Below are 72,089 nucleotides of genomic sequence, written 5' to 3' on the forward strand. Positions count from 1 at the left end.
GGTACAGGACAAGGTTCGGCCAATTGGTGGTAATCAATTGACAACCCTATTCCTCCTAGTTTGGAGGATTTACTTTCAGGAAGTAGGGTCACAGATCTCAATCTCAATGACGTCAGTGTAGCACCACTGCTTATCAAGATCTATTTCAGACCATTTTAGAAATAGGAAATGTTTCCACAGGAGATAAGATTGGAACTAATTAAAATAGCATCCCAAGTCCCATACTGGCCAAAACAGCTTCAGAAGGACGCCAAGGTCGATGGTATTGAATATCACAGAGAGGTCCAGCAGAACCAACAGGGACATACTCCCATGTCTAGTTCCCAGCATAGGTCATCCACCAAAGCAGTTATTTAAATGCACATTTAAATATGTATTTAGAACGTATTTCTCCCAAAATAAGTATTTATCAGTGTGTTTTCTCTCTCAAAATATGTATTTTAACATATAGTTTGACGTATACTATAACGTATAGTAGTTGAAACTGTTAACTTTCAACTACTAAGGCATATGTTGCAACATTCAGAGAAGTGTGAAATCGGGTGGATAGCTAAGTTCGGATGCACAAATTAGTCCTACTGGTACAGAGAAGTTCAGTTTGTATCAAAATTGGCTATGAATGAATTCTTCCAGCATCTATATACCCACTGGTATGTGTAGCTGCTTGAAATGCTTTTTCCCCTGCAGTCAAGCAATGAGTTGCACTGTAGTTTTTTAATGGTGGTTTGACGTAGTTTTGTGTTGTTTTAATGATATGTATGTAACTCTGCCCTAAGGCAAAGGGTGGGATATACATTTAAATAAGTAAATAAAAGCAATCATGTGGCTGTGTGGTATGCCGTTGCTATGAAATATATCTCCACAATCATTTATGATGGCTTCAACTAGTTGTAGGCAAACTCACCCCAACAGATATCTCAATTTGCTCATCAAGTGTTGAATTCCTCTGTCCAAGCAGCACAAGACAACAGTTCTCCATTATTCCAGGATCTCACTGTGTGTATATAAATTGCTGTGCATGTGTGTCACCAAAGTGCATCTTGGGAACTGTAGTATGGCATCATGCTATTCCTCATGACAGTATGCATCACTACATAAGCGGTCTTTTCACTACATAAAAAGTGTCTCCAACTATTTACCCTACACTTCATACGAGCAGCATGACTAGCTGCAGTAGAAGAAGTACCTTCAAATCCCAGGTCTGCCAAAGCCTGTATCTCCTTTTCAACCTACAGCTGACCTGGGGCCGATCTACACCAAGCAGGATATAACACTTTTAAAACGGTATGAAAACGGTATATGTAATGTGTCCTGGGCCTGAACAGTTGTCATAACCCTTATAAACCATTATAAGCAGTCGCGTAGATCCTGCCATGGGCTGCACCACTCCGCTCCTGAGCTTGGATACACTTTCTAGTACCCCTCACAGTACCACCCACCAGCACCTGGCTCCGAAGTATTTTTTTTTACTTACAAAAGAAGAAGAAAAATCTGTTGGGTATTAGGGAGAAATGGCCATAGTTAACTAGCTGCATGCAGAAAGGAAATGATGCCAGAACTGAAAAAGGAATGTTTACTGAAGGGTTGGATTCTGAACCATGTGGCTGTTTCATCCAACGTGATTGGTTTGTTGAAAGATTTCAAATCCAAACTTTTACACTGATTGGTTTAGAAGAAGGGATAGACACTCATCTCCTTCCGGTTTCACTGAGCACACACTGAACTGCCGTCACTGCCCACACCTACTCACAAGCTCCTGGATGTCCCAGCAACCACCTTGGAGTGCCAGGAGGCCGCCCATCCCCTGGCAAGCTGTCATTTTACATAAATGGTCCCTTTATGTTCACCTATAATGTTGAATAAGTGGCCCCTTTACAGCTACCATTTATATAACATATTCCCAGAAATCCCCAGGCCACCATTTTACACAAGATGGTGGCTCACTGGGTGCTTGTGGATAAGGTGAGCATCTAACAAACAGTGAGTGGTGGTGCCTCAGTGAGCAGGGTCCAGGTGGTCAAGCAGGAGACTCCTGCAATGCCCCTGTTTAGAAAACACAAATGCCTCTGCAGACTCCCTCTACATCCTTTTTTAGAAAACACTAATTAAAGGGTTAATGACATCTTTCCACAAGCATTTCAAATGGGGCATTTACATTTCCTTTAGAAAGTAAAAGTTTAGGTCATCCTAAATGGGGTTGGACTCGATGGCCTTGTAGGCCCCTTCCAACTCTGCTATTCTATGATTCTATGATCATCAGGACATGCACTGAAATGGTGGGGTTTAGGTGCTTTAGTCATGTTGATGGCACAGGAACTTATAATTAATAATGAAAATACTAAGGTTCACTAGTTAGCCATCCAAGCTGACTACATATCTGGGGTTGGATCCAAGGGCATCATTCTACCAGTGGAACAGGACTACTCCCTTCTCTCCTTCCCCCTGCAGCACCATACAAACCTTCCAAATCTGCTCTGGACAGTCCCCCAATTCTCTGGTGAGGATTTTTAGGGTACATGGGGGGCGTGCAGAGAGAAGGAGAGGATATATATGTCCCCTTCTGCCAGTGGTATCCTTTCCCTTGCTAGAACGGCAATCTTGGATCTAACCTATGGGCATTGCAAACATAATGGGCCTGTTCAGACAACACACTGAGCCATGGTTAGGCTGCTAACCCTTTTGCAACAAATGGTAAGTGAGTGTATTTAAATCATGGTTAGTTAGCTACCATGGTTAGGAATGATTCACACAACACACTAAGTCATGGTTCACATGACACGCTCAGCCATAATTTTAGCTCAAAATGCTTAACCACCATGGCTAGCATGTCATCTGAACAGGGTCAGCATAACCTTCCAAAGAACCACCAATTTCCAACTTTTGGAGGCATCCCTAGTTTCAACAGTGTTGCAATTGTATCTAAGGCTAGTGGTAAGTTACTAATGCATAACAAGATCAGTACATGAAAAATATATCAAGTGAAATGAAAGTTTTTTACATTCATCTTTAATTAACACATTGACTATGTCTGTTTTGTAACATCTTTTGAGTCCATTCCTTAATTTGTCCAGTACTTTGCAACTTTTTGTGTGCTTCAATAATTCAGTATTCGGTGCTTCAGCACTTCAGTACTTTGCTATTTCTTTGCTTCATTATTCATTATTCACTTTATTTTATTCGTGTTTATCTGTTTTCAGCCAGTTAAAAGAATTGTGCATTTTATTCATAGCCAATCAGTTGAGTTCAAAGCCCAGGACCACTTGCAGGACCCACTAAAGTACAGGAAGTGCTTCAGGCTGTTTTCTTCCAGCAGACTTGATAAAAGAGGATATGATTGGGAGTGAAGGGTCATCTGCTTTGGCACTAGAGATTGCTTGGGAGATTAAGTAATTGGGTTGCCATAGGATTCATATCCTGCTTCAGTAGAGCATTAGTTTGTGCCTTAAAAATGAGTCCAGAGTGAAGATGGAAAATAATTCATTTTAGATGATTCAAGGTTCTCAGTTTATTTTAACAGGGGGTGAAAAGAGAAATTTAACACAAAGCTGCCATTCTATGGTTTGCCTCAAAGTGATTCGAATTGTCTTCCTTGACCCTCTTTTCTGCTGGAGGTGACAATGGCAATGAGTAGGCAAATGGTGGCAGGAGCAGCAGGAGCCATGCCACCACTCTTGAGAAGACTTGAAATGGTTTCAGAGATTTCAGAGCTATGTGAACTGTCAGAGCCAGTAACTGCTACAGCCAACAGTGGCCACAGATTCCTGTGTAAATCAATACTAAAGTTGTTGGATTTTCTATATGAAAGATATTTACTTCTTAATTTCTGTTTTTAATGTCTCATCCTTATTGCATAAAAACTCAGATCAAGAACCGGTGAGTTAAAACACCTAATTAAAATACTGAACGCTACACAAGCAGATGAAAATTATTTTTCATCTACACAACTCCAGTCATTCAAAGCCAGCCATTAAAAACAACAAGAAGGTCATGTACAAAATAGTTCTGGAAAATGTTCAGGTCTCCATGTTGAAAAGTGTTCAAGAGAAAAGGACTTTCTGCAGCCAGCAAGAACACCTTCTTATATTCTTTTTGGTTTGGATGTGACACATGAGAATGAACATCAGAAAGTTCATTTGAACTTAGAAATTGTAATGTAACAAGGAGAAGGACAAGGCATCAGAACAAGTGAGCATGAAGCACCTAGTGATTTCCTCACTCAAACCATCCAAACCCAAATCTTCAGGCCACATCCAAATGCAGAAGTGTAAACTGTACAAAACCTTGCAATCATGCCCGAGTGACCATATTTCACCAGGATTGAGGACTCTCTGTGTAAGGGCTCTGTGTGGGATTTCTTCTCTGCAGCACTGCCATCACCTGTGGGGAAACAGCTCTTTCACTAGGCAATCCCACCTATGGGGTGTCTTAGGCCTTAGCTAGATGGGGCAAAATCCTGGGGCGATCCCCGGGATCGTCCCTGTGTGTTTACATGACGCACAGGGTATCCCAGGATCAGGGAGGGATGATCCCTCCCTTGCCCCAGGATCTCACCCTACCCTTTGAGCCCGGTTTTTCCACAGTCCTGGGCTGAGCCTGAGACTGTGCAATGTGTGGCCAAGTGTCGCGGTTTGCCCCGGTTCCTTGTGGTTATTCACGAGGAGATGGGACCCGCGGATGGGGCACAGAGCTCCTCAGGAGCACTGCGCCCATCCGGGGTGGGGGGAGAGTGGGGATTTTTTTAAAAAAAAAAAAGCTTACCATTTGCGCACGAGCACTCATGCACATCTTCTCCTTTGAGAAAAACAAACAAAATGGCGGGCATGACACCTCTCCCTCTGAGGTCGTTGCACACCGCATGTGGACAGAGGGGGAGATCTTGCGATAAAAATATCGTGAGATCTTCACCCCTCCGTCCTGCTAGAACGCTAGGTCAAGCTAAGCCCTGAGTTATAGCAAATGCTTATATTTCCAGGCCTAAGGAATAACTCAGAGTTCCATAATTCAACCCTTTTCCTTTGCCACCAATTATGTTGGAATACCAATTTCTCTAAACTTCCACCTTAGCCAAATACACTCACAACCAGGTCCAGCTTTTGGGTACATTCTTCCAAAGTTCCTCCTGTTGTATTTTTGGCTGCTTGTGCAGTTTAACTGAAGTTTTACTGCTTGCCAGTATAAGCTTCTTCAGGCAGGATCTTATGACAGCCTCCTAGCATATTTAACACAGGACCCTGCACTCTACACCTGATCTTCACCAGCCATGTATGTATCCCACTGAGAAATAATAAGTTAACATCCAGGCTTTAGCTATTCACTTTCTCCTCAGCTTTCTCCTTGTCCTTTTAAAACACCATGCACCAACCAGCAGATTCATCCCAGACTAATCAACTCCCTAACTTAACTGTCAACTGTCATACCTTAGCTATCATTTTCCACCCACTCTTTTCCATGTAGCTGGAATCAACCGGAAATCAGAATTGTATTTACCTGATCCAAGCCCCATCTGACAATATTCAAAGTGATTCTCTCTTTCTCCCCACTTTCAGAACATCACTAAGCAACTACTATGCATGAATTTGATAGTAATAAAACAAGGCCTAGTCAGATACATTATTGTCCCACAGAAGCCACACGAAGTAAACATTACACAGCAAAATAATTATATACAGGGTGTTTCTTCACAGACTCTAAAGATGTTAGTGGTGCATCTTGCTTCATCATGTATTTCATTTATTTATTACATTTATATCCTATCTTTTTACCTCCAAAGAACCCAAGACAGTGTACATTTTATCCTCCACTCCATTTTATCCTCACAACAACAACCATGTGAGGTAGGTTGCGCTGAGAGCCTGTGACTGGTAGAAAGTCAACCACTGAGCTTCCATGGCTATGTGGGGACTAGAACCCAGATATCCCAGCTCCCAGTTTAACATTCTAGCCATTACACCACACTGGTTCTGTTGCAATATTTGGCAAATACTTACATTTCTGTGCCTAAGGAACTCTGCCATTATAACTCTGAGTTTCACAAGCTGACCCTTTTCCTCTGCCACCGATTATGTTAGAATACTTTAAACTTACCTAGTAGCTGGAATACGATACTGAGGCATGAAATGAACACCAACACTTGAGGCAAGATGAACTATTAAACAAGATGTAGTGTTGCAATACTTGGCAAAAGTGGCACCTGGATTTTGCATTCTTCGGAATAAGGCTGACTAAGAAAGTCATTGGTTTGCAGTTCTGTATGAACATTCCAAATTTGCACTTCCTGAACCTTCACAAACCGAAACACACTTTATCTTCAAAATCCATGCATTTCTAAAGTTTGCAGTTCACTTAATAAACAGTGTACAAAATGCATATATTAGGAAAAATACGACAGAAAGATTTGATTCATTGGGTAATCACTTTTTAAAATGAGTACAATTGAAAAGCGTACAAAATGTGTGTGCATATATATTAAGTGCACATGAAATATTATTATTATTATTAATAATAATAATATTTATAAAGCGCCATCCATTTTCATGGCGCTGTACAGAACAAAACAAGACAATCTCCCATATGGCTTACAATCTAAAATCAGAATAACAGACGGGGAGGGAAGTGAAAAAACAACTGGGGTAGGGGGCATTAAAACTAAAATATGGACTACTATGACCACGCTATGATTGAAAAGCTTTCGAATAAAGAAACGTTTTCATGCGAGATTTAAAAACTGAAATTGATGTCGTGGTCTGCAAATACATTGGAAGAGAATTCCAGGCATAGGGGGTATTGAGCAAGAATGGGTGAAGATGGGTGAGAGAAGTGGAAACTCTTGGGCAGGTAAGAGACATGGTGTTATTGGAGTGGAGGGTACGAGCAGGACGATGAAATGAAATAAGGGATGAAAGGTAGGGAGGATCCAGATCATGACAGGCTTTAAAAGTGAGAAGAAGAAGCTTGTATTGGATTCTATAAGAGATAGGAAGCCAGTGGAGGGATTTTAGAAGCGGGGTGACATGATCAAAACGACGAGCCAAGAAAATAATCCTAGCCGCCGAATAATGAATGGAGACCAGTGGAGACAGATGAGAAGAAGGAAGACCGGTCAACACGAGATTACAATAATCCAGGCAAGAAATAACCAAAGCGTGAACAAGGGTCTTGGCGGAAGAGACCGATAGGAATGGTTGAATTCTAGCGATGTTGTACAAGAAGGAACGACAAGACGTAGCTACAGCCTCGATGTGTGATGAGAAGGAAAGTGAAGAATTAAAAATCTGTATAAATTTTCATATGGATGGGAAAGAATTGTAATCCATTGCAGAAATGAGACATAAAGAACATAAAAGGTGGGTGGGGGGAATAAGAATGTAATTGAAATCAAGTTTGACAGATTTGCTCATCCTTACTTCGGAGCTTTTAAAGTAATTCACCTTTTTAGAATATTGCCACCATTCTCCAAGTGGGGATATATTTTTCTTTCTTCACATGAATTTCTCCTCTATATAGGGAAGGAAAAAACCACTCTGTGTCCTCTGTTCAGGAGGTCCCTGAATAAGACACTGACTGTTCTACCCCAAGGAAGCACCCTGTGCCTCATCTTCATAAGAATCCTCTGCTGCACACTGGAAGGCCTGAGGCTACAGGTCCTGACAGAGTCCAGCTGAGGGTTTACATGATGGAATGCTCTTCTCCACCTCCACAAACATTCCTAGCATTTCAGGGAGAAAGTAGTTTAGAATCCTTCTCCTTGGCATCTAGTTTTCAATATGTATGGATGATAATTCAGTAATGTCCAATAAACTCACAAAAATATCCAGGATAGACCCTAGACTAGGGGCATATCTACATCTTAAGGGTGTAGAGGGAGGGAGGATGAGGATCACAGACTTACCTGCTTCTGCGATCCTCCCCCAGTGTCTTGACAGCCATGCAACATCACAGAAGGGAAGAGGGACATTGTGGCCACCATTTTTTCTTCAACAGGAGGAGTGCAATTGAGCTCCTCTGCAAAAGTGAGTTTTGAAAAGAAATAAATAAACTGAAACCGCACCCTACCCTCCATGGGCACAGACTGCCCCCATGCAGCTCTGTGCCCATTTTAAGAGCCCCACTACTCATGGGGAGGAAGGGACAACCTGGGAGCAGTGGCCACATGGCCTGCGCTCCTTGGGATGGTCCTGGGATTACGGAAAATGGGGTTTTCCACAGTTTCCAATATCACGGGGAAAGTCCCTGGTCATCCTGGGTTGCCCCTGGGATCCCCTGCGCATCATTTGGATGCACAGGGATGATCCAGGGGGGAAAGGCAGGTGTAGAAAGGGCCCTAGGTTTACTATTTCAATGAGAACTAGACCATAGAAAGCTTGGCTTATTAACTTGTCTTGTTAAAACAACCTTCTTGCTGTGGACTGAATTGTTAAGATTCTTACTTGTCCAGCAATAAAGTTATTTTTTCCTGGTTGGGGAAAAATAATGAGAACCTACAAAAGGAAAGATGAAATTTACTCCTTTTGTGTTACCAAGAGGATGGGAGAAACACCAGTCAGTGTGTACTATTATGCATTTTCCCCATACATTTTTTATTGAAATTATTATTTATCAGTAGATGCACAATTACTATTAGGTTAAAGGCAATGACATACCTACTGCATATTCTAATATTAAACAAAAATAACTTGTGGTCAGAAGTCTATTCAAAAGATAAAATAGTATCAACATTCACCGCTCCGAAATTTTTCAGTGGGCAGCGGTATATAAATATTATAAATAAATAAATAAACATGCTACAATGTATTCTTGTGTCAAACAATGTGTCGTTCACATCATTCGCTGAAAGGCACTCAGGGTTGAAATTCACTTTTATTTTTCCCCACCATAAGCATGTAATCAATTCCAATTGAAATTGCTTTTGAGACTCTGTTATGCAAATAAATCCACTTAGCATTTACCAAATGAAAGCTGAAAGTGCCTTTAGGTGACTAAGACTGTGTGGAGAGCAGAAACCACAAGGAGATGGAGAACAAATGTTTTGTTAAAAAAATTGTGTGGTAGGAGGGAGGAAGCAGAAACATCCTTAATTCATTATATACTATGCTGAAGCATTTGATGTTTGAACCTTCATTCATCCCTCAAGTCCATCTATAGCATTCTTAGTACACAACATTTTGGACCAGATCTAGAACTACTGTGTGTAATAACATCTGTGCTAAGGTGGTAGTTTGGCTGGTTACCTGAAGAGGTAATGACCAGGCAATGCTGGCTCATGTGACCCTTGAATATATGGGAACTGGCTGAACCGGAGCTCATAGATACTTTGTCCAGCTATTCCTTTTATTTAAATACCAAATTATGGGTCTAAGACAATGTTACAAGCAACTTTCTTGACTCAAAATCATATAGTTTTATTTAATTTGAATTTAATCCCAATCCCCAAATGAGATCTATTTGGGGGGGGGGGGGCGGGGATACTGGTCCAAAGAGTTTGGAATTGGCATCTCCCTTTGGGTGAGACATGGTTATATGCTATTCCACTCATAAGATTTCTTCACCCTTTTTTGAATAGTTTAAATGAAGTCACAACATATATTAAGGGGGGGGGGGCTCTGAAAAACCCTTTCCTTTGCTGCAAGTCAAATGTTCCACACCAGTGCTCTGCGCTTAAAGATCTATCCGTAACCCTTTTTCACTGATAGCTGGCAGAACATAACTCAGCAGGTTGGGATAAAAGGTGCTTTTGTTTGAAGACAATATCTCTTTTGTTATGCCATGGTTATTAAACCCCAAATGTCTGCCTCATAATGCATGCTCTTTGGAAAGCATGTTATGGGTTTGCTTTTTTTTTTTAAAAAAAAAATTAATCACAAAACTGAAGGACACAAGGAGATTAACAGTAGGTTATGGATCCCTTTCACCTTCAGGTCACTGCTGTAAAACGGTGGTTCAATACTCTGAATGAAATGAGTGACTGTTATCTCAGTTCATTTTCTTGGTAATCAAACAATATTTAGTTTGAAACTTTTTGGGACAAGACAGGGGCATTCCTGTACATGATAGGATAGCAGAACATTGTCTCTAGAAGCAGGTATTCAGTCAAACCTTATAATACAACTTGCAAGCTTGCTATTATGGAATGATGCAATCAGAATTGACCATTTCTCAATATTGTCTCTCTTTGTCAAACAATTCTGCCACTCTGTCAAACTTTACAAACACTTCACCATACACTAACATAAACAAGGGACAAAGTAGACCTTTGTAGTGTGTAGGTTGATAAATAAGAGACGAGACATATACAGTTGGATTTAAACAGGGCCACAATTATTTAAGATTTGCAAAGGGGTGAAATCCAGTAAGGCCTGAAACAGACCTATCTAAGTTGGGCAAGCCATTCATGGCCTGTGGGTTGGCGCTGCAGCATTCGCCCTCACCATGGGCCTACCCCTTGTGGGGTCGGGAGACCATCCAGTGTCACCCCTGACTCAGGCCACATGGCTTAAAGTGGGTGAACAGAGTTGGCCTCAAAGGTAAGCCTTATCTCCCAGCTAGGCTGTGGGGCTCAAAGCTGAGAGCCTCAGAACTTAACACCCTGAACAGTGCCTGTGAAGGCTCACCAATCCTAATCCCTCTCTGGAATGCCCGTACCTAGCTGCCTATAAACAAATGTGACCAAATTGTGAATCAACAGATCAACCTATTTAATACTCCCTAGCTGTCTTGTAGTGTGGAGTAGGCAAAAAAACTCATGAGCAATTCAGAACATGAATAAAAAATTCCTACTCGGCCCCCTAATGGCAACCAGCAAGCTCACACTGCCTACAGGGAGGAACGGAGGAAGCCACACAAACAAAGAAGATGCTGGGAGGGGTGAGTTCCTTTTTATACACATTTAGACCCCTCCCAGCTTGGTGGCACCATCCTGTGCTCAGTCTAAGAAGGCAGGGACAGCTCCTCTTTCTCCCCTGCCCGCAAAAGCTTCCCCACGCACAGGCTGTGCTGGGCATGGTAGAATTGCACTAGTTTGATCTTTAGGTTGCAGAATGTTTAGACAGAGAAAAGTCTTACATCTCCAAGCATACCCTACCCAGCACTGCTGCATAGGACTGCACACTTAGTTATGCTAGAATAACAAGTGCATGGGGATTCTCATTGGGACCACAGTGGGGCAATAGGTTAAAGCCCCACTGCTCTCAATCCGCAGTCCTAGTTTACACCTGCCCCCTTCGCATGACCTATTGGTACAAGGAAAAGGAGCTACACAGAACCAAATGCCTAGGAAGTCTGCATCAGATGTGAATGAATCTGAAATCCCAAGCCAAAGCAGGAATATTTGGACATATTTGGGATTTGTACGAAGAGAATCAAGAATATTCCAAATTACACCAAAGAGAATCTTGGATCTCGTGAAGCTTTGTGAGCATTTCAGAAAGACCCAGAGACACAGACAGTGAGTCTCCTAATATTGATGCATCCCCCCCACCCCATCTTTTCACATAAGGAAAATGCCAGGGTGAGAAAAGAAGGAGGGGAAAGGGTGGGTGTTATTTTGTGATTGGCAGCTCTGGCTTCCAACCAGGGACTAAGTTTATCAGGGTTCCCCTTTTTACTTCCAATTACAGTACTTTGAGGAGTGATGTCAATCTTAAAAGGCTCCTCCTTCTAAGCCTTTGTTGTGTTTTGTCACTATGGCCAGATCTACACCAATCAGGATATAACACTTTAAAAGTGGTTTGAAAATGGTATATGGAATGTGTCATAGGCCCGAACAGTTGTCAATATTGTTGTAAACCATTATAAATCAGTAGCGTAGATCTGCCCATAAATCTGGGCCAATGCAGACATTATTTTAAATCTGTGTCTAGCAGAGGGCCTTTTCCAATCCAGATTGGAACACCTGCACCTACTCTAGAGTAAAAATGGGGGCAGGCATAGCTGCTAGGCATAGATTTAAAGTAAGGCCTGTATCAGCAGAAGCAAAAGCATCAGGGCTTTCAGAAAAGAGTTGAGTCACATCTTTAACTGGGAGATGCCTGAACTCATTATTGCCTGTTCAATGGGTTTCTTTGGCTGCCAGTGAGAGCAAGTCCCCCCACCCCTTCCTGTGAAAGAATGGGAAGAATACCACCTCTCTTCCTGAAAGAATATAGGGGAAAGGTGCTCTGAGGGCTTTAAAGGCAACCAAGTTTTTATGGTTGCACCAAGCACAACTCCAATACTCTTTTTGTGTGTAACACAGTCATACAACAAAGAAAACAGCAAATTGACCACAAAACACAACCAATACTAAAGTCTTTCCTTGCACTATACTGTTCAGACAACACACTAAGCCATGGTTTGGCCACTAACCCTTTCACAGCAAATTGTTAATGAACATGTTTAAACCATGGTTAGTTAGCCACCATGGTTCACACACTGAGCCATAATGTTTAGCTCAAAATGATTAACCACCATGGCATAATGTGTTGTCTGAACAGGGTCACAATGAACCATCTTTACAGTATTCACTCCCATATATTGTCGCAATAAAGTGTCATCCATCCACTTCATCAAGGATTAAATGCATAATGTTTCTGCAACTGTGCTGTTCTCAACTCAGCAGAAAACAAAAGCAACCCCCTAAAACTTTTTTTCATTCATCATAGCTCCCTAGCCCCTGGACCTATCCTTCTGAAAATTTGTAGATTTCTTCCCTAGTTATATGCCTATGATATACATTGTTTTCATAGAAATTACCCTAAAAAGTCCTGAAAAATAAGCAAATATCTAAAAACAACAAAACCAAAACCAACAGAAACAGAAACAAACAACCTCCTCAAATGAAGAGGTTGATCTTCCACCAGACCAATACTGAGCCATTGTGGTGCAGTGGCTAAAGTGTCAGACTGGAAGTTGGGAGATCTGGGTTCTAGTTCCACTCAGCCATGAAACCCACTGGGTGACTTTGGGCCAGTCACAAACTCTCAGCCCAACCCACCTTACAGGGTTGTTGTTGTTGTGAGGATAAAATGGAGAGGAGAAGGTTAATGTATGCCACCTTGGGTTCCCTGGAGGAAAAAAGGTGGGATAAATAAAATAAATAAAATAAATAATGAATTAGAAGCAACAGAGAGCCAATAACCTAAGTATCATTCAAATATCTATGATACCAAAGTTGGGGAGCAGAATGTCACTTGCTGAATCCAAGTGTTACAACCTTCAAGTGTATTTGACCACTGAGAGTGTACTAATACACAATCACACTCCGGACTAGCAGTTCACATTGGTACATTTTATAGGTTCTCCTACAAATCAATTAATGAGCTTGCAAATCCTTGGCATGAAGCAACAGCATTTAACAAATGTGGACTTTATCCCTGCCCCATTCCCTTTTTCCATTCCAACATTCCCGGATTCTTAAAAGTATTTACTAAGGATAGACAAATCAGTCTATTTCTGTTCCACCTCAATTTTACATGTGTTTTTTCCACACCCTTTTCCCCCAGCACTCTCTCTCCCCCCCCTCTACACACGCGCGTGCGCACACACACACACACACACACACACACACACACAGAGACTTGAATTAAATGCATCCCCCTACGTATGTATGCATTTTCCTGAAGCATGCAGTGTTGTACACATCTCCTCCCCACTCAACCCCCCCCCATTTTTCTATGCATTATTTTTTTTTTTGAGCCAAGAACAATTTCAGAGAACTGTTTTCTGGTTTGGCTATTGGTCAGGTAAATGCAATTTAGGTCAGCTTGCTTAAAAATTAGGACTAAACTAAACTAAACCCTTGACCACCACAGGTACATACTAGGTAAGGGGAAAGCATTCTTTCTTCAGTTGGACCTGCTGCTGATTCACAACAACATGTGAAAAGATCACTCAGTGGGTGATCTAACACACTGGGACTTCATATAATGCAAAGCTGTTAGTAGATACTGAAAATCAATAAGTAATTGTTTGACCTCATCTTCTGATACTATATAAAAAGAATCACACACCACACAATAATAAGATATAGGCAGTAAAATAACATGATTGACCTTTACCAACAATTTGATACATCTCAGACCAGTTTGTTGTGGCCCATGCATTTCTATATAGCACCCTTTTAGCTGAGTGCAATACGTGTCATGGGCAACAGTGCAGAACAATGAAAGGGAATATTCTTTTCTGAGCAAAGGTTTCTGCGGCGGGGCGGGGAATGAAACTTCCAACATGTGCTGAAAAATGAGGAGTTATAACTTAAACAAAGAAAAATATTTTGACTAGATTATATTGCCCATTGGTTATCACAGAGAAGAAATTGGAGAAGGCTAAAGACAAACTTTACAATGCAATAACCAAAAATCTAGATATGGGGCTCATCTACATCTATGAGTCTTCCGGGAGGGAGTGGGGAGGATCCCTGGCTTTCTGGCTTCTGATATCCTCCCCCAGCATCCAAACGGCAGTGCAACATCAAGGAAGTAAGGATGGGAAATCCACTGTCCCAGTTTTCCTGAGGAAAGTCTCTAGTTGTCCCTGCTTGACCCTGGGATCATCCATTTCGATGCACAGGGACAACCTAGAGACAACACTGGGATATATGCATGGTGTAGACATGTCCTTAGTTCTGTCTGTACGTAGAGATATCCATCACTGGGAATCTCAACTGAGTTTCATGACATCTACGGCTTGGTTTGTGTTTGTGAGCAAATTACGGCTGTGCAAATTGTAGAACCTGAAAATCAAAATGCTCAAAATGCCTGGAAAAATCTGCAAACTGCCCCAACTCTCTGCAGATTGAGTCGGGTGTCACAGCAGGAACCAAAACAAAAGCAGGGTGTGTGTGTGTGTGTGTGTGTGTGTGTGTGTGTGTGTGTGTGTAGGAAAACGTGTTGAACTCTACCCCCAATGGATTTCTCCAATATCCCTAACTGTAGATGCTATATTATGCTCTATGTAAATTCATTTCATCTGACATTTTATTTTACATACTTAGGGTGCAATCTTATGACTGTTAATATAGAAAAAAAGTCCTACAATATCCACCATGCATAGGATTTCTCCCTTAACATTTTGGGGACTAGAATAGTAAGAGACGTGTTGATGAAGAGTATGGAGAGTTGAGTTACATGCACGGCTTGAGCTCCTTGAAGAAAAGGCAGGGTAAAAATGAATTCCTTTGTGTGACTTCCTCCACCCATATGAGCCTTCACAGGCCTTGAGATTGACCACAGAGTTTGTAGCTGGTGGGTGCATGAAATATTGTCTTTTAAGTGGTGGCCCCTTGACCCAGAGTCTCCCATAAGAGATACTTTTTGGCTCCATCCCACATATTTTTAGACAGGCTCTAAATATGTTTTTATATTTCAAACCACCTTTGGATAGGTAATGGATGGATTTAACTTATTATTAGTTGTGTTTTAATTGTTTGTAGACAACATGGTGATGTTAAGCTTAAAACATGGTAATGTTTTAATCTTTGTAAACTGCCCAGAGAGCTATGGGGTAGTATAGAAATGTAATAAATAAACAAACAAATGATTACAATAATAAGCTGGTTGTCTGATGTGTTTGTGCTGGTCTTTTAGTTTTATAGGTTTGAAAGTTTTTAAATAATTGTTGGTTTTAATGCTAGATACTGAGGTTTTATTGGGTTATTTTGTTGAAGAACCTTTTAGCTGACAAGTATAAATATCAACCACAGTCTTATTCATGAATTTAAATTATACCCTAGAAAATGGTGCCCCAGGCAACAAACAATAAAATTCAGATTAAAATCAAAATATTAATTAAATATAAGATAAAAACAAATTAATTAAAATACAACATTTGGAGAAATATACAGCATCAACTAATTAAAAAATCCCTTCAACAACAGACTGGCTTATATGACAAAGGCCTGCCTGAATAAAAACCTATTTGCCTACCAGCAGATAGACAACAAAAAGAGGACCAAGATAGTTTCCTTTAGCAGGGAATTCAAGAGCCTGGGGATGGCTACTAAGAAACATGCCTCTGACAGTGGTGGTACTGAGAGAGAAACCTCCCCAGAAAATCTTAAAACCTGGGCAGGCTTGTAAGGGAGAAGTCAGTCTTTCAGGTAGCCTAGACTCAGGTCATATAGGGCTGGCTAAGTGATGCCCAGCACTTTGAATTGTGCCTGGAAATAGACAGTGAAGCTGTTGTAACAAGGAAGCCACGTGCTCCATGTAACCAGCCCCACATAGAGCATGCTATAGTAGTCCAAAAAGGATGTAACTTGGACATATGCGACTGTGGCCAGATCAAACATCTCACTGTTATAGCTTTGGATTTTGCCCGTACTCTTCCTGTGCATAACGGAAGCAATACCAAAAGTCTAAAAGTGCAATCCTTTGCATGTACACTGAGGTGTAAACTCATTGGTGCCCAATGGGATCTACTTCCAGGTGTGCATAGGAGTGCTGCCCAAATTATGTAAAACTTGGAAAAGCTAAATATTGTTGCCTGTGTCTCACTTGCACAAAGAAAAAGCTCAGACAAGCCCTGTAAATGTACTTCTCTTTTTGCGCTTCCAAAGTTCTAATCAGGGAAGCCAGCCCTTTCCCTCCACCTCCTTCTTATCATAACACCATGGATTTTGTTTTTACACTTCCACTGCATAAAAGAACCAATGACTGAAACATACACACATGAACATATGTTCTATTCTCATCTGTTACCAAACCATTTAAGGAGCTGCTATATCTGTCACATTGTAAGCTATAGATAATGTGTGCTACTGGAAAATATCAAGTTGGTACCAGGTTGCAGCTCTGGAAAACAACCAAGATTAGATTACAACAAGCAAAAGAATGAAGCTTGGGCAGTAAGCCGAACGTGTAGTAGGGCATCAGTGTCTACAGTGTTTAATAAATTAATAAAAAAAAACTCCCTTATGATTGAGTATTCAATATATGTTCACCTTTAAAAAATAAATTCCCTGGGTGCACACCCTAATGAAATGTGCTGCATACGCCTGTGGTATATTGATGAAATATTCTGTCTCGCTCTTGTCATCCGCAACCATAGACTCAGGCCTTAGCGAGACTGGGCGAAATCCCGGGGTGATCTCTGGAATCGTCCCTGTGCATCCACATGACACACAGGGGATCCCAGATCAGGGAGGGATGATAAGCTTCATCCCACCTACCTGCTTCCCTCGGATTATCCCCATAGCGCTAAGCTTTCACGGTTGTTGTTGTTTTTGCTACCGAGCAACAGCGATCCTTTGCATGCCAGGAAGTGAGTTGAAGGGGGGAAATGTAAAAAATCAAAAAAATCAATGGATGACCCAATTCAATTCAAATTTGGTATGCGTAAAGCTCTCCACAATATCTATTACTATGCCAATTTTGGTGTCTTTATCTTTAAAGCTTACGCAGATGTAAGCATTTCTTTAAAATCCTGCTCCTGCACCCCAGCAGCGGCTTGGAAGATACACTCAAAAAGTAGGGGCTAAATAGGGCGAATCTTTTTGCTTTATTGCACAATTAAGGCAGGATGCATGGGAGTACTTCACAATCAAAGCAGATTATAAGGTGGAAAACTTCTGAGTCCTTTCCATGAAATTTGCAGTGATTGCATAGTATAATGCTGGTGTGATAAAGCTCGATCCCTCCCTTGCCCCAGGACCTCGCCCTCCCCTTTAGCCCCAGTTTTTCCGCAATCTTGGGCTGAGCCCGAGCCCGCAGAACATGTGGCCAGGCGCTTGAGACTGTCCCGGCTCCCTGCAATTCCTCACAAGTAGCTGCACCCATCAGGGGTAGGCTGGGGGGAGAAGGGAAAATAATTTAAATTTAAAAATTACTTACCTTTTGCGCACAAGCGTTCATGCGCTGCTGGCCCTTTAATAAAAAAATATGGTGGGCGCAACGCCTCTCCTTCTGAGGTCATCGCGTGTCGCATGTAAACAGAGGAGGTATCTCGTGATAAACACATCACGAGATCTTCCCTCCTCCATCGCGTGCTAACAGGTAGGTCTAGCTAAGGCCTCAGACTATAATCACTGCAAAGAAAAATGGTTAAAAGAAATGCACATGGGATTTCTTTCTTTCTTTCTTTCTATTCAGTACATTTCTACTGAGATGTACAACTAGCTTATACATAATGGCCTTAAAAGGGAGGGCAGAGGGCTTTATGCAGCCATGTTGTGGTACTTCACTCGTGAAACACACAACTGACATTTTCTTTCTTCCCCACGTCCACACTAGTATTCCTTGCTTTCAAACTGTTTTTTCCCCCTCTCTATTCCTGATGTGTTAGAGAAAAACAAATGAACACAAAACCCGCTTCTCTAACCCAGTTGAAAAGAAAGAAAAGAAATGCCCTGGGCATGTGCAGTTTTGCACTTCAAACTCGGTTAAATCATGATGGTGACTATAGGGGTAAAAAGGAATGTGCTTCTGTACCCTGATGCTAAACACATTTATTTAGGAATTAGCAGCATTTTGTTGTAGAAAAGGGATAATGCACATTTTAAAGAGAAAACAACAATTCAACAAGCATCCCATGTCGTGTACACACCAGGCTGGTTTGCCCTGAATATAAAATGCTTATGAAGAAGAATTTTTGTACAAGCAGGAATTTTTGCTTGGACAAAAAGGTTGAGTAATTTCCAGGGAAGCAAAAGTGTTCTGAAAAATTTCCTTCAATTTGTGCTCATTTTATTTATTCTGGAAATCCCACGGTTGATCATTTCTGGCATTGCATTTATTTACACTGCAGCCACACCTGATGGGGTTTTATGACCAATTATGTACAGCCAAAATTTCCAGAGGTCATTCTCATCACTATCTGCCTGTTTAGCTGAAGAAGCTGGGATTGAACATGAGACTTTTTGCATGCAAAGCATGTGCTCTGCAACCAAGTTATGCTCTCCCATCATCATAACTTTAATCAATTTAAATGTGATTTAGAAAAAAAAATTAAAAATATTTTTTTAACGTACCCCCCTAGATTTATGGCTTCAATTAATGTTAGCTATACCTTAACATTATTTTAACCTCAACTCTATTCCCCCCCCATACACCTTTGATAATTTTAAAAATTAACCTGATTCCACAGGCAACATTTGCAGCCATGCAGAGAGATTAATTTAAGACAGAATCTATGTTTTCCAAACAGGAAAGCAAACATGATAGGCTTTCACTTGGACGTTGACTAAAGCCCCTTTTAAGGCTTTTTTATTCCTTGGAAGAGCAGATCCAGCATAGCAACTGTTGTGATTTCACAGTATTTATGCTACATTTTAAGAGACTCATTAAAAAATAAATAGTACAGAGAAAGGCAATTACTATTAACAAACATCTGCACAAAAACTACAAATAAAGAGCCATTAAAAATCGAAAAATAATTTCCCCAATCTTTCATCCTACCTCACTGTCCGCAACATATGTTGATACTGACTTATTCAATTTAGTTAGCAGCTCTAGTCAGTTTTGTTTCTTCCATTAGTGGTTTAACCACCCATATCTCTAACTGTAACAGTGATTGAATGTTTCCAACTGTTTACCACCAATTCTGCTAACAAAACTGAGCCTTGCTCCACAAAATGGCACTTTATTCATCTTCCTTTGAGCTTTGCCATTATCAGAGTACACCTACAAAGGTCTCAGAGATTACAAACAGGATTCTTCTTGGAGAGGAGGGGGGGGGGAGAATGTTAATCCCTCATTACAAGATAGATTTGACATTCAAAATGGGGCTATCGTGTTTGTCACCCTTTTCCACACCCACATGATCAAAATGAACTTTGCTTCCCTGAACATGAAAAGATGGATTGAGTAATCGTGCAATTTAAAATGGCTTGTTTTCACTCGGCCTTAAATGTCAAAAGTCAGATGTTGTTTCTACTTAACCTCAGTGAAAATGCAGATGACTAAAACTAGAACATAGGGATTCTTTGCAAATTCATATATGGGGGCTTAGAATTGTATGTATTGTGGCTTTGCATATGAAACAGATAGAAAGAAAAATAGTGGCTACACCATTGCAAATTATCCAATCCTGTCCCTCCATGGATAGAAGACTCTGATCCTGTAGAGACTTCCATGGGTTGTATCCAATGTTAATCCTACTTAGAATAGATCCATTGAAATGTTTAGAATGTTTTTAGGATGTTTTGAGGATGTTTTAATCATGTATGCTATGTAGTTTTAATGTGTTTGATATTCAGTGTTGTTCCCCGCCTCGATCCAAGTGGAGAGGTGGGTAAGAAATAGATGATGATGATGATGATGATGATGATGATTGAAATTAATGGGACTCAAATTAGATTACCACTGGATACAAACCAGTGGATACAACCCCATGAGTGGAAAGCAGGGGAAGTGATTTCCCAGTTCCTCCTTCATTCTGCACAGCCCTCATGCCACCTCTCACACTGTTTCAAATGGTCCACCAAACCTCTGGAGCAGATTTCTGAGGGAAGGGACTCCAGAGGGAAGGAGAAATCAGCAATAATTGAACTCCCCCTTTCTGCTCACACGAGCCTCTCCTGGATGAAAGACCCTTTCATCAGTGGAGAGACACAAGTGGATACGACACATCAGAATTCCTTAACCCCCAAATAAATAGAACACTACTTACTAAGTCTTTCCATTAAAGTTTATATTCATTTTGTCATTGTTCATTAAATTATAGATTGCCACCAGTGGAAATCTATAAATCAGTGGAGCGTGTTCAGAAGAGGGCAACCAGGATGATCAGAGGTCTAGAAACAAAGCCCTATGAAGAGAGACTGAAAGAACTGGGCATGTTTTGCCTGGAGAAGAGAAGATTGAGGGGAGACATGATAGCACTCTTCAAATACTTAAAAGGTTGTCACACAGAGGAGGGCCAGGATCTCTTCTCTATCCTCCTAGAGTGCAGGACACAGAATAACGGGCTCAAGTTAAAGGAAGCCAGATTCCGGCTGGACATCAGGAAAAACTTCCTGACTGTTAGAGCAGTGTGACGGTGGAATCAGCTACCTAGGGAGGTTGTGGGCTCTCCCACACTAGAGGCATTCAAGAGGCAGCTGGACAACCATCTGTCAGGGATGCTTTAGGGTGGATTCCTGCATTGAGCAGGGGGTTGGACTCGATGGCCTTGTAGGCCCTTCCAACTCTGCTATTCTATGATTCTATGAAAGAGCGAAGTAGACAATTCCATGTTCTAGCACAATTTTTGTTTTAAAGAAATCAATGTTTGGTTAGGTTTTGAGTCTCTGAGGTCTTTCTTCATAATGTCAGCTGAACATGATGTGTTATGTTTTTCATATACAGCATGTTTTTCATTTGGAATTTTAGAAGGCATTATCCACATAGTACTACCAACAACATTATGACTCAGAAATTTTAGGTGAATTGGAACTTCTCTATCAGGAAAAAACATATGAGTAATTTTTAGAGCAGTCAAAAGAATTCTTCTAGGACTAGATTTTGGGATGGGGAGGAGGTACAACCCTGGTGTTCCTGGTGTCCTTGAATTTTGCATAAATTGAATATTAAAGTGAATGTGGAGTTTCTTTCTCACACAGAAATCTGAGGAATTATAAGGGAAGATAAAATAATTTCAATATGATTATTGACATTTCTCAGGTTTTTAAAACTATTCCCTGGTTTTAAAAGATGAAAATTGAAGGCTGGGGATATTTGTTAACATTTTCTTTAATTTCCTCAATTATTATTTTTTTACAAATGTTTCACCTGAGCCAAACATCCACATTCACCTCAAATTTTGCTTCAGATAAACTTTGTCCACAACACTTCTTCAGGTCCTGCACATGAGGGACCACCCCACTAATATATCCTCAATAATGTCCATTATTCTGCTTCAAATCTGCAAGTTTGTGGTTCTCTCACATATCGTCATAAAGACGCACATGGAACTCTGCCAGGTAGAGATACAGCTGAGACAATGTGAAGAGACCAAAGGATTTCCTTGCAATCTCAACAACAGCAACAGGAGCAATGGCCCAACTTTGGTGGAATCAAAGCCAGGTCACTAGATACAGGTGCAGGCTATTGACATCAATGAGGCTGGCTATCCAATCAGCAATCACATACTTAGATGATGCAGACTAAGATGAAGACTGCTTCTATCATTGCTTCATGATGATTACTAGGAAAGTGAGTTCCCCTCTCTGCTTTCAGGTCCACTCTAGTGAACTGCATTTCTCAACTAACAAATCCTTTCACTGGTTGCCATTGGTTGGGAAGGCAGTTTTTCAAGTTATGCTGCTACAGACTCTGCAGGAAACTCTGCTGATGGACTTTTTTCCAAGAAGAGAGAGAAAACTGGAGTGAGTCTATTCCTCCCCTTAGTTGAGGGAAGTAAGCACTGTGGGGGATTTTATCACCACACACTCTAAGGTAAAACGAGCAGTTAGCAGAAGGAGATTCAAGTGACTTTCTGTAGCATGGCCAGGCAATGTGGTGGCCTCCAATTGTTTTGGACCACAAACCCCATAATCACTGAGCTGGGGCTGATGCATGTTGTAGCCCAACACCACTGGAGTGCACCAGCTTGGTACCCCTGTGGTATGGAAAGAGATAGTGAACTGGTTTATGGAAAGCTCAGAAGGGATTGAAAATGTGAGTGTGTATATATGTGTGTGTGTGTGTGTGTATGAGTGAGTGTTCATTTACAACATTTCTGTTGTACTGCCCATCAATTAAAAGCTATCTGACCAGTGGTTGTTTTTTAAGTTAAAACCATGAAGTATAAAACTAGGGTGACCATATGAGATGGAGGACAGGGCTCCTGTATCTTTAACAGTTGTATTGAAAAGGAAATTTCAGCAGGTGTCATTTGTATATATGGGGAACCTGGTGAAATTTCCTCTTCATCACAACAGTTAAAGCAGCAGGTGCCCTGCCCTCTTTTAAATCTGGTCACTCTACTATAGCTCCTGCAGCTTTAACTGTTGTGATGAAGAAGGAATTTCATCAAGTTCTCCATATATAGAAATGACACCTGCTGAAATTCCCTTTTCTATGCAACTGTTAAAGATAGAGGAGCCCTGTCCTCCTTTTCATATGGTCAACCTAATAAAACTAAAATGTAGAAGTCAACTTTTATATGGTTAAAACAGCACCGGAATAAAACTGACAAGAGGCTGTCAGCCCAGAGAGCTTCAGAAGAACTAAAACTAAAGCTTGTGAAAATACGAGGCCATGGCACTGAAAAGGCACAGGTCAGAGGTGAGGACACTCCACCACTGGAAAGCTCCTCTTTTTACCAGACGTTAGCCTCACCTCATTTGCTGGGGGCAGCTGTTGAAGGCCCTGTGATGATGAACTTGCAAGTATATATGAGAAGAATCATTCCTTTTAGATAACATGCCCCAAGCCATTTAGAGCTTTAAAGATTAATACCAGCACTTTGAACTGGGCCTATAAATGGACTAGGAACTCATTGGTGTCAACTGACTAGCAGCATGGTTCCATAATTCCCACCACTGCCAGCGTTTTGTGGAGTTTCTCTTGCATCCCCATCATAGAATGGTGGAGTACAGGATTACGCTGGGCATTTCAAACTCAAGCTCTCTGCTGGCATCTAGCAAACAGACTGACTGAATCAATTGTGGTCTGAGGCAGCGAAGTACCTGGTGGAGGCTCAATCTTTGAGGGAAAATATCTGCCTTAACAGAAATGAACAGAGTCTGGTCTTCTGAGAGTGTGGGATTCAAGTCAGTGGATTAGTGCAAAGACCAGGGGGATATAACAATTCAGATACAAGCACTCTGTCATTGTTAAGAGCACAAATAATCTGAAGAAAGGGGACAAAAAACCCACTATCCCTTTGGTGAAATGTGATTCAGTATTTCAACTGACTTGGCTCCTTTGAGTCCCTCTTTTTGTGTTTTCTTTGATAGGCCGGAGAAAGAGAAAGCAACTTCAAGGGTTTGGGAGGGGGGAAAAAGCTCTCCCTGTTGGGTGAAATCCACTGAACTCAAACTAGGCTTAATACACACTCCCCACTGTCTTCTCAGTATGTATACCCAGAAGGATACACAAATTCATTCGTAGTCTTTGGCATTATTAATGTCTAAAGGACAGGAAGGGATCCTGAGGAAAAAAACATTGCTTCTCTCTTGTTAGTGCCGAAAGGGACACAGAAAGCGTAAAATGCTTCTACACACACACACACACACACACACACACACACACACACACACACACACACACACACATGATTTAAAGGCAAAACACAAGCCAAGAGGGGTTCCAGAAGTGGTTGGATCTGTGTGCAGTGCCCCTGAGTGGTAAACCACCGAACTGCAAGCGGCAGTTTCTCAGTTCTTTAGGTCCTGGACTGACTCTGCCCTGGCAGGCTGGCTATTGGATCCTTCTGAGCTAGAAGAACAGAGCTTTTGTTCCATTTGAGCCGTCCTTGAGCAACACATTCTTCCTGAGTTCTGGTGTCCTTCAGCCCTTTGATTCTCCTTGAGTCCAGACTTCTCGCTGGACTAGACTCTTGACTTTCTTTTCAATCTTGGCTCATGGCTGGTTGCATGGCTCCTGGTCCTTGGCTCCCAGCTCATCTCAGGCCACCATCCCTGGCCCAGCCCTATTAATGGCGTATATGTTTCTGTTGAGCCTTGATGTAGATGTGGAAGTTAAAGATGTATATATCTTAATTATTTTCTACCAATAGGTTGGCTTATGTTCTTATCACACATCTGGCTATTCCTACTCTCTCTCTCTTGATGTTTAAATAAATAGTAAGAAAGATCACTTAAAGAACTTGAAAGGCCTAGTAGAACGAATAGTATTTATTATCCTTAATAGAGCTTCAACAGGGATTTATTTAGCTTTATATTATATAAACAAGCCGGGCTTTCTATTGTGCCCAGAGATTATTAAAGAATTCATTCATGTAATTATTGTCAAGTCTTGGAAACAAAGAAGCAGGGCATCTTTGGGTCCATAATATAAATTCAAATACTCCAGTAGGAGACATAAATAGGTGATAAGCATAAAAAATCCCATCTTAGAATCCTAAGGATCATATTGATGAACTGGAGAACACTTGTGATGCATGCATTTTGTAGAATGGTAATGGTCATACATGTACCCACACTCTCAGGGAGCTGATCTTTATACCCTCTTCCTGATGCAGAAAACTAGGGGTGGGGGAATATGCCACAATAGCCATTTCCTCTTCAATGTGTTCCTGTTTAATGATAGCAGAGCTCTCAGACAGACATACACCTTCATTCCACTACTATCAGATGTCCTCAAACCATAGAAGAAAAGGCTCAAAAATCTTAGGAGGACAGAATACACTACACAGCTTGCAAACTGGACAGGATCACATCATATTACTCAATAGGGATGTCAGAGAAATCCACAATGGAAACTAATAAGTTTGGATTTTTGGAAATCCCACCCACAGACTCTGCATCTGACCAGCAAGAGGCAGCTGGACAACCATCTGTCAGGTATGCTTTAGTGTGGATTCCTGCATTGAGCAGGGGGTTGGACTCAATGTCCTTATAGGTCCTTTCCAACTCTACTGTTCTATGATCCCTCTCTGTTGAGTGGATTCCATGGACTTTCAGACTGTTTTTCAGAACTTCAGAAATTCTGCACAAATTTCATCATACAAAATAGACAGCCCCTACCACATAAAAAAAAAAGTCAAAAATGTGAATTTTCTTCATAGGCTAAAATGTGAAAATGCACTTTTTGGAGGAATTTGCATATTTTTATGCATGTGAATTTGTACAAATTTAGAAATTTAATCAAATCTGATTCCATCGTGGGGTGGACGACAGAACAAAAAGGCATAGGGCAACCTGTGAAACACAGACAAAATCGATTTTACACAATTCCTGCATTCCTGTTTCTCAGGTCTTAGGCATAATCTACACCAAGCAGGATATTGCACTATGGAAGAGGTATGAAAGTGGTATATAAAAGGCAGGAGACACACCAAGCAGGACCTAGTGGTATGAAAGTGGTATATGGTCTTTGTCAATGGGCCCCTACAGTTGTCAGTGCACTTCAGTGTGGCTCCTTCCTTTTATAGTGCAATTTCCTACTTGGTGTAGATTAGGCCTTAGACTCTAGTGCTGTGTGCAAACTCCACCCTATGTGAGGGCAAGGAAAATGGGAAAGGGGAACATTTCACCAAATTTCTCAGGGGTGTGTATGTGTAGAAATTTCAATTTCTCGCAGTACAACAGCTTCTTTGTTTCCTAATGCCCCTCTGCCACTCCCCAAGCACCAACTGTATTGACAGCTTGGTCACCATTCTGCATGGACTTAGCATCGTTTCAGAGCATCTGGGGGTGAGGTGGCAGCTCCCACTAACAAGTAGTGAACATGAACTATATTTGGAGAAATTTCATCGAAGTGGCCATCTTTTTTAGGGGCAACAATCAGAAAAAGAAAAATCTCTGAAATTTTCTCAAAAAAAAAAATATCTTCAGAGAAATTTCAGCTCAGCTCTGTGGAACATTGAAATTCAGAGGGCAACCTGAGACAGTCAGTCTGCCCTTTTCAGAAGATGAGGTGAGCATTAAGAGATTAATTTATTTAGCAGCTACTCCTACATTCTTTTAACTTGCCCTGGCACATATCACTTGGGTGTATCCAGAACTTAAATTAAAGCAGGATCCTTTAAAAAACAGAACAAAAAAACCCTCTGATTTAACCCAACACACCCTAAGGAGGTATTTCTACTGTGCCAAAACATGGGCTGTCAAGCAGATTTCCATTTTAATGCTTAATTACATATGAGCTTTTCATAGCAGGTTGCTGTTGCCATTTGGTGCGGGAATGCACAGTTTGCTCTTTTCACCTTTCCCTTGCTCACATTCCTCTCAAGTGAGGAAAAAAATATGGATAACCTTGCCTATGAAAATCTAAATCCATCTGTTAGTTTTTCCATGCATCTGTTGAGTTGTTTAACCAGTTTGGTCATATTCCTTCTAGCCCAACACTGGCTGGTTTTTCTTTTCTTTGCATACCTGACACCAAGGGCATGGGTAGACAAGGGAGGTGGAGGGGTATGGTCTCGTGATTTTATGATCACGAGATCGTCCCCCTCATCTACACATGGTGCATGACATCCCAGGAGGAAGAGGACATCACAGCCACCATTTTGTTTGTTTTTAACCGGAGAGGAGCTCAGGAGTGCTCCTAAAACAAACTGTGAATGTTTTCTTTTTTAAAAAAAAAAAAACACCTCGTGCTCACCCCATCCCATCCCTGATGGGCACAGAGCTCTTCAGGAGCTCCATGCCCCATGCCTGGTTCCCGGCTCCTCGTGGTTATTCATGAGGAGCCAGGGGGGGGAAATGCGATGGTGGGCCACACGTCCCATGGTCTCAGGATCATCCCAAGACCATGGAGAAAAGTGGGATGGAATGGTAGGGTGATATCCCGGAGAAAGGGAGGAATCATCACTCCCTGCTCCTGGGATCCCCTGTGTGTCGTGTGGATGCACAGGGATGATCCCAGGGCAATCCCCAGGATATCACCCCATTTAACTATGCCCCAAGTGTGCAGAGGATGGAAACCTATTTTTACCTAGCATAAAGAAAGAAAACTCACTAGCATGAGTGGAACAGCCTTTGTAAAATCTCATTCAGTAATTCTACCCTGCTGTAGAGGGATACGTTCCTGGAACATATCTGCATCCATGACGTTTCCTGGAACATTTTCTGCATCCATGACTTTCTGATCAATGTGATGGACTATCTATTACTTAGGGAGAAATTATTGATATTTAGGTATCAGTAGTGCCTTCTTTTAGGTGTGCTAAAGTTAGTTCAGGCACCTGAGAAGTTGGCAAAAATTACTAAGAGCCTATCACCTTTGTGCTGGAGAGGAACCCAAATTCATATGTGGTGGGAATGTCGGAATGTTAGGAGGTTTTCAGATAAGATTTTTCAAGAAATGTGGAAAAACCTACTAATCAAAAGATTTGCAAAACACTAGAGTCAGCTTTATTGAATACGTTTGTTAAAGAAAATAGAGAGATAAAAGAAATAATAATTGGATTTTTGTTGACAGTCGCGAGGCAACTTATAGCAAGTAACTGGAAGACAGTTTGGATGCTGACAGAAACGATGTGGAAAAAGAAAATTTGGGATATAGCAATATATGGAAAGCTCAAACAGAAGTTAAGAGTACATAGAGAAATAAAGAAAAGAGACACTTTTCTGAAGGACTTGCTTCCACTTTCATTGGCTCACATTACTGTAACTCCTTCCCTAGTGGCCTTTAGGGCTTCTTGTATATGAGATGGGCAAAACTGCTGTTTGCATTGCTGCTGTTTTTATCTGGTTGAGCTTTTATATTGTATTATATAAAACAATATAAAAGATAAAAACAAGTATACAAAATTTAAAATTCTAAAACACAGAACATACACACATAAAGCATTAAAAACAGTTAAAAATCTAAACATGTGGGTGATTAAGATGTGCCGTCATATGCCTGGGCAAAGACGAAAGTCTTAACCTGGCGCCGGAAATATAGCAGCGTTGGCGCCAGGGAGATCATTCCAAAGTCTGGGGCCACCACCGAAAAGGTCCTGTCCCTCATTGCCACACTCCGAGCCTCTCTCGGAGACATCCACCTTCATCCAGAGATGCTTCTGAAATTACGTGTTTTCCCTATTGCATAAATGGTGGCTAATGAGGGACATGCATAATGACTGGAGCCTCTATTGTTGCACTTTGGAAGTTAAGGAAGTGAGCAGAAGAGGGGTGGATATGGAGAAGTCCATTAGATTCCTGGACCAAATCAGGCATCCACAACATCCCCATCTCTGGGTGGTTTACAACATAACTATAGGATGCATGGTTAAGGGAGCATGTACCTTCATCTTTAAAAACCCCTAATAAGATGAAAGTAAGTTAAGTCTCTTTCTCCTTCCCTTGATTTCCAGGATACTGTCTGCCCCCAGCCCCCTGCTCCACTGTAAAATCCCCTCTAACACCAGGAGATGGAAAAGTACAAAAGCCTGTGTGCAAGAAGGAACCAAGGAGCAGTTTACCTACTGTTTTCCCAGACTCATTGTGTTGTTATTCGCTTCCTATCATAAGATAGATAGTTACAGAAGCAGGAAGTTAATATCCCATCATGTTTTCATCACATTCTAGAACCAAGATGGGCAGAAAAGCAAAGGGACCCTGCTCAGAATTAGGAAAGGGACAGGAATGGCAGCTTTTTTTTCTGGCCTGCTTCCCAGTTATCACAGCCCTGCCTGCACAGTACTTGCACAGTACTTTGAGCAATACATTTCGGAAGAGGCAGTGTGAAGCAGGGACACTGGAAGAGGAAGTTGTTTGTATCTACTGAGAAGGAGCACAGAAGGGGGCTGGATCTACACTAGTCTTATAACGTTGCTAGTGTCCCTTTCTAACGCGGTTCTCTGTATTGGTTCTCTGTATCATGGGGCACACTAGCATTACTTACGTTTAGCTGCAACGTTACTGCAGGGCACATTGTTAAATCCTTTTGTTGTTCTCCCTCTGAGCGTAGCAGAGTTGCTGGGTTTGCTCCGCCCACTGCCTGCCTCATTCCTAGCCAGCAGGGCAGGGCAGGGCAGGGCAGGGCAATAGTCATAAGCACACACAAAACCCCTCCCAAAACATCTTAACACAAGTACCAGGGAATTGTCTGAATGCATAGGAGCCAGCCACTTTGCTGAAGCTAAGCAGGGTTGGGTCTGGTCAGGGTTTGGATAGGAGACCAAATTGAAAAGTTTTAGCAGCAGCCACATTTAAGCCCCGCTGGTCATGAGTTTTGGACTGGGACCAAGAGACCCTTGTTAATTTTCCTGCACGGAGCTACAGCGATCCTTTGAGCGCTCCTCAGCTCCTTTGCAAAGAGGCGAGAAATGTTAAAAAAAATTCATAAAAAATCAACCGATGACCCAATTTGATTCAAATTTTAAGGCAGGATGCATGGGAGTACTTCACAATAAAAGCAGATTCTAAGGTGGAAAACTTCTGAGTCCTTTGCATGCAATTGTCAGTGATTGCACAGTATAACGCTGGTGTGATTTATCTGTTGTAGCAGATAAGATAGCAAACGGGGCGAAGGAGGGAGAACAGGAAGTGGGCGGAGCAAACTCAGCAGCTCTGGGTTGGGAGAGGAAAATTACCGGTAGAACGAGGCACATGAATCTGTAGCCACGCTGGAACTAAGAAATAGAACCTGTAAGTACAACTCATTTACAACGTTGGAGACCCAGGGTCACGTGATGCTGTGCGTCACAGTAACCCATTCAAAACGTTAGAATAACACCAGTGTAGATTCCCACGGGCAAGAAGAAAAGTGTAGAGACGGGATGCATGCCTAGAGGTTAAAGAAAGAGAGTGAGTGATTGAAACGGCCACTTGACTGGTGGAGAAACTAGAGTTCATGGGAATTCATGAGGGCTGCAGAGGAATTTCAACACTACCATTTATTTATTTATTTATTTATTACATTTCTATGCTGCCCAACAGCCAAAACTCACTAGGTGGTTCACAAAAGTGAAGCCCAAAAAACACAACAACATGATAAAGCATAACATCAAACTTTATAAAACTATTATTCTACAATATAAATCCAAAATAGAAGTACCAGCTGTGCCATGTGCTAAAATACATTAAATAAATAGCAACCTGTGGCTTTGGGGCTAATTTTATGTGTCCCTTGGCCTAATTTCAAAAGCGCACTGCAAACAGTCACAAGTCTTATCTGTCTCTGCCCTGGTAGTCAATTGTGTGTGGGAAGGAAGCAGGCAAGATAAAATGGAACAGCAGAGAGACAGAGAGAGAGAGAGTATTCCTACACCAGGAAAATCTCACAACTTACCACAGCTTTCTGCTTTTGTCCAAAAATCACCATGTGCTCTCTTTGCAAACACACTTCCTTTCCCCCTCCATTTCCTCCCCTTTAACCAGGGGTTCTATATTTTGCATTTATAAAACTAGGTGCTGGTCTGCCTCTTCTTACAGCATGATTTCCTCATTACATGCTAAAATGAAAAGGGGGTCTTTTTGTTACTATCCCCCCCCCCATTTCAAATTAAAGTGAAGAAATCTTCCTAAACAATGAGAAAGGCACTGGATGTTTACAATGTCATGTAATCAACCCAGAAACTTCTGTGAGTGGCCAGTCAAGAGCATGCTATAAATAGCTCATTTAGAGAAGCTGAGAGAGGGTGGTGGTGGCATAAAGTGAGAAAAGTGATGCCTTCAGCCATGCACAGTTTTGGTTGTGGTCCTAGCCACCATTGGCATGAACCTCATGAAATATTACCCCAGAGAGAATGCAGCCCTCAATATAACAAAGATCTCTGATGTAGAGTAGATGGACCCTTGGTCTGATCCATCATGACACTTCTTATGTAGATGCATGTGTAAATCAGCCCTAAAAATCCAGTCTAAAGCTCCAGTGGAGATTTTATTTATATACATTCATGTAAGAGAACCCACAGGTGTGGCATCTCTCACAGTCATATGGTATAATTTACATTAGGTGCTTCTTCTGTGGGTTAGAGCAGTTCATAAGTCAGGGCTGGCTCCCCCTGGAACATCCTACCCTTTGAATTGGAAAGTGCACATCCATTTTGACATGTTCATCGTGTGTTTATATTAAAGCCTTCTAACTTGGATCCATTTTAACAAAACAAGGTCACCCCCGCAGATTCTAAAAAAGATGCACTGAACTGTTTGTTGTTCATCAGAATTCCTTTTCAAGAAAACAAACGTCTCCGTTGGAATAAAGAAGGGATTATTTTCAAGTCTTTAACCCTGATCTGTATTCAGCATTGCTAATGTTAATGTGGGTCATTTTAAGAGCGCACAAAAAATGAAGAACAATTAAAAATGCTAATAAGATGTACAGTGATAATCTAATGAATTGGGGGGGGAAATGCTATTAATGATTAACATTGAGTAATGATGAGAGAAAGGAGTTGTTTCAAAATATACAGAAGCCAGGCAGGATAAGACAATTACCCTGCAGAGCTTAAAACAGTTCTCAAGGATGTATGTGGAATTTGGAAAGATGTCTCTAATTGGTTTTGCAATATTGTTTTATTTTACAAAGGATTTGAAGACACAACAGCTGTTACAAAAAACAAAACAAATAATAAAAAAGTTCCTAGCTAGAGATATGTTCACACATTCTTTATTGATTACGTTTAAGTGTTCTGAAAGTCAGTGGGTACCTTTCAAGTAAGTGTGTGGGGAGTTATTTATTAGCAACTACTCATTCAAAGTAAATTAGTCATTGAAGGTAGAAAGAGCTGTCTACGTATCAGAATGTTAAGTACACTGTTGTCAAGAATCTCATTTCCTTTTTGTGCTCAAAGTGTTTGTAAGACTCCATTTGGCCAGGTAGTGATGCAACCACCTGTACGACTACTATCTGGAGATATTTCTAGCTTCAGGGCCAGAGCAAGACTCCATTAATTGAATTGAGTATTCTCAGCTGTGTTCCAATGGGAATTTTTACCCCAGGCCCCTTAGGGTTTGGGAGCACTGTTCCAGTCAGTGGGTGGATCCGGATGACACTTTACACAATGGAAAGGAAATAGTCAATTCAACATGCAGTAAATCCATGGCCGCCTTTGGGCAGCATGGAAATGCTGCTCCGTGGAGAGGACTGCCTGGTCTCTGTTGAGTTGTCATCTCCCCACCACCACTAGTAGTTCTTCCCTACTGAATGGTGGCGCTGGTTAGTGCTTACCTTACAGGTGCTGCCATTATGGGAGGAGGAGCGGAAAGCGGAGGAGAGATGAGGCTCCCGGTGGTGGATAACAGGAGACAGGGCTGCAGGAAGAAGTCCCCAAACAGCCCTGTCTCCTGTTGACAGGAGAAGAGATTCAGCTGCCACCATTGCTAGGCAACCAAATTGCTACACCTCTCCTGTCAGGGGAGGTGCAATGCCCACAGTGGTCAGTGAGGAAGTCTTCGATGGAGCAAGGAATTGAGTGCCCTGACACATGAGGAGGCCAGCCCCACGCCTCCCCACCACAGAAGTAAAAGGCTTGGAGCCAGTCTCCTCGCATGCTTGATTCCCCACGCCAGCGAAAAAGGCATCAGCACTGACACCCTTCATCCCTCTGAGGGGCAACATGGCTTGGCAATGAGACATCCTTTGGTGTTCGGCCCATGGCAACAGAGAAGGGGAGGAGCTGCCCCTTCTCCATTGCTATGGAGATGATGCTGAAGGATGCATCACTGGGGGGGTGGGAATGTTCTCCGCTGCACCAGGGCCCTTTTCCCTGGCGGTGGCTGTTCCATACGCATCTCATTCAGACGCAGCTGCTGGCGGGGGAAAGGGTCTTGTCACAGCTCAGAACATTTCTCCCTCCCCCCCCCCCCCCGTCCTGTGGCATCATCTCCATTGCAACAGGGCAGGGGCTATCTGTAGAAATGCTGGAACCTGCCTTGTTGCCATGGAGTTCACTGAGGAGGATGCTTCGCTGGGAGGGGATTGTCTCTGGTGTGAGGCAATCCTTTCTCCTGGCAGTGCTCCTTCTGTGCTCTTGTTTGAGTTACACTGTTTTAAATTTTGTATGTTTAAATGTTTATGCTGTATATTTATGCTGTATTTTATTATCTTATGAATTACTGTAAACTGCTTAGCGAGCTTTAGTTATTTGGCAGTATAGAAACCAAATGAAAAATACTTTAAAATTATTATTATTATTTAACTATTTGAGGGGGCATAACTATCCTCAGAAGTCTAAAACTGTAAAGTCTCATACTTAATTGCTGGTTTATCATATTTCTCTCAATAAGACTCCATTTTCTTGGAAAGCACTGATTTCTAATATTCCTTCCCAATCACTATCAGGCCTTAACTAGACCTAAGGTTTATCCTGGGATTATCCCGGGGTCATCCCTGTTCATGTAAATGACACACAGGGGATCCCGGGAGCAGGCAGGGACGACCCCGGGACAATCCGAGGATAAACCTTAGGTCTAGCTAAGGCCTCAGTCTACACTAAATGCTCTAATAAAGCATGTGTTCAAGTTCTGCAACCTTGGTTTTTTGTCTTGTTGTTCGTTCTCTTCCCCTCTCTAGTCTCTAGAAATATCTGCCCTGTCATGGTGAAATCTGGCTTTAGGTTAAAGATTCCAACTTGCGGTCTTCTGGGTGCACATAAGATCACAAGAAGAGCCTGGCTGGATATCCAAGGTCTTTCTAGTCCAGCATTCTTTTCTAACAGTGATCAACCAAATGCAGTAAAATCTTCCTGCTCATATTCCCCAGCAACTGACATCCAGAGCCATGTAGTGCATGGTTACAGGTATGGCAACAGCAACAATATTACAAATAGCCGTGCATTATGTGCAAATTCGTTGGCAGCACTTTTCTCATAACGTCTGGAAAGAGTTGAGGGTTACTTCCATTCCACACATGCAGAAAAGAGGCTGAGAGTAATGAACCTGCCAATGAGAGGCCAGAAATTTGGTCTGCCACAGGCAACCAAACAGCTGTTTCAATTGAAACACCCAGCCTCTTTTAAATAGGGCTGTTAACAGCAGTGTTACATGATGCAATGGAAGGTATTTCTATGATGGGACAACCTGTATGGATTTTCTGCACCTTGCCTTAATAATTCCCTGAACTATTTTGCAGGCTACATCAATTCCGCTCTGGCCATATGAAATGAAATGAATATAGACCAGGTCTGCAAGTTGGCTTCTTTTCAAAGACTCCTTCTGAACTGCCTGGCAGCACAAAAAAGCCGATGAATTATGGTGATTAGTCCCATCTCCCATAGGAAAAGCCCACTGTTTGTTTCCCCCTTTTTAATAGACACCGATTAGACCAGACCACTTGTAGCTTCCAAAAAAGCACAGACATTTCTGGGAGATAGGCCTTTTCCCGTGGACGAGGGGGCAGCAGGAGCCTGCACAGTGGAAGAATGTGGTGTCATAAGATTACACAAATGTGAAGAAGAGACAGAATTTTAAAGCCTGCTAACAAAATCATTGGGTATTTTTTTTTTTCAAATAGAATGAATTGATTGGCAAGTTAGTGGAAGACTGTAAAAACAAATGTTATGGTATCTTTTAGGAGGAGGAGAATATAGCAAGCTCTCTGGTTCAGATTTGAAGGCAGTCATTTTCATTGAGTGCCCCTTTCCCCGGAAATAAAAATAAACATAAACATAGACAATGCCGTATTTTTACATAACTCCACAATGAGAAAATCCTGATTTAACCTGCTTGTAGAAAATTGTCTCATTGAGCTCATTAAACCTGCTATGTTAAACCTGGTAGGGACAACTGTCTGGATCAAAATCTTGTCCTGTCTCTAGAGTATCACAGAGCATCCTACTCCTACCTGCTGAGATACACCTTGCCTAGATGAGCTCCTGGCATGTTGTTTGCCTCTGTGTGTCAGAGAAGACGTTTCCAAAGCCTGAAGCTAGGCTAGCTAATTGACACCCTTAGCTTAAGAAAAGGCCATTGTGGAGAGAAATTGCAGAGGGTGTGTTTGCAGACATGATGCAGGGCCAAGGCAGCCTGTGGCAGGCTTAAACGAGACTGCTTTCTCGGACCTGACCCCTGAGGCACTTGAAAGGTGAAGCGGCAATCATCCTGAAAGAGAAAAGTCAAGGAAAAAAATGCACCAAGCAGCACTTTCTTCAGCTGGGACCACACCCTAGTGCAGGCCTTTACCGCACCAGCCATCTGCTGATGAAAACGTTTCCCTACCCAAACAGTTATCCGTTCTATTTCATTCTTATAAAGTAAATGCCAGGTACGACATTATTTCCCTCCATTTAAAATAAAGGACTCTGAAGGCTTAACACCACTGAGGTAAGGAGTCTTCCAAGCCCCTATTTAAATAGCCAGCCCACATTTAAATAGCCAGTACATAAGTATTCAGAAATGCATGATCTACTTTGGATCAATGACCACCCCACCCCACACAGGTTATTATTATTTATTGTTGTTATTATTATTATTATTTTAAACATTTGTATCCCGCCCTATATCACTAAGATCTCAGGGCAGCATACAGATAAAATCGTACAATATAAAACAATAAATGCACACAGCTAAAAACAAATTAAAGCATTAATCAAGTTAAACCAATATATAATTTAAAAGCAGTAAAAACAATTAGAATCATAGAATAGTAGAGTTGGAAGGGGCCTATAAGGCCATTGAGTCCAACCCCCTGCAGTTAAAACAATCTGTCATTTAAATTTTGTTCCCTATTTCCCAATATTTGAAAGACCTTCATTTTTCATTTTTTTCATTTTTGTTTCAGACAGGTTTTGTGGTAATAGAGATTGTGGGGTGGGGTGGGGTGGGGTGGGGTGGAATAACCCAAGCCATATAGCTACGTCATGCAAAAGAGTGATTGCATGCAAGTTGCTTTATAAGGGAGCCATTCAAGGGGAGCCATTTTTTGTTCACCTGCTGCTGTGCACTGTACCTTCCAACACTGCCTTGCAGCCTACTTAGCCTAATCACTAATCTACTCCCAGACATTTAATGGTATATGATGGGACATCTACATATGCCTGCTGTTTTTGAACAGGTCTATTAGGGAATATATTATTTATTTAATTTTACTTTACTTATTTATAATTTCCTTTGTTAATTTTTTTAGACTGTTTTATTATTATGTTGTATTTTGTAATGCTGTTGTGTGTTTTTATGAATTCTTGTAGACTACCCAGAAAGCTTCAGCTAAGGAGTAGTATAGAAATTTATCATTATCATCTAGCCTTGTGTATGGGAAGCCCACCCAAAACCTCCTGATGCTCACAGAAGAATTCAAATTACAGTATATAATCTGTCCACTACAAAAAGGAGACATGGGCCAGATCTACACTAATCTTATACCGTTGCTAGTGTCCCTTTCTAACGTGGTTCTCTGTATCGGTTCTCTGTATCATGGGGCATACTAGCGTGACTTACGTTTAGCTGTAACATTACTGCAGGGCACATTGTTAAATCCTTTCTGTTGTTCTGGGTTGCTCGGAGCTGCTGTGTTTGCTCCGCCCACTTCCTGTCTCGTTCCTAGCCAGCAGTGCAGGGCAATAGTCATAAGCACACACAAACTCCCTCCCAACACATCTTAATGCAAGTGCCTGGGAATAGCCTGAATGTATAGGAGCCAGCTACTATGTTGAAGGTAAGCAGCATTGAGTCTGGTCAGAGTTTGGATGGGAGACGAAATTGAGAAGTTTTAGCAGCAGCCCCATTTAAGCCCTGCTGGTCTTGAGTTTTGGACTGGGACCAAGAGACCCTTGTTAATTTTCCTGCACAGAGCTACAGCGATCCTTTGAGCGCTCCTCAGCTCCTTTGCAAAGGGGGAAATGATTTTATGATTTTTAAAAAATCATAAAAAATCAGCCGATGATCCAATTTGATTCAAATTTTAAGGCAGGATGCATGGGAGTACTTCACAATAAAAGCAGATTCTAAGGTGGAAAACTTCTGAGTCCTTTGCATGCAATTGTCAGTGATTGCACAGTATAAGGCTGCTGTGATTTATCTGTTGTAGCAGATAAGATAAGATAGCAAACAGGGTGAAGGAAGGAGAACAGGAAGTGGGCGGAGCAAACTCAGCAGCTCTGAGAAAGGGAGAAGAAAATTACCAGTAGAAGGAGGCACATGAATCTGTAGCCACGCTGGAACTAAGAAATAGAACCTGTAAGTACGACTCATTTACAACGTTGGAGACCCAGGGTCAGTAACCCATTCAAAACGTTAGAATAACACCAGTGTAGATTCCCACATGGGTTCTTGCATGCTGTGAAGCATTAATCTTCATAGCAAGGGGCATTTTAAATAGTAGGTGTGGAAATTCAAGTGGAGAGATAACAATGTTTTTTAAAGACACCTGATGGTGGACTCTTTACCCTCAACATATGTGGATAATGAACATCTACGTGTTCTGTTGGTGTTTGGCACTCAGATCTACGTTGTTTTTATAGCAGCAGTCTTGCTAATATACCAGTGTAGTGGGGGTTGTGGGTAGCCAATGTTGCCAAAAATGGAAGGGTTATAACTAGCTGAGGTATTCATTGCTAGGGATGTCCACAAGATGTACATTTTTCTAGTTTTGAAATTAGAATCTCAGGGTTTTATAATGCTCTCCTGAAATACAAGACTAGTGTTACAACCTCAAAAAGTCTTCTCTGGCTCAGATTTAAACTGGATCAGAGAAGAATTCAACTCTTTGTCCCAAGTTCATCCATCCTAGCACTGATTCTTTATGTTCTCTCTTCCCAATTCCTCCTACAGCAGTGGTAAGTTGAAGAAAGAGAAGAGGGAGGTGTGTTTTACAGAATAAGTGTAATGCAAATATACCTGGGAAATGTAGATTTCCTAAGGCTTCTGATGTTCAAAGGATTCAGATTGAGCAGGCTATTTCCCAATTTTGAGTAGAAATACATTGGCTCAATCCAAATCAATTTAATTCGAGCCTGGGGTGGGTCATCTCTTGTTATACCTAATGCTGCAAGTACCACCTCTTAGTGAGAAAGTATTTCTTTTTCTGTGCTAACAACAAAGCACTCTCAACTGTCTTCAGTACTGTCACAGTGACCCATTGCAGTAGGTTGCTTTCTTTCTTTCTTTTTTTAAATAGACTCACTTCCCTTATTTCAACAGCAATCTGGTCCACTGAAATTAAGCATGTGAAGCTCTTCCTGGAAAGGAGATGTCAATAGCAAACTTTCATGTGCCAAATCCATGTGTACCAGGCTGTTCTTAAAGGCATGCAAATAACTCATTTAGTTGATGGCACCCCTCTCTTTGTGTGGCATTCTGGGGGAACAGAACTGACTGGCTGCTACATCTGGTTACTTGGAACATAATTCAAATACATCTAGAAATCAGAGGTTCAGGGGTGGGGAGGGGAGGGGTGGGAGAATAAGACCCTTAACAAATCAAGTTATAAGGAACATAAGGAAACCAGAGACTGCCAAGATAAAACCAAGTGTGATTCACTATGACATGTATATAAACTCTCGTGTAGCAAATTTAAACATAATTCTTTGCTTAGTAAGTGACGGGGGGAGTGGATGAGTTTAGACTTGCTTTGCCCTGGCAGTTCCGCTCCAAAGAATATTGGCATGGCATTAGCCTACAATCACCCTTGGAACACCATGTTCAATTTGCATGCAGGTGCTCTGACAGTAGGCCTCCCAGAGGTAATATCCTGATTCCACAAAGAACATGAGTGACCTAGAGAGATAGCAGGGAATTTACATTTATAGAACTGGAATGGGCTACTTGCCATGGCATCCTTCTCTCTGGCATTTCCCCCCTAGCCTTGGCATACACAAAAAGCCCCCTTTTTTCCCTCAGAAAGGTCACGAATTAGGCTTTGGAACTTCCCAAATGCAGCTATTCATTAGATGAGGGCTGCATTCCTTATGGTGTTTGCTTCAGAGAAGTGTGAAGAATTGGCTTCAGCAGAACAGTGACTCAATGCTTGCCAGTTTATGTCCATAAACCCCCGGAAGAATGCTGGGCAGACAAATTGAAGGCAACAAAGATATAAACTGCAGAAGACTGAAATTAATTATCGTGACCTTTAAGTCCATCCCACGAGCCAACTGAAACTATTGAGGAGATGGGGGAGGAGAACATTAGGTGGATTGGTGTTACTTCAAACAAATTATGGTGATCCAAAATCCTAAAATAACAGCCCAACCCATCAACAATGTAGAATAGGAAAACAACTTTAGCAAACGCCCAACATTTCCATGGGGCAAAGAATTCCTGCTTGGCTCCGTGACCAGGAAGACTTACTTTATAAAGGGGAGGGGTGTGTGCGCTGGCAAAGGGGAAAGGGGGCACCACAATGGGTGGAGTGGGCTCAAATATGTCTGCTGTCCTTGCCCCCTTGTGGACAGTGATACAGTATGTGTACATACACTGAAATTATACAAGCCCCACCTTATCTCTGGGCATTGTGCAATGCTTCCCCTGGCCTGCATCCAATTGGGCATACCACAGAGTGGGCACATTTTGATGCAGAAGTAAGATCATTTATTCAACTCTGGAATCTCTAGTTAAAAGGATCTCAGGTACTATGTACTAGGAATGAACCGGCTGGTTCGAGTGGATAATATTGGGCCAGATGGACCAACGATATGACAGTAGGTTCATCTGTTCAAGATAAACTGAAGAACTATAAGTAAACCACTGAGAACAGTAGCCCCTCTGTGTGACTTGATTTGGCTGAGAAGTTGCCAGTTGTTAACTGCTATGTTACTTATTCACACATACACCCAAAATACCAAAAGGTTTTGGAATACCTCAAGTGACCTTAATATATGCATACAACCATATCATTTTTAAAAAGTTTCCCTTTCAATATCTATATGTATATATAAACCCACTAACAATGCTTTTTGGGTTGTATCTGGTCAAGAGGGCAGGGCTCCTGCAGTTTTAACTGTTGTGATGAAGAGGGAATTTCACCAGGTGCTGCATGCATATGAATGCCTCCTGCTAAAATTCCCTTTTCTAGAGAACTGTTAAAGGGAATTTTAGCAGGTGTCATTTGTATGCATGCAGCACCTGGTGAAATTCCCTCTCATCACAGTAGATAAAGCTGCAGGAGCACTGCCCTCTCAAGAGGGCAGTTTTAACTGCTGTGATGAAGAGGGAATTTCACCAGGTGCTGCATGCATACAAATGACACCTGCTGAAATTCCCTTTTCTATACAACTGTCAAAGATACAGGAGCGCTGTTCACCTTTCCATATGGTCATCTTAAATTACCATCAGCTAGAGATGTATGATATACTGGTTTCAGTTCATTTTTAATCAGAATTTACTCATTTTACACCTCCTGGAATTGAAATCAAACTGCGGTTGAAGTTCTCACATTTCCAGGCTTGCAATGTAGTTCATGACAGACACAAAAATTATGTTTGAAAAATGTGCACAACTGAAAAACGTGCATGAAAATTGTGTACTTTTGGGGGGTGGGGGAATGGAAGAAAACTATGAACATTTTAAAATAGGCACAATTAATGCATACATTTGGGAAAACGTACATCGAAATATGCACAGATTTCTGTGTGAAAAGAACAAAAAAACTAGAGCTGTGCACAAATGGCCTCTTCAAATTCTCTGCATTCTTTGTAGGCAGGGAAATTGGGAGGATAGTTTTCACCAAACTTCTCCAAGGGGAAAATAAATTCTCCAATGGTTTTGCAGCAGTTGAGCTCACCATTGGCAGGGCTTGTAGCACAGCTTCTGTCCTTTTTCCTAAGGGTTTATTATTATTATTATTATTTATTTATTTATTTATATAGCACCATCTATTTACATGGTGCTGTACAGAGTAAAACAGTAAATCGCAAGACCCTGCCGCATAGGCTTACATTCTAATAAAATCATAGTAAAGCGATAAGGAGGGGAAGAGAATGCAAACAGGCACTGGGTAGGGTAAACAGGCACAGGGTAGGATAAAACTAACAGTATAAAGTCAGAACAAAATCAAGTTTTAAAAGCTTTAGGAAAAAGAAAAGTTTTTAGCTGAGCTAAAACTTTTGCACTGCCACTGTAAGTGGCAACAGCATAAGCTGTGTTGACAACTAAGGGCTGTGCACAGACCCCCAACCCACTTTGGAGACTGATTTGGAGCTTCCTAATCAGCTCCGATCTGCCTTGCCCAGTTTTGGACCCAGTCTCACTTTTTGTATCCAGATCCAGATTGAGTCTCTGACATCCAAATCATTCAGATGTCCATTTTCATGGCTGCTCAACAGGCACCAAGGAAAGCCAGGCACAAGGTGGACCATCCCAAATTGGACTCACCCATCTGGATGTCTGCCCCTAAACCCAAGTTTCAGACACTGCCCCTGCCGGCCAAGCCAAGAGAGCGGCCAGGACTTACCAGACCTGTCTGCTCACTGCCCGCAGCTGCTTGTCCTCCATGCAAGCCACCATTTTTATGGAAGATGGGAGCTCTGTATTTTCATAGGGCATGTCTATACCATGCCCTATGCCTTAACTTGAGGATCATCCCGGGATCATCTGTCCACATGACGCATGGGGGATCCCAGAGGCAGGGAGGGAAGATCCCTCCATTTCCTTGGGATAACTGGGATGGCTTTTAGTCTAATTTTTCCTGCAGTCTCAGGATCATCCCAAGACCGTGGGAGGTGTGGTCGGCCATCCTGGCTTCATCCTGGCTCCTCATGAGTAAATGTGAGGTCAGAACCGGGCATCGGGCACGGAGCTCTTCAGGTACTCCTTGCCCATCGGTGGTGGTGGGAACAGGAGTGCTGTTGGTTTTTTTTTAAAAAAAAAAAAAAACACCTTTTCATTGGTGTGCTCGTGCACTCATCTTCAGTAAAATAATAATAATAATTTATTTATTTTATTTATTTATTACATTTTTATACCGCCCAATAGCCAAAGCTCAATAATAATAATAATAATAATAATAATAATAATAATAATAATAATAATGGTGTGCGCAACATCCTCCTTCCTCCCTGGACATTGTGCACTGTGTGTGGACAAAGGGGAGGATCTCACCATCAGCATATTACTAGATCCTCCTTCCTTCTCTCCCCAGTATAGACACGCCCTTAGAGATAGTAGCAGCCATTATGAGATATAATTATACAATGAAAGCCAGGAGACTAGTGTACACTTCTCATACACCGAAAAAATAAATGCTAAAGAGCATACAACTGTACAAAAACAAAACAAAAATCTAATGGGTGACAAACCAATACAGAACTATATAGAAATGTACAAAGCAATCAGAAATAGGTGAATTGAACAGGTATACACAGAAAACACACATGCTAAAAAACATCAATATAACATAAATGCATAAACTGAACACAAATAAGCAATGATTTTACAGATGGGTGAAGGTGTAAATCAGTATAACATAAAAGCATAAATTGAACACAAGCAAGGTTTTTTACAGATGGGCAAAAGTTTTACAGGAACCTGGTTCAGTCCTGTTTCACCATTATTATTATTATTATTATTATTATTATTATTATTATTTATTTATATAGCACCATCAATGTACATGGTGCTGTACAGAGTAAAACAGTAAATAGCAAGACCCTGCCGCATAGGCTTACATTCTAATAAATGTTAGGCTTCTTCAGAAAAGTGACATCTTATCTGTAAGAATGCCACTAATAGGCAATGCCCTGGGAGTAAGGATAAAATGAACACCTTAAGCAGTCTCTCTGTCCCAGTATCTTATTAATTCCCCCTGAAGGATAGTTTGGCTCAAATCCCTGGTGACTCAATCAATCCGCTTCAGTGGTGGTAAGTTCTGCAGACAGGTCGTAACTAAGCTAAGCACAAGAACACCAAAACCAATCCATGCCAATTTCTACAACATTTTCTTCTCCTTTGAATTTCTTTTCAAACACAATTTCTTTTCTGTCAAACTGAATGACAATGGTTGAGAAAAATGCAAAATAAATTTTTGGAACAACACTAAAAAAAAAAAAGCTCACAATCTAATACAGACCACAAGCTTCAAAGTGGAATTTGGAAAATCTTTCTGAGCTCCAGTTCAGTTGATTCTCACATCCCTTCAGTCAGCTAGGCAGGACTGTATGAGAATTTCATTTTTATTTGTTCTAAACTCAAATTTTCCTCGTTCATAACCCAAAATGCAAACAGCTTGCACATTCCCGAGGATGCGATTGCATCCGAAAAATGCATTCATTAGAAAGATATGCTCTTTTTAAAAACACACTTTTTTTCCAAGAGGATTTTTAAATTATTATTGTTTTTTTAATTATTATTGTTTTCTTTAAAGTGAAACAAAAATAAGAAATGAATACAAACAATCCCTAACAACTAATATCAAGCCAACAGTTATGTGAATATGTATAATATACAAAAAGGGGAAAAAAAGTTGATTGATACAACTTCTAGGGGAAGGAGGCTTAATTAAGTAGAGAGATAAAAAATATATAAAGGAAGAAAAGAGACAGAAAAACGAAAAAGGGGGGGGACAAAGAAAGAAAACCCCAGATGATAAATGTGCTGTATTCCTTCATTTTTTGTTACAAGGCCCATATATTTAGAGCTGAAACCGGCTTCCATTGCTGTACGTTCGGATGTGATGCATATTGTACGAATCTCCCCCATATGTCATTGAACAATGTTGATTCTGATTTCCCCTGAATATGAAGCAAGTCACGTTATTTTTTCTGATATTGCCACAAACCACATATTTCGATACCATGCAGATAAATTCAAATTGTCCAATTTTTTCCACTGCTGCGTGATTGTTTGACAAGCAGCCGTCAAAATGGAATATTATTAAGTCTTTACATTTCAGTCCAGTTTTAAGTCCTTTATATATTGATAATAAAAATAATTCTGGATTATATACAATTTTCAAGATGATGATAGTGATGCAGATTTCCATGCTTTAGTCTACGTGGAAGAAGAATATATTTGGATACGTACTTTCAAAAGATGTGCACAAAATTATGCATTTTCTCTGTGGGAAATGGGAGTGAGGCAGACTGAGGTTCATGGTAGAGGTCAGAGAATCTGGGGCCAGATTTACCCTAAGCAGGATATAACACTTTGAAAACAGTTTGAAAACTGTATATGGAGTGTGTCCTGGGCCTAAACAGTTGTCACTACTGTTATAAACCATTATAAAGCAGTAGTGTAGATCCTGCCCAGATAAACTTGGGTATCAATGATTCTTTCATTCCTAGGATATGGAATTTGGCTTTTTAACAGCGGCTCCCCTGTTGTTTGGTTCCCTTCCACAAAAAGCCTACCAAACACAATCATCTGCTTTTTAGAAACAGCGAAAAAGGATGATATTCCAGTAGGACTTCAGCGATTTTTACACTTTATATGTTAAGTATAGGCCACTCCCAGCTTTATAAATAAAAAACGGAGCAGGCATTTGAAATAAATAAAATAGACATGTACTGGATTGCAGCCAGTTTAAGGAGTAAATGCTGTCAGCCTCTCGGATTATTTCGGTACAAGCCTGCAATAGAATGTTTCAAGCTAAGTCCAGGTGCAGTGTGGTGCAATATATATTGCACTTGAGTAGACATAACCTAACACAATGTTGCAATCTGGCACCGAATCAGAACATCCATTTAAATAGAGAAAAATGCCCACCTTGTTTATCAAATCATGTTAAAACTTGGATCGGCTTGACCTTATCTGAAGACATGTGTGAAGCGTGGTCTGCTACATTTCCACCTTTTACTACATCTGAGCTATCCTGTAACAGCAGAATCATATACATCTAAGTGTAAAGTGTCATTAAGCAATGGAAATCCCCCCCCACACACACACACAAACAATGAATATGAACATTTAGAACAGGAGTGCATAACCTGTTGTACTCTGAGGGCCAAATCCATTTTGCTGAAGGGTCTGGGGACCACACATTGAAGAGACACACAAATACACATGCACCTAATGACTCCATTGCACCTAATGATGGTGGGGACACACAAACATACTGGGGTGGGTGAGTAGGAGGATGGACGGCACACACAGCCCAATCTAGACTGCTTTGGGGTCTCTGGGGAAAGGAGAAGTGTGCTGCCACCTCCCATCCCCTGTAACCCCATCCTAATTGTTGCTTTATCGACACCATTAATAGTGGCAAAGCATTGATCCCAGCTGGCTTGAGATCACTGGAGAAGAGAGAAAGCCGCAAACTCCTCGCAGACCCAGGCCTCATCTACACCAAGCAGGATAATGCACTATGGAAGCGGTATATAAAAGGCAGGAGCCACACCAAGCAGGGTATAGCAGTATGAAAGTGGTATATGGTATTGTTCAATGGGCCCCAACAGTTGTCAGTGCACTTCAAAACTGCTATAAAGCAGTAGTGTGGCTCCTGCTTTTTATATACCACTTTCATAGTGCAATATCCTGCTTGGTGTAGATGAGGCCCCAACTCTGCTTATCAGAGACTAGAGATAAGGGAAGGCATTCCTTTTCTAGTGTCAGTGCTGATAAGAGTATCCCTAACTTATCTAATTGGCTAGCACACCCCTACTCAAAAGTATGTTTTCTGTCCCCATTAGACAGACTGGTGCTGTAAACTGCCCAGAGCGCTTCGGCTATGGGGCGGTATATAAATGTGATAAATAAATAAATAAATAAATAAATTGTATTCCCAATCAAAAAAGTCAGAAATCAAATCCAGAAAAGCACTGGAGGAAAACACAGGAATACAATGCGCTGACAACATCATCTCTGGCGACTCCAGAAAACATTAATGAAGAAAGAATGATAATTCCATAGAAAATGGCTTGCATGGTATCAGGACCTCTGCCTTGGGAATGGAAACTCAATGAGTGCTGTGCCAAATCCTGCTGCCTATTTGGGGGAACTTTTCTCTCTCCCTGCAAAAGAGGCATTGTTTTCTCTGCCTCTTTTGAAGGAAGGGGAAGAATTTCAGAGATTTTTCTCCTTGGGGAGGGGGACAGGATTTCCGCATACCTTTTAAAAGTATAGCTGGTTGTTTAGGGGTGTCCTTTCTAGACTTTGATTTTTCAAAAACAACCAGCACTCCTGAGCTTCTGCAAGTACCAGAGGTGATTTTAAAATAAATAAATAAAAGAGTAAGAAGAAGCCTTCAAAACCTCCTACACTTAAAACACATGTAGAAACCCTGCCTCCCTCCCCAAGAAGAAAATTCTCCAAAATTCTCACCTCTCCCAGCCTCTTTTTCTCAGAGGTTTTCCCCACCCCCCATGAAATACCAAAAATGTAATAATCAAATATTTTGGCACAGTACTAGAATCAATATCAATACCCTACATTGGTGCTTTATGTGAACACAATCCTATATATATATGCATTTCATTTCCAGCCAGAAAACAAAATCCCAAGCAATAGAAATGTATTGACTCTTCTTTGCTGAACTCCTGAATCTAAATGGAAAGACTTTTTAACACAGGGAATATTTTCAACCCTTCCCGAGTTTGTTCTTCTCACCTTGATGTCAGCAGGTGCTTTGCGCTGGAACAAAAAATGGCTCTTAACTGCAACTTTCAAGTGGAACTATGAACTCAATAAAGCTGGTTTTTCCCCACTCTTATAAATGTATTATGAACCTGGACTGTCTTAATGGCTCAAGTATTTAGTCAGCTGGGAAATAGCGCTGTCCTCTTTTGACTTTTTGGTGTTATACTTTTCAACAGTTAGAGGTGAAAAGGCATATACTTCATCAGCAGAATAAAGTACTTTCTTTACTGATGTCAACAAAGCTGCATAAACAAGCAAAGTCCCAAAAATGGGTTGTCAGCTTTTCACATTTGTTCTGATGGGTAATATTCAGTGCCTTTACAAACTCAGGCTAGTATACAATAGGTGCCATGTGTGTGTGACCAGCCCTGCTGGGCCTGGGTCCATGCACACACAGTCCCACCAGCCCAGGGCTCCACACGGCCATGATATAACGCTTCCAGATATATCATGGCCCTTCCAGAAACCAGCATTTTTTCTCACATTGTGGCTTGCCCCTAAAAGCACTATAACATGGCCTTGCCGGACCTGGGCTGGTGGGGCAGGGTGCGCATGGACCAGGGCTGATGGGGCTGGCCACGCATACGTGGACCCTTTTGAATACTAGCCTTAGTCAGCATTAGCCCTCTTCAGGAGGGATGCTAATATGTAAGCACTACACATGAGAGGAGGGGGGCAGGGATAAGTGTGTGTTTCCATCTCAGATAAACTCTTGTGTTCCAGTGGTGGGTGGGGCCAAAATACCCAAAATGCCAGTATATTGTAGCTCAAAGCTCTTACTGCTAGTAAGTAACCCTTAGAAAATACTTTTCAACCTTTTTGAATGGAGGCGGGGACTGCTCAAAAGTTTGGCCACCACCAAACAGTGGATGGGAAGAAAATGGCGGAATAAGGGAAAGGGATAATAATAATAATAATAATAATAATAATAATAATAATAATAATAATAATAATAATAATTTCTTACCCGCCTCTCTTTGGATTGAGGTGGAGAACAACAATAAACAAAATACAAAAAAAAACCACACCTGAATTAAAAACATAGTATACATTATTAAAACATCCTAAAAAGTCCTAAAATTCCACTGGATAGGCCTGCCTCGCAATCTGGGCAACCCCAGGGGCAGATTAGGACCCTAGGTGGGGCAGAATAGTCCTCCCCACCCCACAAGCCTGAAGTTCTGTAGACCTGTTCTAAAGGCTAGTTCATCTTTACATTCCAGGATTTTTTTGCCTGGGGTGGCGGGGAGAAGCAGTTTACAGGACACTTTTCTTCAAAAAGGTTGTCCATGGGGACAAGTCTAAGGATCTCTCCCCTGTATTTCTACCCCAATCAAATTCAGACTAGTGTAGGTGAATTTATCAGTTTCATTTCAAAATTGATTTATATATACACATCCAGGTCTTTTTCTCCCCAATATGAAGAACATTGCAAATGTTGATAAATTCTGATCGAAAATGAAACAAGTTTCTCACCCATCTGCACCAGCCAAATTCAATAGGCACAGCTATTTCAGCATGGAGAGCATCATGTCGTACCTGCCTGCTGCTGTATGGATGAGACTGTCAGAAAAAATAAGTAGCAAGCCTAACTAAGCCCTAACTTCATTGAATACATAGGAATTCAAGCCCAGTCTTTTAAGAGCAAAGCACTCAAAGCGATGGATGGATCTGTTAGTTTTCATTCCTCCCACATGCATTTTTTAAAATAAATAAAATAAGTCTTCTTCTTTTTTTTTTGGTCCTCCCCGGAATACAGAGAACTTTACAAATGTTGGTACAGTCTTATGAAAAGTGAATAGAACTGAAATTCTTACCTATTCCTCATTTGGACCCACCCCACCCCAGTGGCTGCAGTAAAATAAGAAAGCAAAAACCATCAGGAGAAAGCTCATATGCCTCAAGCTTCGTATTTAGTCTGGCCTTGATGTTTTCACCAAAAGACGAAAATCTTCAATGATGAATGTGAGTGGATGACATTTAAAAACAAAACAAAAATAACCTGCCATAAGGTTATTTCAAAAAACTAAGTTTAGTGATCAGTGTGAATGAAATGCTTTGCCCAAACTTCATCTTGTTTTGCCAGTAGCCTTTATCTGGTCCTCCTCCAAGAAATGTATCACCATGTGAAGGCTAAAGAGGGGGTCACTCTTTTTAAACTCTTAACTACATCCCCGTTTCTCACAGCTATCTTCTGGATTGCAGAGAAATGGAAATATAGCTTGTGATTTTTCTTTTAAAAAAAGAAATCCCATCAGCTAAACTCTTCCAACCAGCTGTTATAAGAATGTTAGTTGTTAACTGCAAAGGGAACCATGCCAATGATGAGAGAACACAGGATGACAACTGTGTGAAGCGCTCGGGTTCACGAAGAGAGAGAGAGAGAAGTGGCAATGGATAGTCCCCGGTAAGAACATACGACTGCAAGCAGGGCGAAATTCTAGAATTTTATTGGCATGGGAAGGAGAGAAGTGATAATGTTAAATGCAATCAGCTGGGATACTGTGACAAGCAGGCTACAAAAACAGTAGCTCTAATAAACTCGGATATCGGGTCACTCATAGCTATAAATATTCAGCAGTTGGAACTTGGCTGATAGCTTTGTTGATAGAAGAGAATTTGGCACCCTCTCCCTTCATGTTGCATTGGTAGGAATAGCTCTTTCAACTCCCACTTGTTTGGGCAGGATGGAGAGGCACCAGTGGAAGAAAATTTGCTGGAGAAGCATCTGTCAGGGAGGATTTAGGTGCATGAAATCTTGTCTTAGGGTAAGGAGGTAATCTTTTGTGTTCCTCCCAACTAGAGATGAGAAGAACTGAGACACATTAAGAATCTGGGGATTTTTTCTTCTTCTCTATTTTCCCTTGACAACTCATAAAGGGAGGAGATAACAAATTGGGAAGAGTGGGAATTGGAGAGAGAGAGAGAGAGAGAGAGAGAGAGAGAGAGAGAGAGAGAGAGAGAGAGAGAGATTATCAGAAGCTGTGAAGACCACTCCTGAATAAAACCTCCTGGGACCTGGAAGATCTTAACAACATTAAGCTGGTGACAAATGTTCCTTTCCTGGGGAAGATCCTGGTTGCCAGCCAGCTCCAGACATGCTTAAATGAGACTGATTATCTGGATCTATTTTAGTCACAGTTCTGGCCAGGTTTTGGCATGGAAACAGCCTTGGTCACCATGTATGATGACTTATGTCATGAGAGAGGCAGGGTGTATGTGTCCCTCTTGAGTCTCCTTGACTCTCAGCAGCTTCCCATACCATCAATCACGTTATCCTTCTGCTGTCCACATGAAAACTTATGCCGGAATAAATGTTAGTCTTTAAAGTTTCACAAGTCTCTCTTTGCTCTTTTTGCTGCAACAGACTAACATGGCTACCCTCTGAAAATTGTACTTATACTTTATTATTTGTTTTAATATTTTCAGACAGGGAAGCTCTTAGAAGTATGGTTCATGCTATTAAGTCCAGCAAAAATACTGTCAAAGGTGACAAAATAAAACTGTTTGACTGGGGGGTGGGGTTATGTGTTGGGGGGAGATAGGGCTTAGTTCTGGATGAGGGGGGAGAGAGAGAGAGATCCTTGGCCTTTACATTGGGATTCTGGATTTTAAAGTGTATCTTTTTAAATGATTATTGTTGTTGTTATTGGTCGCTTAATTTTATTTCCTGTTAAAGTCCTGCACAACTGTATTTGACTACAACAATGCTAAGAGAATGGCATCAGTTGAATCAAGAATTGAACAGAAATCAACACACACACATTAACTCAAAATAATTTTTCAAAAGCTTGAAATAAGTAAAGGTCACCATCCTCAAAATAAAATAAAATAAAAATTGGCAGCCCTTTTTGACATATGAACCCACAGGAGGCAAACATGAATATTGGGATTACCTCCCAGCCGGCTTACAGCTATGTATAAATGAGTGCTAAAGGATTGCACCCTTGATCATTAATCACGTTGGTAGGCCGATGAAGGCTTCCAATATAGTGACACACCTTCCCATCCTCACCCCAGGGATTCTAGAATAAGTATGAGCAGGTGTAAGTCATAGGCTGGGGATTGAGCAGGATCTAGAGGGATGAATCACTGTACAGTTGAAAGGGCCATTTCAGTAAAGTCAGCCTGGTTATGAATGAGATTCAGCTGGTGCCTTCTTTACTTTCCCCCAGGTGTTCACTGTAGAAGATGCTGGACAGATGCCTGCACCTGAACTGATGTTTTCAGGAATGGAGTCTGAGGAACTGAAGCAAATAGTGGTGACAGAAGATGAAGTTCTCAACCTAATTGACAAACTGAAAGCAAATAAATCACCAGACTTGGATGGTATCTATCCTAGAGTTCTCAAAGAACTCAAATATGCAATTGTGGATCTTCTAAATAAAATATGCAACATGTCCCTAAGCCCAGCCTTGGCATCAAGTTGGCCTCACTGAGACAGCCCTAAAAGAATACTCTAAAATTGTGTCAATGGACTCCACTTTGATCCACTTTGATGAGCAATAGCCTCACTTGTACAATCAAACCCATTGAAGTGTTGGTGCCAAATCCCCATTTTTTATTTTCTGGATAAAAACAAACATCTCGGTATTTTGAAAAAGAAAAAAAGTTTTATTGAAAGCTGTTTCTGATACAGTTTAATAAACACATTGAAAGTGTTTCAAACATCCTTCTACCACCACCACCATCACTACCCACTATTTCCCTAGGAAGGTAGGAATTAATCACACCTGGGCTTTCCTCAATCACTTTGGCAGAGTCTGCTATCAGGTGAGATGTAAAAATCCAATGTTTCATAATCAGGAGAATCCTGTTTGCTATGTATATAATTAATTCCAGAATGGCTTCTGCCCAAGTGTATTTTATTCCCTTCTAACTTCCTAGCAAATGAATTCTAGCCTTCCTCATCCATTCAGTTTCTAATGCTTGTGCCATTTCTGAACTGGGTTTAGGTGGAAACCACCTATTAGAAAGATATTTTGTGACAAATGAGTTGTACAAGCCAGTGCCTGGGTTGTAAAGATAAAGGGAAGGTACTTAAGCAGTGTGATCAAAGGTTGAGGGCAGGAGGAATCTTGTAATTCAAATCTGCCTTTCTCTTATTTTGAAATGGAGCCCACATGACTCATGCAAGCATACCGGACAAGAGGATGTTTAGCAAGAAAGCAAACCTCAGGAAAAGATTTGAACAGGAATCTCAAAATCAGACAATAAAGCAATTCAGATCTGTAGAGGGGTTGGAAATTCCCCAGAGCCCACTCACCCACGCAAACACTTACAATTGGTGCTCATTTCTAAGAATGTGGACATCTTTCCATCTCATTATCTTTGCAGCTGCTAAAAAATAAAAACAAAATGATGGTGACCTCAAATCAGGGAATGGCTGTAGCTCAGTGGGAGAAGAACATATGCTTTGCCTGTAGGAGTTCCCAAATTCAATCCCTGGCATCTCCAGATAGGGTTAGGCATTAATGCATTAAGGGCATGTCTACACCTAGGAGGGGAGGGGGAAGATCTCACGATATGCTGATCACGAGGTCTTCCCCCTCAGTCCACATGCAGCACACAACGTCCCGGGAGGAAGTAGGACATTGCAGCCGCTATTTTTTTAATTGAAGATGAGTGCATGATCTCGCTCCCACCACCACACCCCCAATGGGCACGGAGCACCTGAAGAGCTCCGTTCCCCATGGCCAGTGGTTGATGTTCATTGGGATGGGTGGGACAGAGGTTAGGGCAGATACACAATACTGTACTGAGATTGTTGGAGGAGGGCAAGAGAAGATTGTGGATTGTCATCTATATGTAGTGCATTGGAGCAAATGTACCTTGTTGTGGGGACTTCTCTGCCACAAGTGGATGAAGGAGAGGCAGAGGGTCACCACCCCACTTGCCCCAAACATAGATCCACCTCTGCATTAGGCCAAGCCCATAATTCCTCAGGAGACCAATGAGGAAAGTTCCTCTTCAGTCTTTCCAGCTGACACCACAGAAACTAAATTTGTCATTTCAGAGCACATGGCAATTTTAAAAGAAAATTCTATTTGGGGGTTTCGCCTAAAGTATCTTATCTACCCATTTAAACACATGCATGAATCATTAATGTGATCAAGTTTTCCTGTAAAAAAGACTTTGCTAGCATAGTTATTTTAAGCCCTTGCGTCTGTTGAAGTGGGGGGGGGGACTAAATGTGGGTGTACACACCGATGAAGGAGGGTTATGTAAAACACAGTCTTTTATGTTTCAGTGTGGAGTGTCAGCTGCTGAGAAACTCTATTGGAAAAGGGCTTCCTTTTTCAAAAGATGCATATTTTTGCTTACACACACACACACACACACACACACACACACAGAGAGAGAGACCTACACACTTCTTATCCCTGCTCCTTAATCAAGGAATATTTCCTTTATTTTGCATAAAATGCTGGAATGAGTTAAGGTAAACAATATTTTCTAAATGGTAGCTAGGCTAGCAAAAAAGCAATTGTCAATATATAAGCCATGTTTTGCTATTAATGTTTTTGCAGAAGCCAAAAATAAAATATGACCACCAACTGATTTCTGGACCCTAACCCTTTCCAATTACCAATTAGTACAGTCGCTAAATTCATAGGAGTAGTCATGGCTATGATTTGGGCAATAAGCCTAAAGACCTCTTACAAAAACAAACGACCCAATTCCATTAAATGTGAAGTGGGGGGTGTCCTTTAATGTGACCAGCATTTACCATCCGTTTCAAACTCACCAGTCTTGTACAACCCAGGACATGTTTCTAACTTAGCACGGGTCTCCCTGAGTTCCTTGATCAGGATTGGCATGCTGGGTGTCTCTTTGTTCTGATTGCTTGGTGGATTGTGCTTCATAACTTATGACAGACTCCTAGTAGAAAATCAGTCACGCAGGAAGGGCATCACCCTTGTGGCAGGAGCATCCAGATTTCTTTGGCAGTCTTTATTATCATTTCAATCTAATCCCACATAAGAGAGAGAACTTTGGTTACCCCCCTCCCACTTCCCCTTTTTCCTGTTTAAGACAATTCCAATTTGTGCTTGGCTTGCTAATCAAAATGTTAGCAAGGCCTCCAGATGTGCCTTGAAAAATGCAAGAGAGTGCTACCCTTCTTGAACTGTAATATTACACCTCTTTGTCCCTAGCTTAACATCATTAAAAAATGAAGCAGAAGGCTTAATCAGTGCTAATCAGCCAGAGTGTCGGGGAGCACTGTCTTAATAACACCTCTGGACAGTAGCCACTAAGATATTGTTTAAGCCTTAGCTTTACTTTTTCCTTTCCACAATGTTTCTGAGAAGGACATTGGAAGATACAAAAATACAGATTTCAGATGGAACTAGTTCAAGCTGACCTCTAGACCATAGGCCCTGAATTCCAGAGGTGTGTGTGTGTGTGTGTGTGTGTGTGTCCGTCCGTCCGTCCGTCCGTCCGTCCGTCCGTGTCCCCATGAGTGTATGTGTGTGTGTATATTCTTCTCTGACAGGGAAGAAGTGATGATGACAGTTGGGAGGACCTTTGTTTGTCTTCCACTTGAAGAGTAGATAAGATGACATCCTTTGAAGTGCACTGCAAAAGAGTGAGCAAAAGGGAAACAAGGCCTTAAACCTGGGAAATAATTCTGTTTTGAATCTTATCAGCATTTGCCTCAAGGTTGAGGCATTAGGAGGAGAGATGCTATTATTACATGCAGGGAAATTATCGCCAGCAACTTGTGCAACTGCCTGTCTTATCTTCCAAGGCTAAAGCTTTCGGACCATGTTTCATATCCTTGAACTGCTCATCCATTGTTGTTATGACATTTTGTTATCTCTAAAGAGGGTTTAAAAGCTCATTAGTGTGATCAGTGGTTCTCTCCGTTCGCACAATGTCAGATACAACTGGACTGCTTTTTATTTCCCCTTTCAAAAGGCTTTAGGAGTTGAGGGTTTGGTTGTCATTGCCGCCATCTTGTCATTGCTGCCAATAAAATATATGGTATCTTCAGAGGTATGCTGTCGGCATGATGGTGAAGGATGACAAAGACTTGGTTAAAATTCACTTTGAGGATCAAAGTACAATGAACTTTCGCAGGAGTACTGACTAACAGGAAATTCATATAATCTAATGTAGACATTGCTAGATCATGACACAAACCATTAAACTGGGGCACCTCCAAAGCATTCTTAACAATTAATGGATTAACGTTAAAAACAAATTAAGTAATATATTCATTTGACAAATACAAGCATATAATCATTTCTATAATATAATTTTAAAAGCAAAGATCTAATTTCCCCAGCTGCTTATTCCCACCCCCTTCTTTAATTGAGAAGCTGTAAGAAGATCTAACACAGAGAAAAATGCTACATAATAAACATTGCCATTTTAATTTTTTCTATGTGGAGTATTCAAAGCATAATTTCCTAGTTTTGACCTACATGCTCAAATAGCTTTTCAATCATCTGTGTACCATGGAGCAGAAGTGCATATCCTGCATCCCCTAAAGCCAAATACGGTCCAGGAACCATTCAAGCTCAATAAAGTTCCAGTCATAGCTGCTAAAACAAGAGGTTCTTAAGCACTCACCAAGCCATAATATATAGCTGGTGGGCAGCATTAAAAATTGTGTATCCCTGGCTTAACAACTGTTTCCTCTCTTATGTTTCTTCATGATTGTTCATAACAGTGGAGGGAACCCTCTGGATTGATAAAGCCATGCAATATATCTGAGCAACCAGGACAAATAGAACACAGCAGATTGATTAAAACAGTCCATGTGGGCATTCTACAATTGGAGAGCCAGTAGTGTGCATTAGATACGGAACATGGACCTGGGTTCAAATCCTAGCTCAGCTACAAAGTTCTCTATTTGGCTTTGAACAAGTCCTGACTATATCTGTCTCAACCTTAAGATCATCTTCAGAGGTCTTCCTCTGGGTATCCTTGCAAAATGAAGTAAAGTGGGTAGCTATGAAGAAGAGGACTATTTCAGTTTCCACCCTGCTTGTGTAATGCCCTCTCCAGAAAGTCTAGCTTGGTGCCTACATAGTGTGTATTTTCTGCACTTATTATCTGGGGAGTTTTAGTCCATCTGTTTTTGTTGTTTTTTAAAAACCTTTTATAGTATTTTTAGATCTTTGTACTGCGTTTTTGAATCTTTATACTGCTATTGATAGTTTGTTTTTTATTATGTTTTATACTGTAATTTTAAACTTTACAAAGTTTTATGTTTTAACTGTTGTGAATTGCCCATGAAATTTAGGCTATTGGGTGATGTAGTAGGGTGACTATATGAAAAGGAGGACAGGGCTCCTGTATCTTTAACAGTTGCATAGAAAAGGGAATTTCAGCAGGTGTCATTTGTATATATGGAGAATCTGGTGAAATTTCCTCTTCATCACAACAGTTAAAGCTGCAGGAGCTATACTAGAGTGACCAGATTTAAAAGAGGACAGGGCATCTACAGCTTTAACTGTTGTGATGAGGGAATTTCACCAGGTTCTCCATATATACAAATGACCCCTGCTGAAATTCCCTTTTCAATACAACTGTTAAAGATAAAGTAGCTCTGTCCTCCTTTTCATATGGTCACCCTATGATATAGTAATGTATTAATCTCTGTCACTTGAGGCTCAGGTGGCCTCGGTAGCACGGAGTGCTTTCTACCAACTCCGGTTGGTGGCTCAGCTATGCCCCTATCTGGACAGGGATAACCTAGCTTCAGTTGTCCATACTCTGGTGACCTCCAAATTAGATTACTGCAATGCCCTCTACATGGGGGACGCTTTGAAGATGGTTCGGAAGCTGCAGCTTGTGCAGAATGTGGCAGCCAGATTGATAGCTGGAACAGGGAGGTTTGAGCATATAACACCGATCCTGGCCCACTTGCATTGGCTGCCTATACGTTTCCAAGCCCAATTCAAGGTGCTGGTTTTAACCTATAAAGCCCTATATAGCTTGGGACCACAATACCTGTTGGAACGCCTCTCCCGACAGGAACCTACCTGTACACTGTGCTCAACATCTAAGGTCCTCCTCCAAGTGCCTACTCCGAGGGAAGCTCAGAGGATGACAACAAGGGAGAGGGCCTATTCGGTGATGGCCCCCCAACTGTGGAATGATCTCCCTGATGAGGCTCACCTGGCACCAACACTGTTATCTTTCAGGCACCAGGTCAAGACTTTTCTCTTCTCCCAGGCATTTAACAGCATTTATCAATGCTAAGTTTGTTTTATAATGGACCCCAGAACTGTTGTTTTTTAAATGGATACTGTTGTTTTTATGTTTCTGATAGTTTTTAAATTTTGTATACTTTTTAATGTTTACTGTTTTAACTTTTGCGAACCGCCCAGAGAGCTCCGGCTGTGGGGCGGTATATAAATGTAATAAATAAATAAATAAATATAAGTGGCAGATTCTCAGCTTAATTTATCCCAGAGGGTTGTTGGGAATATAAAATGGAGCATATCCATATACAGACGTCTAAGCTGTTTGGAGGAAAATGTGATATAAATATATTTAATGTAATAAAGTTGGGTGGGGATGAAACACTCAAATAAATGATTTGATGTTCCTAGTCCTTTTAACAGAAATGCTATGTTGTTGCTGAGTTACTGCTTTCATGCCACCAGTCAAGAGAGCTGTGTCTTCAATCATCATGTTTGAAAAGAAACAAGCTATTCTTAGATATGGTAAACATCAAGCTTCCTACAGGTGTGAGGCAACAGATCAGACAAATTTATATACATGAACAGATAATCAGAGAGGCTCCTAAAATGATGTAGATTATTTGTATTTACATTCGTTGATGCCTTCTGGGATAAACCCCTGCATTTCTAAAAAAAAAAGCATCTCACACTTTAACAAAATTATTAATAAAAAAGTATTAACAGCCTTCTTGAAACTGAGACACCTACTAAGTCACTCACATCACTCTGCTCAAACACCTTTGGGGCTACCAATTAGAGCACAAGAGGGAAAGAATGGAAACTAACAATGGTGAACCAAGATGAAAGGGTACCCAGAAGAAAGGTGGCAGACTATGGATTGAATCTAGTTATGTGCATCAGGTAGCAGAACACACACTGCTGTCAGATCAAATTTCTCTTTCCTCCTCCGCAGTTCTCCACATGTCCCTGACATCTTCTCCAGAAGCTTGAGGGACCCTCTGGAGCAGGTTTGGGTGTGTCATGGGGACTGCAGGGAGAGAGATGGTAAGGGATGTGTGAGCTAACATCCATTGATATAATGTTATCTTTTGCTGTACAAGTTTTGTTGGTTTTTTCTATTCGATTTTTTTTCTGTACTTGAATATTTATTGGTTGAATTATACATTTTTATAATTTTGCTGAATGATGCTCTACTTATTTTTAGAACAACAACAACAAAAGCCAGTGTGATGTAGTCATTAGAGTGTTGGACTGGGACTGGGGAGACCCAGTTCAAGTCTGCACACAGCCATGAAGCTCACTGGTTAGCCAGTCACTGACTCTCAGCTTAACCTACCTCAAAGGGATGTTGTGAGAATAAAACAGAAGGCCTGTTTAGACAACATGCTAAGTCATGGTTAGCCACTAAACCTTTTGCATGGTTAGTGAGTGAGATTCAACCATGTTTATGTAACCACCATGGTTAGGAATAGTTTATATGACACACCAAGTCATAGTCCACATGACATGCTAAGCCGTAATGCTTAGCTAAAAATGCTTAACCACAGTGACTTAGTGTGTTGTCTGAACAGGGTCGTCATCATTATCATCATCATAGAAGAAGAAGAAGAAGAAGAAGAAGAAGAAGAAGAAGAACCACCCATCATTGAATGATAACCTCTGGCATGCTTCTTTTTCCTTGGGACCAAAATGACTACACCTTGTACCCAATGCTACTCCTACATAGACACATTGGCCATAGCTAGATGGGGCGATATCCCAGGGATTGCCCCAGGATTGTCCCTGTACATTCACATGACACACAGGGGAGCAGGGAGAGATGATCCCTCCCTTTCCCCAGGATCTCGCCCTATAGTTCTAGCCCACGTTTTCCGTGGTCTCAGGCTGATCCCGAGACTGCAGAACATGTGGGTGGGTGTCACAGTTTGTCCCGGATCCTCATGGGTGTGTGGTGGGTGGAGCGGGGAAATTAAAACAAAAAACAAAAACACCTCACCTTTTGTGCATGAGCGCTTGTGCACTCTGTTTCCTTTAAAAACAAAAAATGGTGGTCGCGATGTCATGCGCTGCATGTAAACAAGAGTGACGATCTCGCAATCATAAAATTGCAAGATTTTTGCCCTTTTACCCCCTCGTCTAGCTGAGGCCATTGAAACAAATGGAGCTTAAGTTAGACTAACTTTGGATGCAACCTATTGGATACACATGTACACATACTATGTCTACATAAAATACAGATGGTAGTGATATTTTGGAGCTGAGCAAAGAATAAAATACTATTCAACAAAAGCAAAATGTCAACTTGTGCCTTTTGATTTTCTCTGTAGCATTCTTATCCACTTTGCTATTGCCATGTGAAAGAAGAAAGGACAGCAGATTCACCTCAGTCGTTTGATAGGGGATCAGGAGGCAATTCAGGTGTTCTATATCTGAGTAGAATAAGTGTGTGAGGAGATTGAAAATCCTGATTTTCCAGTGCTCCCAATTGCATAGATGCAGGAGGCTCTCCCCACATGTTTATTCTACTCAGATATAGAACATCTAAATAGGGCTTTTGTCTCCATCAAAATAATGTCTTTCTGATCCCCCTATCTCTTCAGAAAGTTGACCGCCACATGCTTGAAGGCAATGGAAATGTGTGAAAATGGGACAGGTCTAGAGTACAGCCTCTCTTCACATGTTTACCTAAGCACTTTGAGAGGCAAACTAAATGTTCTATTAATCATGCATGGCGGAGCTGATTTTATCCGGAAATTCTGTCTCCCATGCTCAGGGATGGTGTGTGTGTGTGTGTGTGTGTTAAAACAAGTGCCCTCACAATGTGCTAAGCTTGCCTGGATGCATGGAGGACGTTGCAGGTGGGGGTGGGGTGACAAGGTGGCATGGAGGACAGCCACTGGCTCCTCCTGATGGCATAAATATGGTGGGAAGGGGGTAAAAGAGTATAAATTCCGGCTCACCCCTCCCTACCGCCTCTTCGTTGAGCAGCTCCCTCCCACCCTGTAGGCAATGTGGGTTCACTGGTCGCTCTTCAGCCAAGTAGGAATTTTTTGCTTATAGTCATCTTCAGGTTATGAGTTTTTTTCAACTACTTCACACCGCAAGACAGACAGGGAGTATTAAATAGGTTAATCTGGTTCATTATGTTTCAGTCACAATTCTTGGTAGGCAGGTAGTGCAAGCATCTGGAGCATGATAGGGAAGGTGAACATTCACAGGCACTGTTATGGTGATTGGTAATGCCTGAGGGCCCCCAGCTTTGAGGTTTACACCCTCAGCTGGTGGGGTAACGGTTACCTTTGAGGCCAACCTTCCTCACCCACTCAGAGCTGAACAGCATGAGTTGGGTGACACTGGAAGGACTCCCGACCCCATAAGGGGCAGCCTGTGGTGTGGTGAATAGGGAAGCACCACTTCACAGGCAGTGAATGTCTCGCCCGAGAAAATAGATGGATGCCCGCCTAGGTTCACCCACTCTGCAGATCTTTAATAAAGTGGCCCTATTTAAATTCCATTTTATGTGTCTCACCTTGTTATTTCTCCACCTGCCTTACCCACAGGAAAAAATATCCCTCCAATCAATGGAGGCATTTCTGTCTTTTTTTAAAAAACCCACCCCAGGCTGTGTGTGTGGAATTTCAGATGGGTGTGGGGAATCTTAAACCCTCCTCTTCCAAAGTGCCATGGTCCTAATCTGAATTGGGGCTGTGTGCACTTGCATAGTTCTATCATCCATAGCTCTATTATGTATGATTAAGAGAACATTTAGTTTGGCCTTGAGGATGCCTAAATAGGGCTGTAGAAACCTTGTGGTTTCTTGAACAGTTTCTAAAGGAATGACACTCCCGATTGGAAGAGTCAAGGAGTTGGTCTTACTCGGCAGTTACTTTCATTACCCTTATTGCTTGCCTTCTATTGCAGCAGTCATATAGCAGAACCACAGTGCTGCTGGACACCAGCAGAAACAAAAACATGAGTGTGTTGTTCTGAACTATAGCTTGTACAATATATACTGCAAAGTTGTTGATACAGTATGGTACATTAAGCTTCTTTAAACAAAGTTAAAACATCCCCATCATTTATTTTGGAATAGTTTTGATCCTGTTCAGCAGACATTAATAATGAAGGAATATCTAAAGCTGTTCTTTCTGCTATTCTTAATTTGGATTGGCAGTGTGCTACTGGAACAAAAGTTAATATTTGAAAGAGAATAGGTTAAAGAAAACACACACACACACAATAGGCTGATGTGAGACAATAAAGAGATCTGCTGTGCAATGTGCTCAATATTCATTAGAGATCTCTTCACACCTGAAGGGAGTGTGAATGCTAAGAGCTATCCTCTAATATTAATTAGCTTAACAAAGCAAAGCAGTTGCCTATCAACTAAATGGACAGTTTCCCACCATGCCCGACAGGCTTTTAGAGAAGCCCTCCTTCAGGGAGGGTCCTCATATTTTAATTTCTAGTGAATTGCTAGCTTAACAGACCACCTCCCACCTTGGCTTGCTTGACCCCGCAGCAGACTCTGGGAACTGTCAATTCCAATGATCCCTCCCCCTCTGGCAAAGACTGAGTTCCCAGGGGCATGGGGCATGGTCTCTGATCCTGGGCCTCCTGTCCAATAAGCTCCTGGGAAGATTCTTCCTTGACTCTTTGATTCTCAGCATTGGCATAACCACTTGTTTCAGCTGTTGCTGTCATTGCATGCCCCCAGGAAAAGCCAGGTGGGGCACTGCCAGAGCTGTTCCCCATGTTAGCTGGTCTCTCACCTCCAAAGTCAACTCCAGCTGCCCTAGAGAGTAAGCCCTCCCTGATCTCTTCACACCTGAGCAACAACAGCTGAAGCCAAAACACAAAGGCTGGGGTGAGGCCGGTCAAAGTTCATGAAAGGACAAAAGGCCATTGAAATGCACCACAGAGAAAGGGGCAGATGGGGATTGCTGGGCAGCAGAGACAGTCTTCATCAGCCACCCAAGCAAAGAAGGAAGCTGAGAGTTCCAGAAAGCAAGAAACTGGGGCCATAGCTAGACCTAAGGTTTATCCCAGGATCATCCCGGGTTCGTCCCTGCCTGAGCGCTGGATGCCCTGTGTGGCACTTAGATGAACAGGTTTAACCCCAGGACAATCCTGGGATAAACCTTAGGTCTAGCTACGGCCTGAGAAGGCACAGATGTTGAACCTCCCTTCTTTGGATTAAGAGCCAGAGCACAAGGCAATGGAAGGGGAAGTATTCTAACCTATGAGGCAAACAACACATTGTGCTAATCATAGAGCTGCCTGAGGATTACATTTTTCTTTACTGTAGTGTGAGAATGTGTGGTCTGATTGACAGCAATGGAGACTTCTTTCTTTTTTTTAACTCCCTCCCCACTGGGTTGAGGGATTTTACAGGTAAATGGTTGCGGAGGAGATCCCCCCCCCCAGTCCAGGTGTGCAGTGGTCTTGCTCTTAATCTGCCCATGAGTGCTTACACAAGAGTAAAACAAAACACCCAACCCTCAGCTATTTGCTATGCACTTAGGGGGACATGTAGTTTTTCTTTTCATGTATTAATTATATTGCTATACCACCCAATAGCCAAAGCTCTCTGGGCTGCATACAAATATATATATATATATATATATATATATATATATATATATATATATATATATATTTAAAAAATCCCATTAAAATATACTGTTCATAATATAAAAGAACCATTTACGTACAATCATATAAACAAGAAGCACACACACTTGCGCGCGCACACACACACATACACATATATATATATATATGTATATATATATATATATATATATATATATATATAATCAATTTTAAACAATCAGCAATAAGAAAAATCCAGGACCTGATTAAAACCTCCTCATATGTTGTCAAAGGCCTGAGAAAAGAGCAAGAACTTAACCTGGCACCAAAAAGATAACAATCGTTGTGCCACATGGAAAACCATTCCATAACTGGTGGGCCACCACTAAGAAAGCCGTCTCTATTGCTGCCACCTTCTGAGCCTTTCTCAGATGAGGCACCTAGAAGAAGGCTGGCTATAGATGACAAATGTAACATATGGGCAGGTTTGGCTCTAAGGCCTTAGCTATACCAACCTGTTAGCCCGTGACGGAGGAGGGAAGATCTTGCGTTGTGTTTAATGTGAGATCCCTCCTCTGTTTACACGCGAGGTGTGACAACCTCAGAAGGAGAGGCGTTGTGCCCACCTTTTTTTTTTAACTTAAAGGGGCAGCAGCGCACAAATGCTCATGCGCTAAATGTAAGTAATTTTTTTAAATTTAAATTACTTACCCTGCTCCTCCTACACTACCCACGATGGGCACAGCGCTCCTGAGAAGCACGGCTCCCGGCTCCTCATGAGGAATCGTGCGGAGCCAGGTCAACACATTCCGCGTTCTTGGGCTCAGCCCAGGACTGCAGAAAAACTGGGGCCAAAGGAGAGGGTGAGATCCTGGAGCAAGGGAGGGATCATCGTTCCCTTATCCTGGAATCCCCTGTGTATCATGTGGATGCACAGGGATAATCCCGGGGATCACCCAGGGATAAAGCTGCATCTAGCTATGGCCTAAGAGAAAAATCATTCCCTTCTCCACCCCTCCACCCAGTTAGATAGCTTTTGTTTTGTTTTGTTTTATCTTGTGCTTTCAGGCCTTCTGTTGGCCACTGGTGGGAGTGCAGTACCACCAAGCTGCCTGACAGCTAAGGTTCAGGTCTTGTTCCTCCCAGGGTAGCTGGGACACCCTTTATTTGTTTCCCTCTTGCTGTGTTATTAAACGTTGAGCATTGGTGGATTAAGGACCCACTCTGTGATGTAGACAGACCCTTAGTGGTGCCTCACTTTACTGCATGACAACTCTCAACTTCACATGGTTTTATGTGTTTTTTTGGTTTTTTAAAAAATAATTTTTAATAATTTTTAATATTTTTTATTGATTTTCTATAACTACATAATAACCATACTTCTAAACATGCGTTTTAAGGGTCCAAGACATTCCAGCATGTGGAATAAGACATCACACATCAATCCACTAATAGCCAATGTGCATATATTCTTTTTGATATATGTGTATAAGATTGACTGCATGGAATCCAGAGGGGTGTTTGAGCTGATCTGCTCCTTCATTAGTAGGCAGAAACCAATGTCACACTTTTAAAGACATTTATTTTATTTATTTATTTATTTATTACATTTTTATACCGCCCAATAGCCAAAGCTCTCTGGGCGGTTCACAACTGTAGGGCAATGTCATATAGAATAAACAGTGTGTGTACAATTGGGTTGCATCTAATGCTGGTTCAACTCCCCTTGAGTTTGTCTAATTATATAGTCACATCTGGGAGTAATTATATATATATATATATATATGAGTGTTCCCTTTCCTATTGATTTTAATTCTTGCAGCTGCAGAAGGTTAGAGGACGTGATTGCAGTTTAATAACAATTGATGGGATTTGAAAAGTTAAACATGGATTATCATCATTACAAATTATGCCACAAATTTGTCAGATCTACAGGTCAAAACAATATGCAATTCTTATCCTTCAGTTAAAAACACAGCTACACACACATACACCCCTCCCCAGTTCATTCTGTTTTTAACAGAACAGGAAATAGATGATTAGGTAGCATTGATGAGTTTGTTTGTTTTTTTAAAAAAATATCATTACTTTTTTGGGGATTAAAAAAATAGGAAAGGAAAAACTTCAGTGACTAGTATCGATGTCACATCCAGCATTAAGTAACATTTACTGACAGCAAGCGAATGTTGCCAAGTTTAATCATGATGTAGAGACAAAAGGATGCTCAGAGTATCTGAAAGGTGTCAACTTCAGAACAGATAAAAGAGAGTTCCTTTTCACACAACATGTCAATTAAATGCAAAAATTGTTGATAAGGGATGGTGCTGAGCCAGATTTTTTGAAAGGAAATTTATATGGTTAAAAGTTATTTTGAGATTCTAACCCTATATGCCGGGGAAGGAGAAACTTTTTCTGTTGAAAGCTAAACACTGTTAAGGGTAATCTATCAAGGAACACATGACACCAAAGCATATATAGATGGAGCCAGAGGTAAAAGTGGGTAGAGTAGGGTGACCATATGGAAAGGAGGACAGGGCTCCTGTATCTTTAACAGTTGTATTGAAAAGGAAATTTCAGCAGGTGCCATTTGTATGCATACAGCATGTGGTGAAATTCCCTCTTCATCACAACAGTTAAAGCTGCAGGAGCCCTGCCCTTATGAACAGATACAAAAGCATCTCTAGCAGAACAGAAATTCCATTGAAACTGATCTCTCTGGCTGCACAAAATAAATAAAATGAGGTCTTCCAAGAATGTTGCCATTAGTTCTGGAATGCTACAAGTAAAGTGAGGTGTGAGCTGCATCTTAAAACTGTTATAAGAGAGCAACTTTTTTCCTTTTTCTTCTTTGGCTATCGTTGTAGTCTTTTCCCTTCCCCTCCCTGAATATCTTACATTTATGTTGTGTGGAAGGGGAAGAAAAGGGGCCAGAGGGGGTTTATGGCAAAAAAAAAAAAAACCTTCCCCTATAAAACACAAAACTTTAAAAAAAAGTTATTCTTATTAAATTCAGTGGAATACAGTAGTAAACAGGTTGAAATTTGATATGTTGCACTACTGACAATAAATGATTGCTATCAATAATAATAATAATGATGATGACGATGATGATGCATTTACTCTGCACATTAATATATTATGTGTCTGCTAATAAATGCATTAACTGTATAATAATGCTAGGAAATTTATTTATAATTCAATCAACTGGGTATTTGCATATATATATTTTAAAAAAGAACACACACGTTTCAGTTACTCTAATTTCAGTTCTCAGCCTCTATAAACACCCACCCATATACTCCTTTGCAACCAAACAGAAACCAGACTGACATTTAATTTTCTCCTCAAATATATTGAATATAAACTCTGCTTTGCATTAAAATGAGAGAATCTGATGAGTCATGGGAGCTGGCCAAACTCTATCTTGTTGAATCCCGCAAGAAATTATATTAAAGAAATAAGCCTCATTAAATGCCAAATAGAAGATTACATGTACATTTTTAAAACATGGATAGTGCTGTTAACACTGAATAATTATCAATGAAAGCAGCAACTTCCATTAATGTCATATATTTTTCCTATTCCAATTTACATATGGAAATTTCCCTAGGTAACAGTGTATTCAAATTCAACATCTACTATACTAATGAAGTGTTAAGTGCTTCTCACATTCATAGAGAAATGGCCACACTCCTAGTCCTGCCTGATGTTACATTAAGAGACACACAAACTTTGAATTTCAGTATTATGATTATGTCCCAGCTCTAGAGGCTGACAAGCTAAGGCAGATGTTGGAGCTATGAAGCTGACAAGGGTCCTACTGTCTCTGGAAAGTGGAAATAGGGGAGGAATTAATTCAGTCATCATTTTAATATGAACCAACCTAATTCACATTTCCTGATTGAAGACGCCAGGGATACCAAACCTCTTTCAGCCCTAGGGCTGAATTGTATTTATTTATTTATTTATCATATTTTTATACCGCCCAATAGCCGAAGCTCTCTGGGCAGTTCACAAAAATTAAAACCATAATAAAACAACCAACGGTTTTCGGAGATGTTCTCTGTGACTAGGGTGACCATATGAAAAGGAGGACAGGGCTCCTGTATCTTTAACAGTTGCATTAAATAAATAAATAAATAAATAAATAAATAAAAAAGGGAATTTCAGCAGGTGTCATTTGCTGAAATTTCCTTTTCAATACAACTGTTAAAGATACAAGAGTCCTGCCCTCCTTTTCATATGGTCACCCTATCTGTGACCCAAGGCAATTGTTATCATAATAGGATAGCCCAAAGGCAAAACAGAGAAAGGCCAAAATACCCAAAATACATATTTTAGTGTGAAACTCTTACTGCCAGAACTATGGATGCTGTGAGCATCTGGTTGGGTCCATGAAGGCAGTGAACTCAGCCCTCATGGACCCAAACAGATGCAGCCGGTGTGAGGGCAGACCTGCACCTGAGTGCTTGCAAGACTCCTGCAACCATTAGCATGCCCAGGGGAATTACACACCCACACACTGTTGAATCTCTAGCAACATGGCCTGCATGGTGCAAATGTGAGATTAAACTCTCCCTATGCTATGCCACAGCATTATCACCATTCATTTGTGTGTTGGAGTGCCTGACCAAGAGTTATCAGCCAAGGACAGGGGATCTAGTTGGGCCCCTTCAGGGCCGGTGCCAGGCTTTTTTGCGCCCTAGGCAAGCTAAGCTGCTTTCACCACCCACCCCCACCGTATCGCCCCCACCCCAGGTAGGCGGAGACAGGTTACCTGTCCCTCGCCTGAAGTCCTCCTGGCTTGGCGGGACGCTGCGGTGGGGTGGGCGGGCAGGTCCAATTCCATCCGTTGCCCCCCCCCCCCCCGCAGCATCCCAGCTTGTCTTTGGCTGGGATCCCCCAGCCAAAACCAAGCCAGGACGCTGGGGGAGGGCAGTCAGACAGCTCCACATTCTGACTTTCGGCACGAGCCGGAAGTCAGAACGTGGAGCCGTTCCTTCCCTCCCCCCAGCGTCCTGGTTTGGGTTTGGCTGGGAGCCCCCAGCTGAAGCCAAGCCGGGAAGCTGGGGGAGGGCGGTCAGACGGCTCTATGTTCTGACGTCCAGCATGCGCCGGATGTCAGAACGTGGAGCCACCCGTCCCCGCCCCCCAGTGTCCCGGGTTGGCTTCGGCTGCTGGGCGGGCGCCCAGCTGAAGCCAAGCCAGGGACGCTGGGAAGCAGGGCGCAAGGCTGGGAGGGCGACTTCTGGGGGCACTTACCTTGGCGCTCTAGGCAGCCGCCTAACTGGCCTCTATGGAAGCACCGGCCCTGGGCCCCTTCCAGTTCAAAACATTGTGTAACCCAAGGGTGCAGTCTATATGACGATTTGATGATTATGACCACCCAACGAGGCAAGGCCTCGTGAGTGTGAATTGCCTCTGGCGGCCTAATCTTATCCAGTAAAAAGTACTGGAATCTTTTTTCTGTCCTTGGTAGGATATGTGGATGGGCCCCCCACATTCTTAACTACACACCATTTGGAGAATTTAAAATTTGCCTGGCTGGACTGCCCCATGGCCACAGCGTCTGGCTTCGCAGGGAACAGTGTGAAAGCTGTTTATGGAGGGCATTCTAAGTCTTTTTTGCGCATATGCCCAGCCATTCTTGAAAGTTTAATAACTCTCGCCTTATAAGATCATCGAAGATGCACAACCATCACATCAAGCTTCGATTCACAGATGCCTATTAGCTGATATGCCTAAGTACAGTGGTGGGACAGATATGGCATGCAATATGTGAGCCACCAGTTCATATTGTCCCAGCGAGGCTTTGTTATTGCCCCACCTCATAAGAGTGGCCATGCACTATGCGTGGGAACTGTGTGAGGAGCTGAAAAGAGAAGCTTGGGGGCTACAGGATTTTGAAGTTGTCAGGATGCTTGCCAGCATTGGCCTGGGGTGGTGGTCTTACCGGCTTCCCAGAGTGAACCAGGATGATGGCATGTACTCACTTGGGCAGTGTCCCTGAACAGTGACGTGATCCTGCCAACTCCTCACCGGTGCAGGAGTGACAGCACGGACCACTGGTGTGTGTACTCATAAGGAAGGAAGTACTGAGGTCTTGCCAGGTTCCCAGAGTGAACTGTGAAGATGGCAAGAACCAATTTGGGCAGCGGCCCAGAACTGTGATACAATCATGCTGTAATAAGAGGGCCATGAATTGAGACATGAATTGCCCCAGAGAATAAGAGGCTCCAGATTCCAGAACCTCCCAGCCTAGAAAGTAGACTACGTGAGATTGGACAACAAAGCTTATGTCACTGCAGTGTGCAGAGTTGCAAGGAACCATGGTAATGCAGTAGAATATTGCGGCTGCATGGAACTTTACGACTGTGGTACATGTAACTCAGAAAAACTGTAGCAACTACCATGGGAACTCCATCATCAGAAACTCAGTTCTTCCTTCTAGTTTCTTTTACATGTAAAAATGTTGCCAGGAGACATGCTGTAGAATGGTTATTGAAATGTTGGATGGAGACATTTTTAAGGTACTATGGCTGCCACCCCTTCCACTTCTCCCCCTAGCAGAGCTCTGGCCTTGAGGGTTCACCAACCCCCTGGAGAAATCTTTTGGATGCGTGAGGGGCTGCAGTTAGTGCTGTGCCAAAAATTTCTCCCATGAAAATTTCGACCATTCTCATTCAATTTGATAGAAAAGCAATTGCTTTAGAAAAGAAATACAAAGGAGAAGAGATTTTGGAAAAGATCTCATGGGTTTGTTCCAGAGCTCCGGTGTTTACCTTACTTGTGAGATGGCTGAGGAGTGTGTGTGTATGTGCCCTGTCTTTCATTATACAATAACTTCTCTGAACGTCTGTAGCCTCCTAAGATTCCCGCCCAGAGGAAGACATCATGAATTTATTCCTCCCATAGGTCCTTTTCAGATCAGGAAGTGCAGGCAGTCCAGGATACTGTAGAGCAATGGTGATACGTGTGATAGAAAGAAAAATATAGTCAGTACCCTCAGCCACCTTGCAGAGATTAGGTAAGGTCAAAAACTCTACCAAAACACATTCAACATAAGTTAAAAACTGCCCTAAGATTGGGTCTAAAAAATGGAAACCTCTTTCATGGGGGGGGGAAACTTTCAGGAAATTCATGACATTTTTCTTTTCTTACCGACACTTTGCAGAATTTTCTCCACATTTTCTTCACCATTTTGTGTGTGTGTATGTGTGTGTGTGTGTGATGACTGTATTACCTCCCCTCAATGCCCTGGAGTGAGGCTAGGTATATGGGGCATTGTGGAGGTTGCAAAATGGGGGCCAGGCTGCCAATACAGTTGATGCTGTTGCCACTTGCAGTGGTGATGCAGAACAACCAAAACCCCTTAGGAGAAATGGAAAGAATCTGCTCTGCAACCATTGCCAATGGTGATGCCTACCTGTGAGAAATTGTTGGGGAAATTCTTCCCCTGGAGAAATACAATGAAATTTGTCATCCCCCCCCCCCACAATTTCTCTACCCAAAAACAGGGTGGAGAATTTTGAGAGGCTGCTTGTGCACAGCTCTAGCTGCAGTAGGGTGGGAGAATCCTTTCCATTAGCAGATGTCATTCCACTGGTGGATCAAAACAGTTGGATTCAACCCAATATATTTCTCCATACCAAAGGGAAATCCTTCTCCTTTTAGGTTAAATCAATCAAATGTGTGGAAGTTAATCCAAATTAAAGCCATAGGGTCTCCTTCTAGTGGGCAATATAACCACCACCAAAACAATTGAGGTAGGACTAATCCCCAAATGTTACATTTTTTTCTTGAACACAGTCGTAATATGTACTGTTTACACAGGCAATGTATTTGGGTGAAAGATAAAGTACAAGAAGGGAGTATAAACAGAAAAGGAGTCTTGTATTAGTTTTGCTGTAACACAGTAACACGACTAGTCCACTGGTATGAAGTACAGCTATTATGAAAATATCTTTTATTTTATTTTTCACGAAAGCACACTTTGATGAGGAGGAGGATAATAGCCTCCTTATGGGATGGATGTCTTAATCTGTTTTTGCTTTTCTGGAATCCAGATGTCAGTCTAAAGTTATTTGACTTCTGAACTCCAAACTTCAAGTGTCATTAGAATCTCTTTGACCTGCAATTAAAACACAGATCCTCCTGAATCTTTGCATTGTTGAAAAGAGAATAAATCTTAGTTCCAACTGCCATTCAGATGGCCATTATTTGTCATAATAATATAAAGAGAAAAGAGGGGGAAGGGGAAAAGAAAATAACCTCCACAAAATGCAAATAAACTCACACATCTGGCAAGAAGGTGGAGCAAGGAGATGTTTGCTATGCTGTTTGTGGCCTGGAAAATGCAAAATCGATGTGGTATCCTAGAAACCAAGTGAAGAGTTGCATTAAAGAAGAAGAAAACAAAACAAAACCCAAGTGTGGCATAGCTTAAGAACATAAGAAGAAGCATGCTGGTTCAGATCAAGGGCCCATCTAATCCAGCCTTCTGTCCACACAGTGGCCAACCAGCTGCCCAAAGGAAATCCACAAGTAGGACTTGAGTGCAATAACACTTTCCTGTGTGTGTTCCTCATCAACTGGTATACATAGCCATACCCCCTCTGTTACTGGATGTAGCACATAGCCATCAGCATATAGCCATCAGGGCTAGTAGCCATTGCTAGTCTTATCATCCATAGATTTGTCTAATCCCCCTTTAAAGCCATCACTACATCTTGAATTCCCTAATTTAACAATAGCTATGGATTATACGTTAGCTCATCTTACCTGGTAATGAAGGGCTGCGGTCTTCCTCATACCTGCCCTATTTTATTTTATTTTTTAAAAAAATGTATCCTGGTAGTATTTTACTTACATGTGTACATGATCATATGTGCACAAAATAATTACAAGTGCACTGAAAAAAGTACAAGAAATCATAGAATCATAGAATAGCAGAGTTGGAAGGGGCCTACAAGGCCATCGAGTCCAACCCCCTGCTCAATGCAGGAATCCACCCTAAAGCATCCCTGACAGATGGTTGTCCAGCTGCCTCTTGAATGCCTCTAGTGTGGGAGAGCCCACAACCTCCCTAGGTAGCTGATTCCATTGTCGCACTGCTCTAACAGTCAGGAAGTTTTTCCTGATGTCCAGCCGGAATCTGGCTTCCTTTAACTTGAGCCCGTTATTCCGTGTCCTGCACTCTGGGAGGATCGAGAAGAGATCCTGGCCCTCCTCTGTGTGACAACCTTTTAATGTTAAGATGTGAGGTTTGGTGAGGAAGGAGAGAAAAACATATTTTAACTAAACAAAGTAAGTAAATGTTGAAAATAGTGAGACTTCAAATGACTCAGCTCCAACTGGTTAGTATCAAAATAATTTTTGTTATC

Source organism: Elgaria multicarinata, chromosome 2, assembly GCF_023053635.1.
Source record: "Elgaria multicarinata webbii isolate HBS135686 ecotype San Diego chromosome 2, rElgMul1.1.pri, whole genome shotgun sequence".
Classification (NCBI taxonomy): Eukaryota; Metazoa; Chordata; class Lepidosauria; order Squamata; family Anguidae; genus Elgaria; species Elgaria multicarinata.